The sequence below is a fragment of the Hemicordylus capensis genome, chromosome 3 (assembly GCF_027244095.1).
Source record: "Hemicordylus capensis ecotype Gifberg chromosome 3, rHemCap1.1.pri, whole genome shotgun sequence".
Taxonomy (NCBI): domain Eukaryota; kingdom Metazoa; phylum Chordata; class Lepidosauria; order Squamata; family Cordylidae; genus Hemicordylus; species Hemicordylus capensis.
In genome coordinates this window covers 317,123,565-317,195,653 of record NC_069659.1, presented here as the reverse complement: position 1 = coordinate 317,195,653, position 72,089 = coordinate 317,123,565, and the positions used below count along the sequence as shown (strand labels likewise).

At 44.5% G+C, this 72,089-nt stretch overlaps 1 protein-coding gene across 2 annotated transcripts; it reads left to right on the top strand.

Moving 5' to 3' along the window:
* Positions 1–13,399: 13,399 nt before the first annotated feature.
* Positions 13,400–65,354, top strand: LOC128351774 (phospholipid scramblase 1-like). 2 transcript variants are annotated; one of them, XM_053311629.1, is made up of 10 exons: positions 13,400–13,414; positions 37,721–37,828; positions 47,067–47,097; positions 48,991–49,077; positions 53,489–53,646; positions 54,527–54,569; positions 55,885–56,105; positions 59,024–59,185; positions 60,966–61,127; positions 62,050–65,354. In XM_053311629.1, exons 3-10 carry the CDS (start codon positions 47,091–47,093, stop codon positions 62,089–62,091), a joined length of 882 nt encoding a protein of 293 aa, XP_053167604.1. In that variant the 5' UTR covers positions 13,400–13,414; positions 37,721–37,828; positions 47,067–47,090; the 3' UTR covers positions 62,092–65,354. The 2 variants fall into 2 exon arrangements, with proteins under 2 accessions (XP_053167604.1, XP_053167603.1); XM_053311628.1 differs by lacking the exon at positions 13,400–13,414 and adding an exon at positions 13,828–13,972.
* Positions 65,355–72,089: the final 6,735 nt, after the last annotated feature.

Sequence of the window (72,089 nt, the reverse complement as noted above, 5' to 3'; positions counted from 1 at the left end):
CCATCATAGCTAGCACTGTTCATCTTACTGACTTTTTTTTTTTTTGCATTGTACTACATCTGTTTGCAATTTGCATTAAATCAACTGTATATTTTCAGATTGCCCTTTAGGGTTCTGCTGCTAGCTTTGTCTGCAAGGAATCCTGGAAAATTCATTCCCTCTGTCTACCGCTATCTCTTACTATGTGTGTATTGTGGTGAACAGGCAGATCAAGAAATGAGCTCCTGCTGTTGGGTCATGTCTAGGCCCCAGGATGGAGACTTCTCCACTGATGTTGGCATCTGAACATCTCATGGAGCGATACCCAGACAGCAACCGTGCTTTTCACTCAGCATGCTTTGTACTGTGAAATAGGATTGCCAGATTGCAACCTGGGGAAGGGCTGGCCTTCAAAGCCAATGAGCAACATAGGCACCAAGGAGGCATCTTTCCCCAGCGGTTGCTGTGGAGGCCCGGCTGAGAGATGGAAGCAGGGACATCACAAAACTGACATGGGTCCTGGGCCACTTGCTTTCTTCTCCTCCCCACTTCCCATGTCTTTGCTGCAGATGAACGATATAGATGGGGTGAAAAATAAGACCTTCTCGGCATGCTCTTTCTCTCACTCCTATGCAAATAATATCACATACTCCCCACACGCTGATCAGGAGCGAGCTTGCAATTCAGAGAGGTGTGAGGGGAGAGTAAAGAGTGGGCTGCTTCCCAGCCAGTGGGACACACTCACCCCACCCCAAGGGCCAAGGAACATTTGTCCCCCAACTGTTCAATTATAACTCTGCCCTGGATGGAAGAATGTGTCTGGTCTATCCCAATCCAATGCTCCACCTGCTTCAGAGAGTGGAGGAGAAAGAGCAGTTCTCCTGAGTCATTTCTTTGTTTCTTGATTGATGCCAGAAAAGGAAGAGCTACTGCATGGGCAGTAACAGCAGTAGCTCCGTTTCCTGGGGGCAGGGGGAAATTTGGAAGTGTTGGGGGTATGTCGCTCCCAGGAAGTTCTTGAGTACACTCTATAAATTGAGGGGTCATAGAGGCAGAGATAAACAGGTGTAAGGCCTGCTCGGCTCAATTTTATATTAAATAGATGTATGGATAGATTAACCACATTGTATTGAATAGATGCTTGACATGAGTTTTGGTTGACACAGTTTAGGCCCTGGTCTTGGCTCCTATGAGTGAAGGCCAGGTTCCTCTGTTGCAGCAAACTTTCCATGCTGTCAAGGGAGGCCCCCACCTAGTGCCTTTGTCTAATATTAGTGAAAGCCGGCCTGTCGGCTCGGACACACTTCCTCATTTTCCGATATCTCAGATGGAAATTGGCCAGGGCTCGATGTTCCATTGGGAGGAGGGGTCGTTTGGCACACACCTTGTTCCTCTTTCGCATCTCCCCTGGCCGATGACATCTTCCCTAGCCAATGGTGTAAAATGTCAAATGGTTAGCCATGGGTCATCAACGGTCAGGACCCCTCTCTCTGGCCAATCTCCGTCTGGTGTGTGGGCAGATAGGGTGGGATACTTAGGGCCCTGATTTGGAGCTCAGAGGGGGTGAGAGGGATGGACACTGAAGCCGAAGAGAATAGGGGAAGATTGCCCAACTCGGCACGCCCTAAAACTTTGACAAAAAGGGAAACATCAGTTTCTCTCTTGGTAAGCTCAGAGGGTAAGCTGAAAAGAGTGCATAGCAAGGTTGGAGACTCAACATGATTCATAGGGGGTGCAACATGGGCGGGTGGGGAGTCATGTGATGTGCCTCTGGGGGGCCCCTTGAGGCAGTGGGGCCCCAAGACAACTGCCTCCCCCTGCCTAATGGTAGTTACGCCCCTGCTTAGGGCCCTGATTTGGAGCTCAGAGGGGGTGAGAGGGGTGGACGCTGAAGCCGAAGAGAATAATTGCCCAACTCGACACGCCCGAAAACTTTGACAAAAAGGGAAACATCAGTTTCTCTCTTGGTAAGCTCAGAGGGTAAGCCGAAAAGAGTGAAGTGAAAGCTCTGATTATCTATAGGGTGTCAGTTAGATTTTAATTTAGTTGCTGTGAGAGAAAGGAAAGCCATTGTGTGTATGTACTGCAGTTCATCTGAATATTGGTAAGAAAATAAATCTGTTCTGATTAAATACAGTATGACCTCCTCGCTTCTCCTCGTGTCTTCTTGGGTCTTGGGATTCTTGACAGCCAGCACCATCAAAAGAACCCATTGGTAATGTGAGGATTTTTGGAGCCCTCATTTATTCCTGGTTGCAGGAGTTTTGGGGTGACAAAAATCTCTTACACAGGTAAGAGAAGGAGACCCTCACTGACTCTCAGAGGAGAGCTGGTCTTGTGGTAACAAGCACGATTTGTCCCCTTAGCTAAGCAGGGTCTGTCCTGGCTGCATCTGAATGGGAGACTTGATGTGTGAGCACTGCAAGATATTCCCCTCAGGGGATGAAGCCGCTCTGGGAAGAGCAGAAGGCTTCAAGTTCCCTCTCTGGCTTCTCCAAGATAGGACTGAGAGAGATTCCTGCCTGCAACCTTGGAGAAGCCACTGCCACTCTGTGAAGACAATACTGAGCTAGATAGACCAATGGTCTGACTCAGTATATGGCAGTTTCCTATGTTCCTATGACTATCTCTACACCCAATGCCCCTAGTGGTCAATAGGGTTACTGGTGCAAAAGGTCGATGCCATCTGGAGCTGGATCTCCAACAGGAAGAAGATACTCTGACCCTAAGCACCTGTAGTGGTTATCTGAACCAATAGCACTTTGAGGCTTTTCCTGGTGCTTCACTGAAAGGGCAACTTGGTGTGTGTGTCGGGAGGGGGGAGGCAGAGGCGTAACTATAGGGGGGGCAGGGGGGGCATGTGCCCCGGGCGCCATCTTTTCTGGTCACGTGGGGGGTGCCGCCATGACAATTTTTTTTTAATTTTAATTTTTATTTTTTGTTAATACAAATGTTTCCTGCTCAGTGCAGCAGCGCTGCAGCAGTCAAGGGAGCGCGTCGGTGCCCCCTCCCCCACGAGCGGTCCCTTCCACGCTGCCCACACACCCCCATTGCTTTGCTGGTGCCCGGCGGCCAGTCAGTGGCCTGGCTTGGCAGCGGTGGCGGGCGCTTGTGAGGAAAAACCTAAGTATAATGTAGTATGTTGGGGGGGGCGGGGGGGCGCCATTTCAGTGCTTGCCCCGGGCGCCGTTTTCCCTAGTTACGCCTCTGGGGGGAGGTGATTGCCTAGGTGGGACCTTGAAGCATTTGTTCTGCTACACCTCCTCTGCAGGTACTACTTATTTAAGATCTTCTAGAGGAAGGGGCATAGGCCTTCTGGCACATGCCTAAGCACGAGAACACAATGGCTCTCATCCTGTACTCTCGGCCTGTGAGGAAAGCCCACAGCCGGTGGCCTACAGACTATTGATGCTTCACCCGGTGTGCTGCTGCTGCTCCTTCTTCAACAGCAGTTCCAGAGCTGGCACCATAATGAGAAGTACCTGAAAGAGACCCAGCTGAGGGAGCTGGAGCCAGAAGGAACGAGAAATACAGGGATAATACAGGTTTGGAAAACTTGAAGACACAGTGTGGTGTGTTTTCACCTCCCTTAGTGGCCTTTTCCTCCCTCTTTCCCTTTGGCAGCAGGAGGAGGCTTGGGAAATGTAGTTTTCTTTCCAAATATTGATATTGTAAATGACAGACAATTGTCTGCTTTTCACTATGAGCTGCCCAAACTTTGCAATCAAATGCCAGATAAAGGCTTAGGTAAGTGTAATTGACAAGATAAAGATATGATGCTGGCAAACTTCAGTAATAGAAGTGATATTTACCTTCTTGGAGATCCTTCCAGTTACTTTCCGGTCCACAAAGTTCTTTTGTTAAGCTACTTAGTGTTGCACTTATTTAACTGGAGGGAAATCTTGATTTCCAAAGAATAAAAGATCTAATTAAGAATTAGTATGACAACAAAGTATAAAAAAAGAAGGGGCCAGTAGACCTTGGATTAGCTGAGGTGGTACTGCGGGGAAGCAGTTTGCCTAGATTGCAAGAGTTCAAATCCCCATCAGTGTGTTTCCTAGACTGTGCCTAGCAAATACATTTGTAGTCACCTATACTGGGCAGCAGCGAGATAGGGAGGTGCTGAAAGGCATCATCTCATGCTGCAAGGGAGGAGGCACTGGTAAACCACTCCTGTATTCTACCAAGAAAATCACATGGAATATGATCGCTAGGAGTCAACACCGACTCGATGGCACAATCTTTCCTTTCAGTAGACCTTGATCCAATAAATATGGACGATAAAAAAGGTCCATTGCAAAGTTTGCTTAAAGTAATTGAGAAAAATCTTAGATCAGTTATAAGAAACAAAGCAAGATATTAATGAAAGGTTAGACAATATAGAAAGAAAAATTGCAGATATAGATGTGGCAAAAGAAGCACAAGCTATAGAAGCTAAACCAACATGATACATCTGAAGAGTGGCACCTTTTAAAAAACATTGTGAACCTCAAGAGGAGCAAAAATTATTCTGAAGAGAAAGCAATTTAAAGATAAAGCCATTCTGAAGAGTAAGCAATTTTAACTATAATCCTCATCTATTGTTGGCCATGCTAATAAATCATTTTGCCACCAGCAAACACCGTTCCTTCTTCCATGTGCTCGAGTTCAAGATTAGTGAATTTGTTTTAAGAATTTGTGAACCATATTTTGGCGTTTAAATATCAACTCTAAGAGCTGCCCGGAGAACAACCAAAATATGAAGAAACTAAGCCATGTGAAACTAAGCCAGATGCTCATGACTGATGGGATAGCAATAGACACAACCCACCCAGGTCTACAATACATGCAAATTATTCAAGAAAAACACTGCATACTCTTGCAAAAGTCAACATAAAACTGTGCCCCCCTTTATTATTTATTATTTTATTTGTTTATTACGTTTATATACCACCCCATCCAAATGGCTCTGGGCAGTGCTTTTGTTTTCTTTGTCAGGAGTCAATGGGCCTGAGCCAGGAGAGACACTGGTTCCCTCTTCCTCTAGTGCTGCTGTATCAGATGTGGGAAGTGAGAATCTATATATTGGAACGTGCGTCCCGGCACCCAGCTGTTTGGCTGGGCAGCGGAGGTGCCTGATTGGCTGAGGCACACCAAGAAGATTGGTCACCGCGGCAGGTGTGGGCCTGGCCGCAGAGGCCAGAGGTGGGGCTGGGTCCGGCCTGGCCGTGAATGCAAGGCCCAGGAGGGAGGGAAGAAAGTGGGGGGCAGAAGTGGTGGTGGGGAGGAGAGGCAGCTGGGCCCAGCATGGGCTGGCCGTGGCCAGAAAGCAGAGACTGGGGCAGGAGGTGGGGGGAGAGGTAACCACCGGCCCCAAAGAGCGCACAGATGCTCTCTGTGGGGTCGGCTAGTTCCAGATTATTACAGTTAGGGCATTCACACCACTGCCCCAAATCTAGGGATATGCAAACTGGCTCAAAATCAAGCCAGTTCGCACTCGAACCACTCCATTTCGAAGGCTCTACCTTGAACCAAACCGGGTCCAGTTTGGTCTGTGGTCAAGCCAAACCACTTGGGCTGGTTCGTGCCTGGCTCAAGGGGGCGGGCGGCTTCCCTAAGTGTCATATTATTTAGGAAAGCTGAAGTACTTACTCATGGCGGCAGCTGTGGCAGCCACAGGGGGTACTGTGGCAGCGCGGGGGGGGGGGGGCAAAGTGGCTCCTGCACATGCATAGAGGCCAAAAACATGGCCACTGCATTTGCACAGAAAGCCGCGGGAGATGGTCCTGGGAGATTCAGGGGGAGGCCAGCAGGGACTGGGGGAAGTGCCGAAGCCTCCCCCCGTGAATGCCACAACACCCCCCGTGGCTGCTGCAGCCACCAGCAGGAGTAAGTAATTCAATTTTCCTAACTAACATGACACTTAGGGAAGCTCCTCCACCCCCTTGAGCCGGGCCTGAACTGGCTCAAATTTGAGCCGAGCCTGGTCCTAGTCCATAGGGAGCAAAACCGGACTGGTCCAGTCCAGTTTGAATTCAAATCAAACTAGAAAACCTGGATTTGTGCACATCCCTACCCAAATCCTCCTCCTGTGCAATTGCAGCATGTTTTTTTCAAGTGCAGCCCTACATAAAGCATGCTGCAATAAGGGAAATCTTGAAGTTACAATCACATGGATCAGCGTGACAAGATTTCTGACCTCAAATAGGAATTTTAGCTTGTGCAACAGGCATAGTTGGTTAATTTTTAAAGGCTCTTTTAGAGGCCATAGCAACCTGCTTCTCGAAAAGCACAGTAGGGTCCAAGATGACACTAAGACTGCAAACCTGGACAGGGAGAAGGCACCTCTTTTCCCAGTCTTCAGGGGTTAGAATAGCCTAACCATTGAGATTAGTGATGAGTGCACAGACCCCAACTTGCCTTAGAATCCATTGACTTATTCTTAACTTTCTGGGTGAATGAATTTTCCACGACTGCTTGGAAATAACAACAAAGGACACACAGAAATATCCTTCTCTGCCAGATCCCCCAGTCCCTTTCCAAGCAAAAGAAGGACCCTTGAAAAGGGGGATGGGAAAGGTTTTGTTACAAACAGGAGTGGCCTTTCTGTCCACTCTTTCAGGGAAATAATACTCCTAAAGATGATCACGTGCATCCTTTCTTGCTAGAGAGCATGAGATTTCTAGCTCCCTCTGCCTTCCAATTCAATTCAGCACTTCAGGAGTCAGTGGAGGCAAGAAGAAGCTGCAGATCCCATGCTCTCTGTCAGCAAATAATGCACTTGAACATGCTCAGAAGGGGGATTTCGTGTTAAGGACATGAACATGGGATGCCCTTTCCATTTGAGGATGAAGCTTATCTTGAGCAAGCCTTTCCCACCACCAGTTACCACTACACCATTTGCTTTCACAGGAGACTCTATTAAGCAAGTCTCTGATCTGGAGAGAAATAACCTCCCAATGTTTGCAATCCCACAGAGAGGCTAACAAGCTTGTCAACTTGATGAAGGGTGCCCAACAGCAAATCCTAGCAGTATCAACAACTCCTCTTTGTACACCAGAAGAATCACACTTAACAAGTCAACTAAAAAGAAAAGGGAAAGCACCAGACATCTACAAGCAGGAATTTAAGATCTCTCACAAGTCAAACCAGCTTCAGATGCTAGTAGTAAAAACAGGGATACAAGTCAACTGTAGCACTGCTTTGAGGTTAGCATGTTTTCCGGAGAATCTCTCCTATGGAGAAATGGATTGGCTCAGAAACAAGCTCATATAACTTATCACAGAGCAGATGCCATTAATTTACTTTTTGGGTGTAGCACTAGAAACATTAAAACTAGATGAACAAGACTCGGTTAATTCTCTGTAACAGTCAAAGCTGTTTTTCACCCTCCACCTCCTTAAGTGGCGCAGCGGGGAAATGCTTGACTAACAAGCAGAAGGTTGCCAGTTTGAATCCCTGCTGGTACTATATCAGGCAGCAGCAGGAGCGTAGCAAGTTTGGAGTCGGCCCAGAGAAGAGATATTAAAATGCCCCCCACTCAAAGTCCAGGGCCTCCACACACCCCAGGCCCCCAAGGATTTAAGTCTGATATTTCAAAATAAGTATGCTGCCTGGAAATACATTTCACTGAATACACACACGCACAATTCACAATATATAGTGAAATACATTGAATACTATATATTTGTGCTACTTTTAATGCCTAGAACACAATAGAAACATTATTTATTAAAATGGGCCCCTCGCTGCAGATTAGCAAAGGAGACTTTCAACCATGCAGTGTGAGCCTATGTATGTTTTCTCACTATTCTGAACAAATTCAGTAAAGGGGAGTCATGTGACATGTCTCTGTGGGGCGGGCCCCGAGACAACTCCCTCCCCTTGCCCAATTTTAGTTATGCCCCTGGGCAGCAGCGATATAGGAAGATGCTGAAAGGCATAATCTCATACTGCGTGGGAAGAGGCAATGGCAAACCCCTCCTGTATTCTACCAAAGAAAACCACAGGGCTCTGTGGGCACCAGGAGTTGAAAGCAACTTGACGGCACACTTTACCTTTACCTCTTCAATGCGTGCTTTTATTATAATTAATAAAAGTTACCCCTTTCTTAGATCTGGAAAAGCCTCAAATTTCTAGATGCCATTATAAAATGTTGAAAAGCCAGGATGTGAATTTTCCAGTCCTACCTTAAAAAACTTTAAACCCTCTTTTGCACTCACAAGCAAGGCAGCTGATGTGTATTTTCTTAACAACAACAACAAATATTTATATACTGCTTTTCAACAAAAGTTTCCAAAGCAGTTTACAAAGAGAAATAATAAATAAATAAGATGGCTCCCTGTCCCCAAAGGGCTCACAATCGAAACAGAAACATAAAATAGACTCCAGCAAAGTCACTGGAGGAACTGTGCTGAGAGTGGATAGGGCCAGTTACTCTCCCCCTGCTAAAAAAAGAGAATCATCATATTACAAAGGTGCCTCTTTGCCTAGTTAGCAGGGAATATCTGTTAACAAGCACATAGGTAGGGATTCAAGTCTATTTTAGTGATTAAGAACATGGTACCATAGAGTGGCAATTTTTCTGTATTAATCAAACTTGAATTGGTCTGAAAAATAAAGCTTTCATTGCACCATTACTGCACACTGCACACAATTTGGGCATCGAAGTGATTACATTACAGTGCTGGATCTGTGCCCACTGAACTGTCTGTACCCATCTTTTGATGAGAATTTACATCCCATAGGGAAGAGGGGGAGGATGCAGGGCAGGGAGGAGGAAAAAGATTGTTCAGCAGCTGATACATGGCCACTGTTTTGAATCTTGTCTTCAGGTGCTCAGTGGTGAGCATTTGTTCTCCCTTTCCCCACCCTGACATATTTGTAGTGCTGAACAGAACAAACTCCCCTTGCAACAGTCCTTTTCCTACCAGCAGCAACAGGTTGCACTGCCATCTTCCTTTACTCAAATTCATGGATTTTTTCTTTTCTTTGCAGCAGTCCCTCCTCTACACCCAGTACAACCCAGACAAGCAGAGAGCATCCAGAGCACAGTTTCCTCATGTGGCCCCCACTTACAAAGCAGCTAAAGCTTCAAGCCTCTCCAACACTGCATCCCACCACCACTCTCTAAGATTGGGGTGGGGGGGAGGAAGACAAGAGTAGAGTTGAAGTAAGTCTGTTTCCAAAGACTTGTTTGAGACAGACTTACTTCAGCTCCTCTCTTCTCCTTTATCTCCCAGTGGGCTCATCCGGAGTGCTCCGGTCTTTGGGAGGGAGCAGTGGGAGGCGGTGCCTGTGAGCCACCTGGACAGACGGCCTGTCCTGTGGGGGGAGGAAGTGGGGGCGGTGGCTTGGAGAAGAGGCCTGCAAGCCAGGTGTAGCATACACCTCTACAGGGAGACAGCGGTGTGTATGGGGGGGGGGACCAGAAGCCCCTAGCCACAATTCTATAAATAAAGACAAAGCTGGAGAGCTGGTCTTGTGGTAGCAAGCATGGCTTGTCCCCTTAGCTAAGCAGGGTCTGCCCTGGTTGCATTTGAATGAGAGACTCCATGTGAGCACTGCAAGATCTTCCCCTTAGGGGATGGAACCGCTCTGGGAAGAGCAGAAGGTTCCATGTTCCCTCCCTGGCTTCTCCAAGATAGGGCTGAGAGAGTTTCCTGCCTGCAACCTTGGAGAAGCCGCTGCCACTCTGTGAAGACAATACTGAGCTAGATAGACCAATGTTCTGACTCACTATATGGCAGCTCCCTACGTTCCTTATACTCTTACTTTTGATAGAAAAAGTGTTTGAAAAATCAGTCTCACAGTGACAGGTGCAATGCTCTCACTCCAGATATTAGTCTTTTTTTGACATATAGAATAAATCAAAAAGTATTCACCCTCTGGCCATTCCGATTGGCTCCCTGAGCAATCAGTCAGCCAATCCTTATCTGAATGGCTCTCAGGGCAGTCCAAGTCCTGCCTGCCGTCCAAAAACAAAAGGTAAACCTGTTTATTGGCCCCTTCTTCATTAATATTTAAATGATTAAATATTCCAAAGACCCCATTGGGGCTTTTAGGATGTTGCTACCAGAGCCCACAGCTGCTGGCAGGACTGTGCAGGCCAGGAACACTGAGGAAGCACACTGGGAAGCAAAATGGTGGCAAGATGAGAAAATGGACAGAATTGGGGGGATGGGCGCTTTGCCCTGATTTTGAGTTCTGACTTTGCTGATCAAGTTTATTGATTGATTGATTGATAAATTTATATACCGCCTTTCATTAAAACAATCCCAAGGCAGATTACACAAACATTAAAAACAGGACTATAAAAATGACATAATTAAAATATTAAGCTAAAAAATAAAACAAATCTGACTAAACAGATTTAAAATACAGGCATAAAAACTGTACAAAATACAAAGAAGCAGCAGTAGAGACAATCATATAAAAGCCTGGGTAAAAAGTCAAGATTTAATACACTTTCTAAAAACTGTGATCGAGACCGAGGAGTGAATAGGGAGAGCATTCCAAAGTCTGGGGGCAGCAACAGAGAAGGCCCTGTCCGCATGCATAACAACCGAGCCTCCCTCATTGTCAGCACCTGGGGCAGAGCCCCCTCAGATGACCTCGTCAAGTGGGCAGCAACCCTTGGGAGCAGGTGGTCCATCAGGTATCCCAGGTCCAAACCCTTAAGGGCTTTAAAGGTCAAAACCAGCACCTTGAATTGGACTGGAAACAAACTGATAACCAGTGCAGCTCTTTCAAAATGGGTGTGATGTGTATAGTTCAGCTGTAGGATTAAGAAGTTTAATCAATGGAATGGAACCTTGAATCTTGCTCATTAACAGGAAATTGCATTGATAGTGGATTTGCTATCTCACAAATACACTAGATACCAACTGCTTATATGCAACCTACATGCTCTTATTTGTCTTAAAGCAGCATCCCTTTGTAAATATGTATCTCTTGGTGATTATCCAGGCCTTTGGCCATAAGGCCTTTGGCCATGTGATCCCAACAGGCAGCTTCAGATAAAACCCTAGCTGCCACATTTTGGACTAGCTGCAGGTTCCGGAGATTCTGGATAAGGGCAGCCCAACACAGAGTGCATTATAGTAATCCAGCCGTGACGTGACTAAGGCATGGGTAACAATGGCCAGATCTGCCTTCTCGAGAAAGAGACACAGCTGGCACACTAGTCGAAGCCGTGCAAAGGCAATCCTGGCCACCGCCTCCACCTGAGCTTCCAAAAGCAGAGCTGGGTCCAACAATATCCCCAAGCTGCGTACTTGCTCCTTCAAGGGGAGTACAACCCCATCCAGAACTGGTAAAATCTCCTCATCCCGATTAGCTCTCCTACTGAGCCCCTGGTGGCGCAGTGGTAAAACTGCCGCCCTGTAACCAGAAGGTTACAAGTTCAATCCTGACCAGGGGCTCAAGGTTGACTCAGCCTTCCATCCTTCCGAGGTTGGTAAAATGAGTACCCAGAAATGTTGGGGGCAATATGCTAAATCATTGTAAACCGCTTAGAGAGCTCCGGCTATAGAGCGGTATATAAATGTAAGTGCTATTGCTATTGCTATTGCTACTGACCAATATTACCTCCATCCAGTGGCATATCTAAGGAAAATAGCGTCTAGGGCAAGCACTGAAATTGTGCCCCTGTCCAAACATCTGATGCACATCTTTCAGATAACTTTACCATAATATCGGCTCAAAAATACAAGTCAAGGTCGTTAATCTTTTAATTAACAAATTATGGCACTACATGAAAATTATAACTGTACCTTCCTTGCTTTCAGTGATGCAAACTGGTCTATGATTGTAGGGCTCAAGAACATGAACCGCATGATTTTAAGAGTCATGTAGGATCACATAGTAAAGGGACTGTTTAAGTCTGAACTACACAAACCTGCTGGCCTATTTCCAAAATCAGCTTTTTGTGGAGTCTGCTGGTGAGGACAGGTGCTATTCCTTGAGTCTGGAGTGGGCAGCTGGTGGACATCTAACAGACACAGGAAGGCACCTGTGATTCTCCCCTCTTCCACTAGAAACATAGGAAGCTGCCTTCTACCGAGTCAGACCCTTGGTCTACCTAGCTCAGTATTGTCTACCCAGACTGGCAGCGGCTTCTCCAAGATTGCAGGCAGGAGTCTTTTCTAGCTCTATCTGGAGATGCCAAGGAGGAAACTTGGAACCTTCTGCATGCCAACATGCAGATGCTCTTTCCAGAGCGGCCCCATCCCCTAAGGGGAAGATCTCACAGTGCTCACATGCAGTCTCCCATTCAAATGCAAACCAGGGCAGACCCTCCTTAGCAAAGGGGATAATCCATGCTTGCTATCACAAGACCAGTTCCCCTCCTCTGGGGCCTGGCTGTTGCATTTGCATGAAGCAAGATCTTGCAATAATTCTGAATCTACCTCTGAATGCAAAAGGCAAAAACACACTTCAAAGAGAGAATTGATCTACAACCTGCCTACCATCTCTTTCTTCTCTCACAAACAAACACTTTTATCAGCTGGCTTCTTTTTAATTCTTTTGGGTGAGATTTCAAATGGTGTGTGTGGGGGGGTCCCAATCCATTCAAATTCAAATAGAGGAGGGTTTAACTGTAGTACGTGGAATTCCCCTCAGAACTCTCCTGTGATGATCTCAAAATGGTTCTAGGGCAGAAGCCCTAAGAAGAATGATTAGAAGCGGGGAAAGGATTCAAAGTGAACATTCATTATGAAATTGTAACATTATACAGAGGAGTGTGACATTTAAGTTACCAATTGCTAACACACATCCCCACCACCCCATTAAATGAATTTAGCAAATGCTTCATTTTGTATCTGCTGGCACTGAAACACATCCACTTTTGTACTTTTCTGAGCTTTACACACACATGGTAAAACATTCTAAAGCATCCTACAGGAAGGAACCAAAAACATCACAAAACAATAGTTATGCACTTGCACTACCCACAAAAGGAGGAAATGCACAAATCATTCACAGTGCAACCCTGAGTATGTTTACTCAGAAGTAAGTCCCACTGAGCCTTACTCTCTAGTAAGCATATTTAGGATTGCAGCCTCAGTTTATCTTTGGACAATTTCCATGGAATCGGAATCTGCTCCCTTGCCCTTACAGTTCATTAAGTGGCTCCTTCTGAGGAAGGAACAGAAGCAAAAAGCCTTTGATGAACTTTCCCCAGTTTCTCCACTATACACCCAAACTCATATCTCATAGAAACAGCAGCACCCCTGCAAAACATTTTTAAAAGTCTGTTGGTGCTGCGGTATCCTTTGTAAATCCTGAGAACAATGGAATGTGTCACTTCGGGGAGAAAACAAACTTCTGAATCCACCAGCCAACTTCTGGGGAGCATATTTTGATCAAGCTGTGTGAGGGTGGAGCGTTTGGGAATGAAGTGAAAAGTTACTAAGCCCTGCGATTAACATTGAGTTTCTATCCATCCAACAAGGTGGGTGTTTGGAATGGGGGGGGGAGACTTGTTGGAACACTCCTACTTGTCTCTCCTTCCTTTCACTCTCCCTCTTTCCCTCCTTCTCCTTTTCAAGGGCTCTCTTTTTCCCCAGCAGATCTTTGGGAGGTGAACAAAAGGCTGGTAGGAAAAGCCAGAAAGCAAAAGGGATGGGGTGGAATTGGATGGTAATCAGGGATGGGGGTGTATGCGGCAGCATAGCAGGGAAGGATGGAAACAGAGATCAGGGAGGAAGATAGAAAGAGAAAGGAGCGAGATGGATGCTGAGCCAAAGTGGGAGAAGGAAAAAAAGGAAAGGAAAGCTGAGCCTGAAGGAGGAATAAACAGGGCATGGGAGAGAGGAGGGGCTGAGGAAGAGGCTGAGCTAAGAGGGAGAGAGAGAGAGACAAACACCTCCTTTATATCCAAATGACCTTGCCCAACAAGGCCATAATAATCTCCCTCCAAACTCCCCTCGATGGATTCAAATCACTAAACTTTGAGACTCGTCCTCTTGCCGCATCCGAGCTACTTCCGGCTTTCTTCTTGCTCTTAAAGGTACACGTTCGCATTCTTACCCTCTCCCAATCAGTCGGAAAACATTCAGCTAGCACCTTCTTTAGCTTCCTTTCTTCCGCCCAGCATTAATAGTTGGGTTTTTTAAAAAAAATTGAAGCTGCTTTTATTTACTCTGTGTGTGTGTGTCTGTGTGTATGTTTGTGTTTCTGTGCTGTCCCTGGTAACGCTTTCTCTCCCCGCCGGGCTCCCTCCCTCCCTCTCTGCCATTTTCGCCCACCCCCTCTGCAAGGGCCCACGCAGATGCTGGGCTCCCTCGTGGGGCCGCTGTCACCCTCCTCCTCCCACCTCCTCCCACCACATCATCATTTTTTTCCCCTTGCTGCTGCCCGCCATGTGGCCAAGGGGATGGCTGCGGGGTGTGTGTGTGTGTGTGTGTCCTTCTACCCCCCTCCCCAGCGCCAGCAGCAGCAGCAATCAGAGCGATGCTGGGGCCTACTGTCTGGCCCAGCGTCGTTTCCCAACTGCGAGGCATGCCTGCGCAGTTAAGCTTATTAACTGTGCAGGCATGCCTCGCAGTTGAGAAGCAACGCCAGGCCAAACACCAGGCCCCAGTGTTGTTCTTGTTGGAAGTAAAGGAAGTAAAGGACTATGCATGTGCGCTGTCTCTTGTCTCAATGACATAGGAAGACAGACTAGTGAGTCAGAGGGCTAAAGGGTCAAGACATTGGTCATCCCTTCTCTACTGCTCTGACACTATCCCTTTGATATGTAGATTGCTAATCTCAGGGACTTCCTGCCTGCCTGCCTGCCTGCCTCTTCCTCTTCCCTTCTCTTCCCTTCCTTCTCCCTTGCAACATGCAAGCTCTTCTCTCCCGGCACCATGTGTGCAGAGATACAGAATCCATCTGCATCCAGCTAGACGGATAGATTAGAGATCCTCTCTCTTCACTTTACTATCTAGAATGGAGTTCTATAATAAATACTCCTTATATTGATTTGAAACTATGAACTGGCTCCAAGTTAGTTTACTCTCAGCATACATGCATGCCTAACCAAATTCCGCTGTGTTGTGCCTCTGTGCACTCTGCTATATTTATTTATTTATTTAGCACATTTTTATACTGCCCTAACCAAGGGTCTAATGAAAAAGGGTTTCACCCCCAGGGTGGGGAGAGGTGGTAAAAGACACATGCACCCCCATGCCCATTTCCTTGGTAGCGCCCGCCGGCAGGCGGCAGTGAGAGCAGTGCGGGGCTCCCGGAGGCGCCAGTGATGAGCAGTGCGGGGCGCCCAAAGGAGAGCGGGTGGGCCCCCGAAGGTGGCGGCACCTACGTGGCACCCCCCCAGTGGTGCCCCAGGCACGTGCCCTACCTGCCCAACCCTAGATTCGCCTCTGCCTCCATCTTGTCTGGATTTAGTCTCAGTTTATTAGCCCACATCCAACCCATCACAGCCCTCAGCCCCCGATTCAGGACATCCATTGCCTCCCTAGGATCAGGTGACAAGGAGAGATAGAGTTGAGTGTCATCTGCATATCACTGGAAACTCAGTCCACGTCCCCGGATGACCTCTCCCAGCGGTTTCATGTCGATGTTAAACAGCATGGGGGACAAAACTGAATCCTGCAGGACCCCATAGGCTAATGACCACAGAGCCGAGCAATAGTCCCCCAGCACTACCTTCTAGACCCTCCCCCACAAAGTAAGGACTGGAGCTACTCCCAAGCAGTACCTCCAATACCATTGTCAATGGTATCGAATGCCACTGAGAGGTCCAGCAGAACCAACAGGGTCGCACTTCCCCTGTCTTGTTCCCAGCATAGGTCATCCACAGTCCCATATCCAGGGCAGAAGCCAGATTGAAAAGGGTCCAGATAATCCGTATTATCCAAGACCCTCTGCAGCTGGGACGCCACCACATGCTCTATCACCTTGCCCCCAAAGGGAAGGTTAGAGACAGGTCTATAGTTGTCTGGGTTGGAGGGATCAAGGGAGGGCTCCACCAACTGAAAAGAATCCAACGCAATAGGACCAGATGGTACCAGAGGCACTTCTGCTGGAACTGCCAAAACTCTGGAGTCCAAATCAGCACAGATGTGAGCGACTTTATCTGCAAAGTGACATGCAAACTGATCACAACAGGCTGTAGATTGTTACTCCCCCATAATCCGTGTGTGTGTGTGTGTGTGTGGAGCAATGTCTTTACTACAGGAAACAGCTCTGTTGGTCTACACTTAGCAAATGCAATGGATGTGGAGAAAAAGCATTTATTCGCTGCTCCCACCACCACAGAGTAGTCCCTAAAATGGGCTCCAGCCTGTGTTTGGTCGAATTCATCATGACTCTTCCTCCAGCGTCGTTCCAGCCAGTCGCCCGAGTTGTTTCATCACCCTAAGCTCCGAGGAAAACCAAGGAGCTGAACGGGCTGTACCAAGCCAGAAGGGGCATTTAGGAGCAATCGTGTCAAGAGCCCGGGCTGTCTCTGTCATAATGTCAAAGAGGCAATCATGAGGAGTATCTAGGTGGGGCCCGGAATAACATTAGGACAAAAGTTGGTTATTCTCAGGGGCGGAGCCACCATTGGGCCAACGGGTTCAAAGAACCCGGGCCGGTGGCCAATCAGGAGCCGCAAGAGCGGCCCTGACATGCCCCCCACGTCTGACGTCAGATGCGGGGGCGGTAGTTTAGCTCCCGAGCGGGGGCCGCGCAGCCCCTTTGGAAGCTAAACAAAGGCTTGCGCTGCATTCACAGTGCCAGCCAGGAGCGGCTCTTCCCTGCAAAGGCAGGGAAGAATCGCTCCTGGCTGGTGCTGCAAACGCAGCGCCAGCCTAACTAGCTCCTGAAGGGGCCATGCGGCCCCCTTCAGGAGCTAAGACTGGTGCTGTGTTCGCAACGCAGCCCAGAAGCGGCTCTTCCCTGCAGGGAAGAGCCGCTCCTGGGCTGCGCTGCGAACGCAGCACTAGGCTTCGTCTAACTGCCGAACGGGCCACGCGGCCCCTTCAGCAGTTAAACTGCTGCAGCGATCCTGAACGGAGCCTCAAGGCTCCATTCGGGAGCCAGAGCACGCCCCCGCGTCTGACGTCAGACGTGGGGGCATGGCTATCCTCTGCGTCTGACGTCAGACAGGGGCGGGGCTATTGGGGCATCGGTGGGCTAGCTACGCACCTGGTTATTCTGAATTATTACCCTTGATATTACAAAAGAGGAAGAATGTACTATACCTAACAGAAAGATTAACTAAGGAGAAAATAGATTATCAATGCCAAATACCATTTGGGTTGACATCTGAGTATTATGGGAAGTAGGTTAACATAAAATCACATGAAGACGCTGAAGATTTTATAAATATTTTATACAAAAAGCAACCTCAAGAGGGAAGAAACAACAGAGAGAAAATCCAAAAACAATTTTGGTGAAGACCCCTAGGAAGACTGATAGAGAGGCTCAAGAAACCCCAAACTAAACTTCACGGAGGCAAAAAGACCCCTAATACAGACATAGTTGAGATTCAGGGCAAGGACTCAGATAGGTTGAAAAGCTGGAACAGAAACCAGAGGGAGATATTAACTGTGTACTAAAGATTTCCAGAGAACCAGTAAATTTATAAAGATTATCATTTGACTTTCTATTTTGAATAGAGAAGTTGTATCGATTTAATTGACAAACATAACAATGACTTTAAAGATCTTGTCTCAAAATGTAAATGGTTTAAATAACAAAATCAATGGAAAATGGCAAAACTATGGTTTAAATCTGCAGTTTAAATCGCAGATCTTGTGGTTTAAATAACCACAAGAAACATATTATCCAAGAAACACATTAGAAAAACTAACACAAACACTTATTAAAAACTGTAGGTGGCTATGAGATCTATGAGGCTTGCGCTGATACTAAAACTAAAGGCATTTCAACTTTATTGAGAACAAATTTAAACTTTAACATGCTTCTGTTAGGTGTGCTATCGATCTAATTCTTACTCCAAAAATATAATCAGTGCGAAATTAGTTCAATTATACTAAAAAATGAAGAGGCATTAAATTAAATTAAAGAAAAGATCAGGGAATATTTTGAATTTAATTGGATTGTGAGTGAGAAATATGATGTAGTATGGGATGCCGTTAAGGCTCATATAAAAATTCTTAAAATCTCTAGACTGACTAGAGAGAAAGGAGAATTGCATAACAACTTAATTGTTAATAGAAAAGAACTAGAGAAGAAACACAAGCCTAGATCTGTATCAGTCCCAGTTAAGTACCCTAGATTGCAAGAGGCATAACACGTTATTAAGTTTAATAAACAAACATTTTTTGAGAAGGATACTTGTGCGGATAAATTGATGGCTAATTATATAGCTAAAGAATGTAATAAGAAATTAATACCACTGGTTAAGTCAATGGAAATGGGGGAACTAACAAGCTCAAATGATGAGACAGTCCAAGAATTTGAATTATTTGGGGGGGGGACCTCTACTCCTGAGGTGCCTCTACAATGTACCATAAAAGAGAATTTTCCCAACATACTTAAAAAAATTTCTAAGGGATACTGAGCTTTTCTTAATAGCCCAGTTATTATAGAGGAGATGACTTCCCAAATTAAAAATTTCAAGTTGAATAAATAATCAGGACCTGATGGTCTTTCTTCAGAATTCTATCTCCAAGTTAAGGAAAAACTACCTTTACCTTTAAATACATTGTTTAACCAATGCATAGGTAACAGAAGAATTCCAGATTGATGGAATTAATCAAGGATAGTACTGATTCCAAAACCCGATCAAGTTCCTTCATCTGTAAGTGCCTACTGACCAGTTTCTCTGCTTATAAAATGTTTACTTCAATTTTGGCACAAAGGCTGAATTTGGTACTTTCAGCTATTATTTATGTGGATCAATCAGGGTTCCTGTTAGGGGGAAATATACCTACAGCAACTAGAAGAGCACTGAATTTGATTAATTTTGCACCAGGGAAAAAAAAATCCAGCAGCTTTTATTTTTTTTAGATGCAGAAAAGGCATTTGATTTGTTGAAAGAGAATTTTGATATGATGCAATGAATGTATTTATCTCACAAAAGCAATTCCTTTCATGAGATAATAAAAACAATATATAATAAACCTATAGCAAAAATCCAGGTTAATAACTTATTAACTAATGACATCAATCGGTGTTCTGGAACTCATCAAAATTGCCCATTATCAGCCCTGCTGTTCCTAATAGGAATAGACCTACTTGCCAAAGCAATAAGGCAAGATAATGAAATAAAACAAATTAAAGTGCAAGCGCAAGAGTTTAAAATCTCTCTATTTGCAAATGACATTATGTTATCTTTGATTAATACTGGGGATACCTTACCAAAAGTACTACAAAAATAACAAGATTGGGCATATGATACAAGCTGAACAAGTCTACAACAGAATTGCAATCAGTAAATTTAAATTGTACAGTTAAAGAAAATATAGCTAAATGTCATAATTTAAAGTGGTTAGATAAACCTGTAAGATCTCTGGGTGTGTATTTAACAGTGAATAAAAATAAATTGAACTACAAAAGGAACAAGGAACATTGGTCTAAGTGAATATCTCCTGGATAGGGATGATCAATACAATGAAGATGAACCAAATACTGTGTCCTCTGGACTGGGGATGTGCATGAACCGGATCGGCACTCCCTTCCTGGAGCGCTGAACCAGTTCATGTTCGGCAAATGTATTTATACATATTGGAGAATGTCCCAGTGGAAATTCCAGCTAAGAAGCTAAAGGAGTGGCACAAAGTAATAACTGGTTTTATTTGGAATAATAAGAGAACATCGGTGTCGTTAGCTACTTTGCAAGGGCAACCAAAAAAGAAAGCATTGCAGCACCAAAGTTAATACTTTATTATAAAGCAATGAGATTGAAATTGGTTCTAAAATAGAAGTCTGCAAAGGACACAGACCCTTTTAAAGTTATTGAACAAGATGCATGTAAGGTACCACTAGATTACTTACTGTGGGCAAGTGAACATCCTTATAGAAGGTCAGGTGTGATGAATTATGAAAGCTATATATTAAATAGGATAATGCAAAACTGGGGAAAATGTAAAAGTTTTGTAAGTCCAAATATTTCTCCTTTAGGTTCTTTTATTTTCAATCAAGCAAGCAAGCATTATAACACACTGAAAACTAAAAGCATTACAATACAATCACCTATTTTCACCTCTAGAGGTGTAGATCTTTTAAAAATTGACAATGAACATTCATTCCCTGGTGAGCTGTCGGAGAATGTAGTGGCTCCCCTATGAGCATGGTGCCCCCCCCCGGTGGCTCATGTCCAGTGTAGAGCTGTAAATGAACTGTTTGTGCACTCCCAGGAGTGGGGGATTGCTTTAAGGGACAGGGAAGGCATGGCCTACCTGCTGTTTTCCCCTGCCAGCACTCTCCAAAATGGTGGGTGTGCTGGGCTGCAGCATTCCTGCTTGTGCCCTGATCAGCATCATCATGCTCACGGCCAATGTTCATGCGTGCTGTGCACATTCACATCAGCCATGAGCATGGCAACGCTAATCAAGGCGCAAGCAAGAATGCTGCAGTCCAGCACGCCTGCTATTTTGGAGAACGCCAGTGCAAGGAAAGTGGAAAGGCCAGGGCTAGGGATGTGCGAACTGGCTTGACATCGAGCCAGTTCGATGTTGAACCGGTTCGGTTTGACAGTTCAGTGTCAAACTGAAACATCCCCTGTTTGGTCCGACCCCGGACTGAACACCCCCCGACTGTTCGGGGGTTCATGAGGTTTCTTTTGTGTGTTTTTCAGGGGAATTTTTTTAAAGGTACTTACCCCCTTGGGGGAGTTGTTGGAGACAGCAGGGGTGTGTGTGTGTGTCCACGGAGGTTCCCCCTCCCCCCGCCAGCCTCAATGCAGCCCAAACCAGTCCGTTCGGCCAGCTCTTTGGCCTGTTCAGGCCTTCCCTGTCGGCACGGTGGCCATTTGGGAGGCCACCGTGCCTGCACAATTGTCCAATTGGCCTCTGAGAGGCCTTGCATTATCCAGGCCTCTCAGAGTCCAATTGTGCAAGCGTGGTGGCCTCCAAAATGGCCACTGCACTGAGGGGGAATGCCCGAACAGGTCGAAGAGCCAGCTGAACAGGCCGGTTTGGGCTGCATTGAGGCCGGCAGGGGAAGGGGGAACCTCTGTGGACCCCCACCACCACCTCCAACATCTCCTTCAGAGGGGATAAGTGCCTTAAAAAAAATTCTGGGGAAAAAATATAAAGCTCGCCAACCCCCCACGTCACCTTCTCTCTGGTGTGCACATTTTTTCACAAGGGCAGTTGAAAGCCTAAAGTGGTATAGTCCTATGAGAGGTCTGTAACATGTCTGAAACTATATATTTGAATCAGGGGCGGAGCCACCATTGGGTTCAAAGGGGGTGCTGGATTGAACTGGCCTGGTCTGGTTCGAGTCTGGTCCGGACTCAAACCAAACCAGCTGGTTCTTCTGTGCACATCCCCAGCCGGGGCTGATAGATAGGCAACCCCGCTCCCCTTCAAACCGGTTTGAATGCCAGCTGTTTCAACTGGTTCGGTGCTCCAGGAAGGGAGGGCTGAACTGGTTCATGCACATCCCTAGTCCAGAGGAGATAGATGCTCAGTTGGAGATATGCCCCTGTCCAAAATAGGGATCCCAGGGAGACAGAGCAGGGTCAGAGACTGCAGAAGTAACATTACTCAGTAGTTCTGCAGCAGGTTGCAGAATCACAGAAGCCCTGCCAGACAAAAAGAGGGCCAGTTCCCCATTAATGAATTAATAGTATGTGCATGTCTGTATAGGCCCACTCACATGCTTTGTTCAACACTTGTACAACGAGTGTACAGTGTACACAGGTACAGATCTGTACACAGTCATTCACATGGTATGCTGAAGGCAGCTACAGAAGTACACTTCCTATCTGTACCATGCATTTGGAGGGCCTGTATCCAGGTTCATTTTTAAACCTGCTTCTCTGAAGCCCGGGCACTTCTGCATGAAATGGGAGTACTATCAATCCCTAAGAATGGATCATGAAAAATCATACATGCCTGAAAGTTTTATCTGATATTGACTTAACAATAATATATTTCAGTGATTTTCCATCATTTGCTATGGGCCATTATATCTGATGGGACGATGCATGGACTCAATAAAAATGCATCAGTCTATTTGATCTTGGCCAACACAGTTGTCAGAGGCACAATTTCCGGGCAAAGTACAAAGTGCTGGTTATCACCTAAATGGCTTAGGTCCGGGTTACTTAGGTCCAAGTGCCTTCTTCTGTATGATCCCCGTCGCTCATTGAGGTCATCTGGAGAGGTCCGTCTCCAGTTACTACTGGCACATCTGGTGGCGACTTGGAACCAGGCCTTCTTCTCTAGCTACTCCTGGCCTGTGTCATTCATTCCCAGCAGATATCCATAGTTTGGGCTCCTCATTGGCCTTCAAGACTTACTTGTTTGGCCTGGCCTTCCAAGTTTTTTACACTGTTTTTTAAAAGTATTTTAATTGGTTTTAAGTGGTTTTGAATTGTTTTAAAATTGTTTTTATATTGTTTTGAGAATTGTGTTTTAAATGGTTTGTGGCTTTTTGTGTCTTTCAAAACTTGTCCCCACTGCATTGGCAGCAAGACCAGGAGTGGCTCACGCTGCTAACCCAGCCAGAGTGAGCCGCTCCTGGTCTCACTACCAATGCAGTGGGGACAATCGATCTTCCTCCCAAACGGGGCTGCGTGGCCCTGTTTAGGAGAGAGATCGGCCCGCACTGCATTGGCAGCACGGCCAGAATGGCTCTCCCTGCCTTTAAGGCAGGGAGAGTCGCTCTGGCCCATGCTGAACAATGCAGCTCGGGCTGCTCCCCCTTCCAAATGGGGCTGTGCCATTAGACATGGGGGTGTGGCTAGCCGGGCCTCCAGAGAACCACAGTAATTTTATTGTACCCAAAGTCTATGACTAAAGATAGACAACAGGACTTTTCCCCCAGAGAGTTGAAAGTCATTTGAAAGAAAACTCATGACTCTCAAGTCATTTTCAAGTCTCATAAAAGCTGCTATCAGATGGCAAACACACCTATAGATTTATAGAGCAGTTATAAATGTGTTTATTCAGAAGTATGCCTCACTGAATTAAACCAGATTTACTTCCCAGTAAGTGTGGTTAGGATTGCAGCTTAACTGAATCAGACACAGTTCCATTACGTTATTTATTACATAATTCAGGACAGGGAGGAATGTAAAAACAAAGAAAATCTAACAAAAAAACCTAATTGTATTGCTAATTGGGCAGGTTCAGATATCATGTGCGACCATGATTTATGTAACTATGATTTATGTAACAAACATGGATTGGCCCCACAGCTAATCAGAGATCTTGGTTTGTTTTACATTATTGTGGTTTCTTTTGGTCTGGCCGCCCAGCCCATTCTTCTTGCATCCCATGATCTAGGCTTGCTGTCTCTATGCAAGAGTACTGCGAGGGCAGAGCTACTGAAACAAATGGAGGTTAAACCATGATTGCAAATTCAGACATCATGTGAGGCATAGGTTATGACAAACTAACCAACTTTAGATCTTGGGGTCAGATCACTGCCTGGAATAAACCACAGTTCATTGAATGTTGCAGGTTCAGACAGCTAAAGGGGAGACCACTGGGGTCCCCACTCATGGAACACTTCCTTGATCAGAGCAAAAGACCAGATAAAACATGTGACCCATAATATGCATTGGAACTGAGACCATTTGGGAGCTTCATCAACTCAGTTAGAGACTCTGTTGGGCAGTGAGATGATTGATATACCAAACAAATCTCTAATCTATTCCTGTTATCCAGGCCAAAGTTAACACATGTAGGCCAGTTCCCACAGGGATTCTGGTAAGGGAGATGCTATTTATATGAATCACAGACACACCATCTCTCCACTCATTTCTCTTACCTGCTCTTTTGAGCACCCTTGGGAGCACCTGGGTCCAAACTGGGTCACTTGTCTCCCCTAGTCAGGACTGTTGTGCAAGCCAGGTTGGCATCCTCACAATCAGATTATAGATTATTTCAGTTTTATTTTGAGTCATCCTGGCATTACAGAAAAGCAAAATCACACTCTGTAGACAGGTGGAACTACTTCTCTAAGCCTGTGAGCTTACGGGACGCATAGATGATATAAGGTTTCTGGTTTCCTTTCCCCTATAGTGACCTCTGACCTGCCAACACCAAATCTTCTGTTCCCACTACTACTCCTACACTTCCCCTCCTATATGCTAGGCAGGGAAGAAAAGAGAAGTTCTCAGACTGATCAAAACACAAGGCAGCTGAAACACAAAGGGGGAGTGAGACAAGGCAATCTGAAAAGAAAGAACCTGAGAATCACAGAGAATGGAGTCAAGCAGCTGAAGCAAAGAGGTACTAGGACGGAAGGAAAACTGAAGCAAAAACTACACCGAGTGCCTAAAAAGGGGACATCTGCACTATTAGCAGTGAGGATATCAGTAGGCAAGGAGAGACTGCAAAGGACACAGGTGTAGAGCTAGATAGGGATTCTGCCAGTTGTAGCTTCTATGTCATAGCAACATTGTGACCTGGCAGTCCTATGGGGACAAGAACACCAAAAAGTAGCGAGGGGCTAATCTATCTATCTATCTATCTATCTATCTATCTATCTATCTATCTATCTATCTATCTATCATATTTCTATACTGCCTGATATAGACACTTCTAGGTGATGCACAAAGTCAAAACACAGTGAGGCGGTTCCCACGATCAGTGGGAACCGCCGAAATGGAGTTTGTGGGGAGAGCGAGCTTAGCCCGCTCTCCCCACAGACGAGCAGTCAGTCGGCTCCAGGCGGCCACAGCGGCCGCCCACACAACTGCCGGCTCCGTCACGGAGCCAGTGGGGACAGGGGGGACCGGGGGCCGCACAGCCCCCAGAAGCACCAGCATGCCCTGTGCAAGCGTGCAGGGCATGCTGGAGAGATCCCTGAGCCAGGAGGCTGCTTTTTAGCCTCCCGGTCGGAGGTCTCCTTGTGAGTTGCTGCAGCGTGGAGCCACGCTGCAGCAGCACACGATCTGTTAACCCCAGTGAGCGGAGCATGCGCTCTGCTAACCTGGGCTAAGGGGAGGGCTTCTCAAGTGGGCTAGCCGCTTGTAAACCACTGGGTTCACCTGTGAGCCCGGTGGTTCACACGATCAGCAAAAATCGGGCTAGGCTCTCCTAGCCCGATTTTTGCTGGTCGTGAGAATAGCCTCAGTGATTGTAATACAATATAAAGCAGTTAAAATTCACAAAACAAGTTAAAAAAACAAAAAAGTAAAACACAATCTCAAAAGATATAAACATTTTTTTGAAAAAACAAAACCCTTGGAAAACTAAAAGGTTCTTCCTAAAAAGCAGACAGAGAACGAGATGGTCTGATTTCAAGAAGGGGTGTATTCCAGAGCCCCGGGCTGCCACAGAAAAGGTCCAGTCATGAGTAACCACCAAATGCAGTAACTGTAACAGGATCACTCCAGATTATCTTAATAGGTGAAAGAGTTCATAACAGAGAAGGTGTTCTCTTAAGTACCCAGGACCCAAACAGTGTTCTCTCTAATTTTTTTCATGTTTGTGCAGAATGAATTTTATTCTGGACGGCAGTATCAAGGCAGTGTGTGTGCATCTATATTCAGAGTGGGACCTTCCCGATTCAACCTGCGTGGGATCTAAAATTAACTGAGCAGACATCAAAAAATCTGTGAGCAGATGCACGTGCACATACCTTAGGGAACAATGGACCAAAGCTGTTAAGGTCTTTATAGGTAATAATTTAGGATTAATGGTGGTAAGGAATGAATTTCAGACATTATTCATTAAAATAATATTAGAACATATACTGAAATATGTACATATAATTCAGTATTCTAACATATTCAGAGTGTTCTAATTCAGACTTAGAACGTATACTGAGAGAAGCTGGATTGGAAGATGAAGAAGATTAGAAGAAGATAAATATTTGAAGAAGGTGAAGATGAAGAGAAGCTGGATTGGAAGAAAATGAGCGTGATTTTAAAGTTGGAGAAAGAAACATTAAAAACCTAAACTACGTTGATTACACCACTCTGATAGCTGAGAATATAGATGATCTGCAAGCTCTAGTAATAAAAGTCAAGGAGCACAATGAAAAATGGAACTACAACTAAATGTAAAGAAGACTAAACTAATGACAACAGGTACAGCAATCAGCCACAGAATTGATAATTTATTTATTTATTATTACATTTATATCCTGCTCTTCCTCAAAGGAGCCCAGAGCCCACTACATACTTACAGGTAAGTTTCTTTTTCACAACAACCCTGTGAAGTAGGCTAGGCTGAGAGAGAAGTGACTGGCCCAGAGTCACCCAGCTAGTATCATGGCTGAATGGGGATTTGAACTTGGGTCTCTCCGGTCCTAGTCCAGCACTCTAACCACTACACCACGCTGGCTCACCACGCTGGCAGTGAAGACATTGAATTGATGGATAGCTTCTGCCTCTTAGGATCAACCATCAACAGTAAAGGATCCAGCAGTCAAGAAATACGCTGCAGACTAGCACTTGGTAGGGTTGCAATGAAGGCCTTGGAAAGGATATTTAGGTGCCGTGATGTGTCTACACCTACAAAGATTAGAATCATTCGGACGATGGTTTTTCCCGTGACACTCTATGGATGCAAAAGCTGGACTTTGAAGAAGCATGATAGAAAAAGCATTGACACTTTTGAATTTTGGTGCTGGAGAAGACTTTTGAGGATACCATGGACAGCCAGAGGGGAAAAAAACAAATGGATCATGGAACAAATCAATCCAGAATTTTCACTCGAGGCACAAATGACCAGGCTCAAACTATCATACTTCAGACATATTATGCAAAGACCGAGCTCCCTTGAGAAGTCCATAATGCTGGGGAAAGTTGAAGGAAAGAGAAGAAGAGGACGACCAGCAACAAGGTTGATGGACCCGATTGTGACAGCAATGAATGCACCACTGAGATACCTTAAAGGCCAAGTTGAAGACAGATCATCCTGAATAGATTCTATCTATGTGGTCACTAAGAGTCGACACCGACTTAACGGCACTTAATCAATTAATCAATTCAATAGAATTCAGTTCTTTGGCTGCCACCACTATTTGCTTTCAAACTGCATTTAATGTCTTCATTATCAATGTCTTCAATGTCTTCATTATCAACAAGCTTCTACTTTCTAAAAAAAAAGTTACAGAAGAGGATTTTTATATGCCCTATATAGGGGGGTGCTTGCTTGCTCCACCCCTTGGCCTATGAGGCTGTAGGGTTCTATTCTATCCCCCGTGCTATTCAGCATATACATGAAAACACTACAAGAGGTTATCCATAGGAAAGGGATCTGGTGTCATCTGTCTGCTAATACCAGGGAGGCAGCTGGTGTCCTCAACCAGTGTCTGGAAGCCATTCCACCTTGGATGGGTACAAACAAACTGAAACTTAATCCAGATAAGAAGGAGGTACTCTGGATCAGTCAACCTGGTAATCTGGTAATCTGAGTGGTGGCGTAAATCTGGTCTTGAATGGGGACTTGCTCCCCCTGAAAGAGAAAGCTTGTAGTTTGGTGGTCTTCCGGGACCTACACTGTCCCTGGAGGCCCAGATAGTGGTGGTGTCTAGGAGCAACTTTTTCCAGTTTGGGCTGGTTCACCAGCTGCAGTTAATTCACTTATATGGCTTGGGACCAGGGTATCTATTCACCAATATAAATCTGATAGGGTCTTTAGCTCTTCCCATGGCCCTATTGTTACCAAGAGGGCCTGTATGGGGGCTCCCGCCGAGGAGCACCCTTCTGTACTACAAGCCTGTAGTTACCACTGTTTGCATTCTGGATCTTATGGGACCATGAGATCTCCACTTTGTTTTGCCTTTAGCTAATTCAAAGGGCATGTCACTTTGGCAAGGGAGAAAGAACTCTTAGGTCAGGTTCAAAAGCCCAGGACTGCAGTAGAACTTCCCCATGCTGTCAACCCATGAGACAGGCAACAGCTGAAGGAGGGAGGCAGCTAGATTGGAGAGGGCGGGATCAGGAGAGATAAGTCTCTAGGGAACTTGACCCTAGAGACTCCTAGCGAGGAGAGGTCTGATCCCTCTCAATGACACATGGAGGAGGAATCATGTGATAATTATCCCCCACCCCAACACTTCTGAGGCCACTTAAATAGAATGTGAACAGGAGCCGAGGAATGGAGGCAGTTGGAGACTGTGGCATGACATGGGTCTCTGGTTAGGCTAGGTCTATTACATACACATATCCCAATTTATCTGAGAATACTCTAGGTAACTTCCAATAACTGAATGACCAGAGGAAACCCATCCAACCATATCTATGAGTATCTTGTCTATATCCATATCTGTATCTGACCATTTATATAAGCAGAAACATACGAGTCCTTTGATGCTCCCATGCAGTGCAATCCTACACATGTTTATTCAAGAGAAAGGCACACTGCATTCAGTAGAGTTTACACCAAAGGAAGTGTGCATAGGACTGCAGCCCCAACTAGATTAGTGGGATTACAAATAACATTTTCTGACAAATCCTGAATGGACATAGGACAGGAGAAATGTTTTTCTGTAGCAACATCTAAATACCAAGATATACCAATACCATACAAGAGGAAATGAGAATGCTGTTTACAGTAAAACTGAAAGTGCAGGAAACATATTACTGATGTAAAGAAATGATTAGATTCACTCCATTGTTCCCTGTAACTCCTAGAGATACAAAAGTCTAAATGTTCTCCCTTTTCATTATGAACCAACAGGAAGAGAATTGTTTGTTTTTTTCTGGTGGAGCTCCTATGGTTTTCAAGTTGCTGCAGAAAACTAATGGCTAATGGGTAACATTACATGAAGTGGCCACATTAGCACAGTTGAATGGGCCAGAGGTTCTATGGCCATTACTTCGGAATGCAGTCAAATGGGGTTAGATATGTGACAAAGCCGAGGGTTCAGATTTGGAACTCCAATCTGAACCCTCAGGTTATAGTGAGTTGCTTTGCCGCAACCTGAGCTTCCAGGCAGCCTGCAGTACATCCAAATTCAGAACCGAAGGCTGCTTCCCCTGGAACTGGAGTTGAGGGAGGAAGCTCCTCCTTCAACTCCAGCATGATTGGCTATGTGGGCTGTTCTTCAGTCAAGAAGGAAACCTGCACAGTCAGGTCCCCCGCACCACTGCTGCTGTCTTGCTGACTGCAGAGAAAGGAGCAGCAGAACTGCAGGTCAATTGGACCCATGTTACATGTAAATGTGGCCAGTTTCTCACCTGATCTGCTTCTGTGTGACTATCATCCATAGCAGCTTTCAATGTAAGTTTCCCACTCCATCCCCCGAGGAAGAAAAGTGTTGAAATTAGCCTTCCAAGAACTTGCCAGTGACCTTGAATGGCTGTTGTCCATTTCTTTGTTAGGGGGATTATTGCATTATAGTTGACACTTACTGTCCCCTGATCTAAGAAGTGTGAGAGAGTGAGAAGAAGAAATACAGAAGAAACTTCAGTTCAAAACTTCTAGGTGATCCAAAGACGGACTAGAGTGAGAAAAAGAGAAAAAGAGCCAAGAGCTAGAAAAGTCTAATGGGTTGCAAAGATTTATCTTGGGAATATGATGTGAATTGTTGCTGACTTGAAAGAGTATAAGGACTGGTCAACTAATACATTAGTAAATAAAAATGTACTATTTATTTACAAGTAAATCAAATATCACAGAGGCAACATAAATCTCCAGTGATATCCTCCCAAAGGAATCCAGCATCTGAGTAGTGCTGCTCATGGAGATTCTCACCACATAGAGAAATGAGAGCATAATGTAATATAATAATATTAAGAGCCTTACTAGGTTAGATCCAAGGTACAGCTTCTGCAGAAGCCAGCCAGCTGCATCTAAGAACAAAGACAACAGCCTTTCCCTGCCCCTCTCCCTCCAACCTGTGTTTAGTGGCATATTGCCTGGAGGTTCTATTTAACTACCCAGCTAAAGGTAAAGTTTGCTGTTGAGTTGCTTTCGAGTCGGTGTTGACTCCTGCTGACAACAGAGCCATGTGGTTTTTCTTTGATAGAATACAAGAGGGGTTTACCATTGCCATCTCCTGCGCAGTATGAGATGATGCCTTTCAGCATCTTCCTATATCGCTGCTGCCTACCTGACCTGACCACCAGGATTGCTCCCAATTCCATCACTCCTCGGCCAGGTAGCCTGGGTTCTAAACATGGGCTAAAAGTGATGTAAGAGGACATGCATGTGCCTCCTACCTCACTCCCGGCTCATGTGGGTGAGCGGACTGCTGGCAACTCCTTTTGGCTGCCACTGCCATACACACCATACAGCCAGGGGGAAGGAGCAATCTGGCCTCCAAGAATTCCCCCACAGCATTCCCCCATGCTGCTCATGCAGTGCATCATGGGATTCCTGGAGGCCGGGCATCCTTCCCCTCGGCTCTTCCTTGCTGCGCCACCCAGGCGTTCGTGTGGGCACACGAGTTGTGGAGCCCTGGTCAGGCTATGGATCATGTGGGGCGGGGGGGGGGGGAAGGCAGGTAGGCTCTTGCCTTCTCCCAGCCCTCTCCCCACCCCGGCTGGGTAATTTTGGTCATCTGAACAAGCTTCCTGAGTAAGTTTCTGTGTGGCCTTGAGGCAAAGGAAAATGGAGAAGAGTATACAGAAGCAGTGAGAGCACTCGGCACAGCTCTGATCACCCTGCTCAAAGCAGACTGCAATCAGCGCTGTGTTCACCCCGATGTATTCACCTCTTGGTCATTTTAGCAGGGTTCTAAACACTTTTGTGATTACCCTTGCTTCAACTTCTGCACCTCCAGGGGTGAGTGAAACTGGCAACATTTTTGCACTCAGCTGTTACATGAGGCACTCATGTTCCAGCCTGCTATCCATGGAAATCCCTATTTCTCTCTCTCTTTCTCTTCAGCTTTTTCCAGTCTAGTTTATCAAGCTCCCCCCGCCCCCACACAGCAAAATCATTTTTGACTTCCTGTTATGTTCTTCTTTCTTTCGCATCTCTTTATTTAAAAGAAGGAGAAAAACGCCCCCATTTTTGTCCTTTCCAGAAGATCCCAGATTTTGACAGCTGAATAACAAGCAGGAATGCATCACATCGAGTCTTTTACAACTTGGTGTTGAATTACCCATCACACTAACACATAAAGGCTACGCTTGTTGAATGTTAAAAGCACAGAGCCCCAGGCAGGAAACAAAAAGGTGGTTTCCCGGGTTTTATTGCTCTGTCCTAGTAGCAATCCTCTGTTCTATAGCCAGGCTCTTGAGTCTTAGTCACCAACAATGATGCAAGGTGGGAAAGCCCACTTCTGTTCTACAAACATTTTATTTATTTAATATTTATTAAAACATTTTTATACCGTCCAAAACTTACGTCTCTGGGCGGTTTACAACAGAATAAAAACAAAGTAAAACATTTGTTAAGACAAAAATGGGGGGGGGCACACACATTACAACAATTTAAAAATTTAAAAATAATATTTTAAAACGGCATTAAAACCATTAAAACAACATTAATCAAAAGCCTGGGTGAAGAAATGTGTTTTTAAAGACTTTTAAAAAGCTGCCAGAGATGGGGAGGCTCTTATTTCACTAGGGAGCGCATTCCAAAGCCTCGAGGCAGCAGCGGAGAAGGCCCGTGCCTGAGTGGCCACCAGACGATTTTGCAAGCTATTTGAGGAAGTGCCTATGAACTTGCTGTATTATTCCAATATTATTACATTGGCATGTAAATGGTGTCAGCGCATGCACCGACACCATTTGCGGGGCCAACAATGGCATACACGGAAGTCCTTCTGTCGCAATAGCACCGTGGTGGGCCAGTGGGGGCTCGGAGGGCTGGCAGGTAGGACCTGCCCACCTCCTCTTAAGAGAATCCCATGCCAAACGTTTTGGCATCAGGGAGCCAAAGCATTTCGGTGTCCCTCCAAAGAGGCGCTGGAACGCTTCGGGCTCATCCCTAATTGTCCCAAACCAAAGAGATGTAGGCCATTCAAACCATCCAAAAGGCTGTAAACTGAGATTTTTATTCTAAAAGGACACACAAGCACTAAACTGTCAAGCCATTACTAGGTTATACTGTCCAATTTGGTTTTGATGGACCTAGTACATGGGATATTTATTTATTTATTTAACATATTTCTGTACCACCCAAATATTGCATCTCTGGGCAATTTACAATTTAAATCATTTTAAATATTAAATCAATTAACAATTAAAATCATTTACACATTAAAGTCATTTTAAACCCAACATTTAAAGTATTAAAACTATAAATCTAATTAAAAGCCTGGGTGAATAAATGTGTCTTCAGTGCCTTTTAATAAATTGCCAGAGATGGGGAGGATCTTACTTCAACAGTGAGTGCATTCTAAAGTTCAGGGGCAGCAACATAGAAGGCCCGTTCCTGAGTAGCCACCAGATGAGTTGGTGGCAACCGCAGACGAACCTCTCCAGATGATCTTAACAGGTGATGGGGCTCATGGTGAAGATGACGTTCTCTTAAATACAAAGGGTCTAAGCTGTTTAGAGCTTTATAGGTAATAACCAGCACCTTGTATTTTGCCCAGAAATGTATTGACAACCAGTGTAGTTCTTTCAACACAGGATTAATATGGTCTCTCTTAGATGACCCAGAGACCAACCTGGCTGCCGCATTCTGGACCAACTGCACTTTCCTTTTGAATACATACAAAGGCAGCCCCACATAGAGCGCTTTGCAGTAATCCAGCCTAGAGGTTACAAGCATATGTACCACTATTTTGAGGTCATTCATCTCAAGAAACAGACGCAGCTGTCGTATCAGCCAAAGCTGATAAAAAGTACTTCTGGCCTCAACCTGGGATACCAGGGAGAGGTTTGGCTCCAGAAACACCCTCAGACTACTTACCTATTCCTTCTGAGGAAGTGTGACCCCATCCAGAACTGGTTTGAATTGGTTAGATAGTTCACAAATTAGCCCACTTGTGCTTCCGATGTTCATGTGGCTGACATCTTGAATTAGAGTGGATTACATCATCACACACCACACCATTTGGGCATCCCTATGTGTCCCTACATCTGTTGCAAATTTGGTTCAAATCAGTTAGGTGGTTCACAAGTTAGCCCACTTGCGCCTCAAAAGTTTATGCATCCGCCATCTTGGATCGGGTGGATGACATCAAATTCACAAGTTAGCCCACTTGCTCCTCAAAGGTTTATGCATCCACCATCTTGGCTTGGGGTGGATGACATCATCACAAACTACGCTGTTGAGGTGTCCCTATGTCACTCACTTAAACTGCACCTAATTTGGTTTAAATTGGTTAGACAGTCCACAAATTAGCTTGCTTGAACCTCAGATGTTCATGTGGCCACCATCTTGGAGTGCATGACATCATCACACACCACACCATTTGGGCATCCCTATGTGTCCCTACATCTGTAGCAAATATGGTTCAAATTGGTTAGGCGGTTCACAAGTTAGCCCACTTGCGCCTCAAAAGTTTATGCATCTGTCATCTTGGATCGGGTGGATGACATCATCACAAATGACCCTGTTGAGGTATCCCTACAACTCTACCAGATTTGGTTCATATTGGTCCAGGCGTTGTGAAGTTGATAGCGGGGGACACACGGACACACACACACAGAATGTCAGGTGATCTCACAAGCTCACTAGGAAGTAGGCTAAAAATGCATCTTTTAAAAAGTACAAGAAATTTTCCTGATTATCCTCAACAGGGTGTAGTGGTTCAAGTGTTGGTCTAGGATGCAGAGAAAAGAGCTCAAATCCCCATTCAGTCACAAAACTCACTGGGTGAATTTGGGCAAGCCACTTATGTCCCAGCCTAACCCACCTCTCAAGACTGTTGTGAGCATAAGCATAGCCATGTATAACTGCTCTGGGCTCCTTGGAAGAAGAGTGGGACAGAAATGTAAAAATTAATAAAATATATGAACTCATCTGCTCATAGGAGATTTTGGCCACTATTCAAAAACTTTCCTGATAGTAAGTTCCATTGAATGCAACAGACTTACTTGAATTTATTTCCACGAAAACCTGCACACCGGTCTATGCTGTTATGGAAGAAGAAACAATAAGGGAGGGAACCTAACTGAATAAAAATCTCTCCATGACACTCATTTTCATAATTTCCCCCTTCATTTAACATGCAAGATTCAGCTGATTTCTTAAGGCACAGCAAATAGTGTATGCCTTAAGAATTATACAGCAAATCCCTTCCCTTCTATTCCAAATGTACTGGCAGCACACAGTGCCATGTGCACTTGTGAAAGGAGTAATGATGGGTGAGTTTAAAATCCGAAGCACATGTACAGAAGTGGTTCAGACAAACTGCTACCCCATATGATATACAGGTGAAACTCAAAAAATTAGAATATCATGCAAAAGTTCATTAATTTCAGTAATGCAAATTAAAAGGTGAAACTGATATATGAGATAGACGCATTACATGCAAAGCGAGATAAGTCAAGCCTTTATTTGTTATAATTGTGATGATCATGGCGTACAGCTCATGAGAACCCCAAATCCACAATCCCAGAAAATTAGAATATTACATGAAACCAATAAAACAAGGATTGTAAATAGAACAATATCGGACCTCTGAAAAGTATAAGCATGCATATGTATTCAGTACTTGGTTTGGGCCCCTTTTGCAGCAACTACTGCCTCAATGTGGCGTGGCATGAATGCTATCAGCCTGTGGCACTGCTGAGGTGTTATGGAAGACCAGGATGCTTCAACAGCGGCCTTCAGCTCTTCTGCATTGTTTGGTCTCATGTCTCTCATCCTTCTCTTCTCAATGTCCCATATATTCTCTATGGGGTTCAGGTCAGGCGAGTTTGCTGGCCAATCAAGCACAGTAATCCCATGGTCATTGAACCAGGTTTTGGTACTTTTGGCAGTGTGGGCAGGTGCCAAGTCCTGCTGGAAAATGAAGTCAGCATCCCCATACAGCTCGTCTGCGGAAGGAAGCATGAAGTGCTCCAAAATCTCCTGATAGACAGCTGCGTTGACCCTGGACTTAATGAAGCACAGTGGACCAACACCAGCAGATGACATGGCTCCCCAAATCAACACAGACTGTGGAAACTTCACACTGGACTTCAAGCATCTTGCATTGTGTGCCTCTCCATTCTTCCTCCAGACTCTGGGTCCTTGGTTTCCAAATGAGATGCAAAAGTTGCTCTCATCAGAAAAGAGGACTTTGGACCACTGAGCAACAGACCAGTTCTTTTTTTCTTGAGCCCAGGTAAGACGCTTCTGACGTTGTTTGTTATTCAGGAGCGGCTTGACAAGAGGAATACGACATTTGAAGCCCATGTCCAGGATCCGTCTGTGCGTGGTGGCTCTTTGATGCACTAACTCCAGCCTCAGTCCACTCCTTGTGAAAGTCCCCAACACTTTTGAATGGCCTTTTCCTGACAATCCTCTCCAGGCTGCGGTCATCCCTGCTGCTTGTGCACCTTTTTCTTCCACACTTTTCCCTTCCACATAACTTTCTATTAATGTGTTTTGATACAGCACTTTGAGAACATCCAACTTCTTTTGCAATTACCTTTTGAGGCTTTCCCTCCTTATGGAGGGTGTCAATGATGGTTTTCTGCACAACTGTCAAGTCAGCAGTCTTTCCCATGATTGTGATTCCTAATGAACCAGAATGAGAGACCATTTAAAGGCTCAGGAACACTTTGCAGGTGTTATGGATTGATTAGCTGATTGGAGTGGGACACCTGGAGCCTACTGTTGAACCTTTACACAATATTCTAATTTTCTGGGATTGTGGATTTGGGGTTCTCATGAGTTGTATGCCATGATCATCACAATTATAACAAATTAAGGCTTGACTTATCTCGCTTTGCATGTAATGCGTCTATCTCATATATCAGTTTCACCTTTTAATTTGCATTACTGAAATTAATGAAATTTTGCACGATATTCTAATTTTTCGAGTTTCACCTGTATGTACCCCATGTACACCACTCTGACCTCCTCAGAGGAAAAGCAGGATATAAATGTAATAAATAAATAAGATTAGGGAAAGGTGTCCTGGCATGCCAGGAGAACGGGAAAGGAGGTACATGCTCATGGCACACACAAATATTAATCATATTAAGCCAGCAACTAAGGTCTTGTCCAAACCCACCCGCTGTCTTTCATGTGGCCCTCTCATCTATCAGCCTCAATGTTCCTGGCTGTAAAATGGAACACATTTTCTAGAATGTCCTCTAAATGGTTTAACAGCTCAGTTGCTTAGCATTGTGTGTGAGTTTGTGTGTATGACTTGCACAGCAGGATGTAGTTTATTACACCTGCTTTTGTTATCTGGAGTTATTTGTTCTCCATGCGCTTTTATTAGTTCCTGCTTTCATCACTTTTTGTACTGTGGTGGCTTGTGTTCTTGCTGTTCCTAATGATCTGGCAGGTGGCCAGGCCACATCTCTGAGATGAGGAAAGGAACATTTTCAACAAAAGCTTCTCCCTAATTATCTCTTTCCTGGCTAGTCACTGCCACTTCAAACTCCAGCTCTGTACATGAGAAGGTGAGACTTCTTTACCCCAGTCCTTCCTCTGGAGTGGAATTTGACATACCCGGTCCCAAACCAATTTGCATACGTCCTGCCCTGGAGCAAGCATGGGATGATAACCCAGGGAGTTGTCCTCACACAGCAGCCGAGAAACAAAGAGAGTGGAAAAGGTTTGGGGCGCGCGGGCAGAGCAGTCTGTATTTAAACAAACAAACAATCATCTAATTCAAAATATAGGTCCAGGGTTGTAAAAAGCCAGCATTTAACTTCATGAAAATCATGGTGGGGGGGGTGGAAATTTGGCTTGCTCATTACAAGAATCAAGCGTTCTAAAAATCACACTCTGCCCCCCCCCCCGCCCCGCCCTTGATAAGTATTCCAGTTGATAGTCTACCTACTACTACTACATTTATACACTGCTCTTCAACCAGGGGCGTAGCTAGGGCAGAGGGGGCCCATGTTCATCCCTCTCTCTGGTGGCCACCCAGAGTGAGAGAGATAATGAAAAAATATGGAGGGGTGGAGCTGGAGGGCCCTCAGGAACTGGGGTCTGAGTTCTTAGAACCCTTTCGCTCAATTATAGCTACACCCCTGTCTTCCACCAAAGTTCACAAAGCGGTTTACAAAGATAGATTCACAAATAAAATGGTCTCCTGTCTCCAAATGGCTCACAATCTAAAAACCGCAGGACTTTCTTTTTTGGGCTGGAGTTGCGCAGGGATCACTCCCGTTCAAAAGATCGTCTTCCGTGCGACACAGCAGTGATGAAGAAGGGCTTGCCTATGAGCGGGTGCGTAGCTCCCTTTCCTTCGCCCTTAACAGCCTAGTGTTATGTTTGTTTGCTCGGAAGACCAAGTTCAACGGGATTTTCCCCCAAGTAAGCGCCCCCGCGGGACTGGGTTAACTTTCCTGAGCAACAAGTACTCAGAAGATATTGTATCTACGGAGTTTAGCAAAGTGTAAATTTCCAGGCAGTTTTGAGCACCTGCACTTCTAGGATGGGACACGAAGCCCCAGACGGCCTCAGGCAAACTACACGCCAAGGATAGCCTGAAAAGGATCGCTGCAGCACGGCAGGCACGTGACCTTCCCAGTAACGCTGGACTTTGTTTCCTGTTTGAGAAGGGCTGAGTTCTTAGCCTTTCCCACCTCGCTGACGTTGGCTTGCCCCCTCCCTCTTGTTCACTCCGTAACTCTGTGTATTTTCCTCACGCACAGATCTCCGGTCACTTTCCCGTAAAGGGTGGATCTCCGACATCAAAGCAACAGCTAACACAAGCTGAACCGGCTGACGAAGAGACGCATCCAGAGGCGCTAACCCCCAAGGTAATGAAATTCCCCCCAAGAGTGGATGATAAGCGCGGCGGCGGGGGGTGATGGAGAAAGGATTCAGGCTTTCCATTCCTCGTGGATGGATCTTTAAAATTTGCACCTTTAAAGGCAAATACCTGATGTACAACTTGGGATATTTTTTTGATTGATTGGTCCTTCAGAATGTGAAGCCCTAAACTGTATCTTTTTTCGCTTGTGCCTAAATCCGGCACTTTTTGTGGGGCGCTTGACACCCATGCCCCTCCCCGCCTTCGGGACCTGAGGGCTGGTGTGTGCGCCGAGCCCACCTAAGAAGTCCTTGCAGTTGATGGAAAGTAAAACTTGCTTGACTTCTCAGACAGAGTGGTTTCAGTTTCGTTTCATCGGACCCCGCTGTCGACCCTGCTCCCAGACTTTCATTTTGACCTGAGGATTTAGGAGGTTTGTAAATTCTTGTGAAATCAGGAGCGCTCCTTTCAAGTCAGTCATTGCACTGAATCGTGCCTTGCGCTGATGGTAGATTACTACCTAAAACTTGGAGTTTCCAAACGGTACAATAGGAAGCCGTGGTTTAGAGTGGCTTGTGTGCTTGCATTTTTGGTTTTCTCAAGTCCACTTCAGCTTGTGATTATGACTGTACCTCCAGAACGATTTTCATGAAGTCAGATGATGGCTTTTTATAACCTTGGACATATATTTTGAATTAGATTATTTATTTATTTATTTATTTATTTATTTATTTATTTATTTAAGTACAGACTACTCCACCCACCCCTGAGCCTGGTGTAATGGTGTACACAATTACAGTGGAGCAATTTGAAGGATTCTTATTAAAAGGGGCTTAGACAAATTCATGGAGGTCTATCAATGGCTACTAGTCTGGTAGCTATAGGCCACCTGGAGCCACAGAGGCAAAGATGCTTTTAAACACCAGTTGCAGTGGAACAGCAGCAGGAGAGAGGGTATGCCCTCACCTCTTGCCTGTGGGCTTCTAAGAGGCGTGCAACTGGTATTTGGTTGACAGGGTCCACCAGGCTAGATAGGACTTGGGTCTGATCTAGCAGGGCTGTTCTTATGCTCCAAGGATAGTTTTCTGACCAATAAGGGTGTATGTGTGCCACACATAAAGACATCCTCCCCCTCCACCAGCATGCCAGAATATTTTGCCCTACACTCATTGGGGGAAAGGGGCGTCGAAACTGCTCCACTACACACTGTAGTGGTTCAGTATTAAGTGTGCAAGAGTGTGCATGTTCATGATATATCTGTGTCCTTATAAAATGCAGTTGGGCTGGCACACTTAAGTATCATCCAAACCAGTCCAAAGTGTGAATGTACATACACACTGTGCGTGGTGTAGTGGTTAGAATGCTGGACTAGGACCAGGGAGACCCGAGTTCAAATCCCCATTCAGCCATGATACTTGCTGGGTGACTCTAGGCCAGTCACTTCTCTCTCAGCCTAACCTAATTCACAGGGTTGTTGTGAGGAGAAACGTAAGTATGTAGTACACCGCTCTGGGCTCCTTGGAGGAAGAGTGGGATAATAAATGTAAATAAAATAAATAAAAGTATAGGTGTACAAATTGTACATGGTATATACAGGCCTGAAGACACCCTATGCCAATGTGTGCTAGCTCAACCCCACTGACCACAAATAATGGCATTTGTAGGAAAGAATGGCCGTTCAACTCCTATTAGCAGAACAAAGCCAGTTTGGGGAAAATTCAGCCAAGCAAGTGGTCTGGAGACAGTTCTTTTAAGTTTGAAGAACAAGGATTTATTTACAAAATAAATACAAAAGTATAGGAAAGCTGAGCTTAAGGCTGAAAGTGGAGAGAGACTAAACAAATAGCCATCTCTGAAGTGGAGACTAACACTGGAAGAACAAAGGTGGGAGGAGTGCAGCACTTTTATCCATGACCCTAGCACCACCACCACCACCCCCCCTCACTATGAGACACTGAAGTTGATGCTGCTAGGGTCCTAGCTCCGACAGTAGTTTTGCAGAAACAAACACTGTACCCAGGGAGAGATTCTCTGCATGATCTGTGCCTTCTCTTGGTTGATAGGGTACATCAGCAAGGGGGATGATTTCCCCTCAGCTCGCAAGTCTGAGAGAAAACCACTTCAGCCTTTACAAATGAAAACATATAAATAAAAACACAGGGAAAATATTTAGCAGCTATAAGTGCACTAAGAGGTACATACAACTACAAGAAAGAAACAGAAGGAAATTGCACACAACTCAACTAACACTGGTGCTTGAAAGTTTAGATATGCAAAAGCAATAAATCAGAGACCGTTGGCTTCTGCCACTGATTTTCAGATTCTCCTTTTGCTTTTAAATGGTTAGGAAGATTGAGATTTAACCAAAAAGCAAAACAAAACACCACCTGCCTGTAATGTGGAGATGCACTTTGAAGGATCTGTATATGCTACCAGATCCTGCTGCTGGTACTGTCACTTCAGGGCAAAAAACCTCTGCAATCATTAATTTCTCATGCAGAGATCAAGACACTTCAAGCAAAATTGGAACATTTTCAGACACCAGGTTTTACCACAGGTTTACTGTTAAAGCTTTACTGCGAGTTCGAATTTGTCCCCCAAAACTAACACAAAAAGTGGATTTTTTAACCTGGATGTAAATTGGGCTACATTCCAATGCCTAATGAAACACCCGAATCGTAGGAAACTCAACTTAGAGGTGCTGAAATGATTCCTATACTTCCCTACCAAATTGTGTGTGGTGTGCTCCCCAATAGCTTGCAATGATTTTGGGCTAAATCTGGCCAATATGTGAACACACACCCTCCATTCTGGAAGAGAAATGAACTAAAAGCTCTGTCTGGAAATGCTCATGGACTAAATCTTGCCATTCTTTGGGATACCACTAATTAGCCATTGAATGCTTTTGGGGTGCCTTACCTTGCCACCTTAAGTGGCGCAGCGGGGAAATGCTTGACTAACAAGCAGAAGGTTGCCCGTTCAAATCCCCGCTGGTACTATATCAGACAGCAGCGATATAGGAAGATGCTGAAAGGCATCATCTCATACTGTGCGGGAGGAGGCGATGTTAAACCCCTCCTGTATTCTACCAAAGAAAACCACAGGGTTCTGTGGCCGCCAGGAGTTGAAATCAACCTGACGGCACACTTTACCTTTACCTTTCAGTCCAATAAAAGGTTTGTTGTACGATATTTGAGTGTTTCATTTCTTCCTGAAAGATGAGGAAAAACAAACAGACAAATGAATAAGTAGTGAATATACAAATGCTAATGGGTAGTCTAGGCATGTGTTCAGCTTCCTTGCAATGGAGAACTCCTTTCCCTAGTATCTACGAAGACCTGAAAGTAAAAAGTAAAGTGTGCCGTCAAGTTGGTGTTGACTCCTGGTGACCACAGAGCCCTGTAGAAGTCTTTGGTAGAAAACAGGAGGGGTTTACCATTGCCTCCTCCGGTATGAAATGATAGCTTTTTCAGCATCTCCCTGTATCGCTGCTGCCCGATATAGATGTTTCCCATAGTCTGGGAAACATACCAGTAGGGATTCGATCCGGCAACCTCTGGCCTGATAACCAAGTCATTTCCCCGCTGCACCTTAGCCCTTGCATAAAAGAGATAAGAGACATCCAAGTGATTCAGCACTGCTGTGCTTGCCAACTCTTCCTGCTGTGGCAGCTGCAGCGCTGATAGTAGGACAGTGAGGTGGGGAGTTGAGCAAGAGTGGGGAGAATACACATTTGAACCTCTTGACTTGTATCTTCAGGCAGTGTTGCCTGATTCTCCATGCCAAATAGCAACAAATTTCTTTCAGTTCTGTTCAGACGTAGCATATTCAGTTCTATTTCCTTCTGTTTCTGTCTGTAGGGAGCATGTGATGTAATTTCTAAAGCTCTTGTGGCCTACTGACCATGCAAAATACATTCTTGAATCCATCCATCTTTTAATTCATCTTTTCTGTCAAAGGTTGACAAGGCTGTAATGTTACCACATTCATGCTGTTATGTCATTCAGATTGCTTAGTCTGTTCCTGGCAGATGTTTCAAGACATTTCCTCATAATTGTTAAAGTGGGGATTTTTTTTTTTAAAAAACAACCCTTTAAATATGTTCTGAAATTTTAATCTCTCAGCAATAGATAGATACTAATGTTTTTTCTGGTTTTTATTTTTAAATACTTTTACTGAGAGGAAAATTGGGGTTATTTCTAAAAAAAAATCCAGAGCAGGCTAAAGTCAGAAATGGCTATTATGCACATTTCACGTGTTCATATCAATCCGTTTATATACTCTGATTGAAACAATTTTATCAGTGAAAGAAAGAAGTCCAGTTCTGAAGATACTATCTCCCTCATGTGATTAAAAACTGAGAGCAGTCCAATTATGACATCTTTTGCAGACATCCCAACATCCTCTGGGCATGTCGCTTTGACATGTGGAGTGCACAGTTTATTTTGATTGCTACTCAATTAAGTGGCAATTCCAGTGAACTCCTACATACACGCATACACACACACACACACACACACTCTAAAGGGTGTGTCACAATATCACAATAGGCTCGCTCTCAGTGTGCCACCCCCCAAGTATAATCAGAATAACCCTATATAAATTGGAACTGTACATAGAAATAGTACAACCCTGATTTGTCCATAGCCAAGATTGTAATATCTACTTAAAAGTTGCTTCCATTAAGAGAAGGCATATTTGTGCTATTGGAAAGCCACCTGAGCAAAGATTCAGCACCATCTATTGCTTTCCATTAAGCAAGGCTAGGGGTTTAATTCCGAATTGCTCCTTTGTTTGTCTCGTGTGTGTGTGTATGATATGTATTAACTTACACTGTCTTTTCACTTTTTCCCCTTTTATGGTAAAATGACACTCTTTCTCCATGGTGTAGGGGTGGGGGGAGAAATACAAAAACATTCACATGGAATAAAGAGCTGGATAAATAAGAGGCAATTAAGGGGCAATTCAGCACTAGTATCCCAGCCATGCTGAATAGGGAAGCAGTAAAGGGAGCTGAACAGGCATGGAGTGAAGCTGGTGGTGGCCCATATTCGGCCCCTGCCACGGACCCCTGGCCCCACCCCCCTACGCCTGATGTCAGACGCAGGGGGCCACCCCCACATCTGATGTCAGATGCAGGGTGTGGCCTGTCTCCCAAACAGGGTCGTGTGGCCCTGTTTTAATGGGAGATTGGCCCGCACTCCATTGGGCAGCGCGGGCTGGAGCGACTCTCTCTGCTTTTAAAGGCAGGGAGAGCTATTCCGACCATGCTGCTGATGCAGCACAGGCCGATCTCCCTCTCAGACATGGCTGTGCATGGTCAAACGTTGGCAGCATGGTCGGAACAGCTCTCCCTGCCTTTAAAAGCAGGGAGAGTTGCTCTGGCCTGCATTGCCAATGCAGCGTGGGCCAATTTTGTTTCCAAACAAGGCTGAGCAACTCTGTTTGGGAGTGAAATAACACCCCCTCCCCTGCATCTGACGTCAGATGTGGAGGGCATGTTGGGGCCATGAGGCATGGCCCCTGATTGGCAGCAGCCCGGGTTCTTTGAACCTGTTTGCCCAATGGTGGCTCCACCCCTGGAGCTGAACCAGACCCATAGCCCATCTAAAAGTGGGGGTGGCACCAAAAAAGTAGGGGTTGTTTGGCAGCTTGCAGCCTGGAGTCTTATACTTTTCTTTTTTTAAAATGGGGGTGGGAATATAGGGAGGGCAGGCTGACCCTAGTCCCCCTCCCCCCCAGCTAAGAGTTTTGTAGCAACTCTTTGGCATTCTTACAGGAAGTATGGAAGGAGAAAACTAAGCCTCCCAATGGCCAAGCTTCATAGAAAGAGATCTCTGCACGTGTAGGTCCTCAATGGGGTAACCAAACTTGGGTCCCCTGTTATTGGACTACAACTCCCATCATTCCCTCAGCCACAATGGCCTCAATGATTGAGATTGGGGATGATGGAAGTTGTAGTTCAACAACATCTGGGGATTCAAGTTTGAAAATACCTGATCTCCAGCAACCAGCTACAAAGAGTGCAAATTATTGTTCCAGACAGACCATCTTCATAGGCTACCTGAGAGGCAATGGTCTATACAGCAGATAACAAAGCATCTGTCTCATAGGTGTCTTTTTTGTTTTAACTGTGCCTCCTCTTAGGTAACGCATACAGCAAAAAAAGAAAAGAAAAATCCCTATATTTTAGGTACTCTTCAGATTACTATTGCATGTCCAGCAAAAGTACATGGAAGGGGAGTGGGATAGTGGTGGCCACCCTTCCTCCTGTGGCCCATGCCACTGTACCACCTGCATGATTCCTATAACTAGGCTAACTGGCAAATGGAACATTCACAAATCATTAAGTTGAGTTGGTACCCTGGAGCATACAGCTCTTAAGCTGTATGTGAATGTGAGCCCTTTGGGGACAGGGTTCCATCTGGTTTGCTTGTTCTTTCTCTTTGTAAACCACCATTTTACATTTTTGGAAGGGCGGTATAGAAATCTAATATTATTATTATTATTATTATTATTATTATTATTATTATTATTATTATTAGTTGTGAAGACTAATTGGAACCGGTGCACAGTGAAGGGAGGGGGCCCCATGTTCCCATATGGGTGGCCTCTTCACTTGCAGGGGTGCCCCCCTTGTGGCACACACTCTCATGTGTGTGCATCCCCACTCACCTGGCTTTCCCCCTCCTCCTGCCATCAGCCAGGAGCCCAGCTGCTGGAAGGAGGATGGATGGAGGGCAAGCAGCCAAATGAGGTGGCTCATGATGCGGACCCCTGCTGGCCAGACTCTGCCCATCCTCCTTCCACCAGACAGGCTGATGGAAGGAAGATGGGGAAAGCCAAGTGAGTGAGGTGTGCGCACCCTCCTTCCATTGGCCGAGACCTGAGCCCAGCCGATGGGAGTAGGATATGCAGAGCCCAGCTAGAGGGGCTACGCAACACCAGCCACATCCTTCGGCCATTTGCCCTCCTCCTGTCCTCCTCCTATCTCTCTGCCCATCCTCCTTCTATTGGCTTCCAGCCAACAGGGAAACGGTGTGCACGTGCTCCCAATGGGCTGTGTGTGCCCCCTCTTTCCATCGGCCATTAGGTGGAGGGGGAGTGGCTGAAGGAGGCTGTAGGTGGCCGTCACTTCCAGCAACAGCGGGAGCCCCAGCAAGAGGAAGGGCGGAGCTTGATGGCTTATCCTGGAGGTTTGGTGGCTCCCACAAGCAGAGCAGGTGGTTTTTGGAAATCCATCTGCTCTATTACAGCTCCGCCTGTGATTGGAACCTCTGGGATCAAAGCGTTAGGGATGTGTGCAGAACTAGTATGACTGGTTCAGTTTGAATCTGAACCAAATTTGACCTGGCCAAGCCCGGTTCAACCACCAAACCAGTTGGGTCAATGCTTGTAAAGAGGAATCGGCTGAAGATTCCCCTTTACTAGCAAAGGGGAATTCCCTATGGGCGGAGTGGAGAAATTACCTTCCCAGTGGTGGGAGCTCCTCTAACCCTTCCCACTGGCCTCCCCAATAGCAGCCTATGCACACGCATAGAGGCCCACTGCATGCTCTGCGGTTACCACACAGAGGCTCAAATGGGGCCACAGCCCCTGGCCTGGGCTGCTATTGGGAGGCCAGTAGGGGGTTTAGAGGAGCTCTGCTGCTGCCATCCTGACCACTGTTGGGAAGGTAAGTTCCCCTCTCACTCCCCGCCCTTTGGGAATCCCCCTTTGCTTGTAAAGGGGAATCCTCCTCAGTGTATTCCCCTTTACTCGCATTGCCCCCAATTGGTTCTGTTCGAACCAGGGCTGGGCCAGTTCTAACTCAAATCTGCACTGCCTTATGGACACCAGTCTGGTTCAAACTCAGACCAGTCCAACCAGGCTGGTTTGACTCTAACCAGGGTTCGAGTCGAACCACTTCGCCCACCCCAATTAAACAGCTGTTTCTCAACAATGAGAGAGTGCTCTTGCATTTATGCCCTGATTGTGGACATCCTGCAAGCATCTGATTGCTTACTATAGGAATTGGGATGCTGGACAAAATGGACCGTTTGCTTCCCTGTGATCAATCAGATTTGTTTTTGCATTCTTACAATGCAATGGATGCAGTGTTAGAAATTCAGTATAGTAAATTATAGCAATATAATTTTTGAAAGGAGAGAGGCTCCAGTTGTGAAAGAAGAAGAGCAAGTCAACATCCTAGATCAGGGGATCCCAACCATAGATCCCCAGATGTTATTGGGCTACAATTGGATTTTTCCCCATCCTCAATGGCTGAGGAAAGAACTCTTAACAGGAAGGGGGTAAAATAAAACATATTTAAAAAGAAGTGGGGAGCCACCTTAAGTGGCACAGTAGGGAAATGCTTGACTAACAAGCAGAAGGTTGCCGGTTCAAATCCCTGCTGGTACTATATCAGGCAGCCGCGATATAGGAAGATGCTGAAAGGCATCATCTCATACTGCATGGGAGGAGGCAATGATAAACCCCTCCTGTATTCCACCAAAAGAAAACCACAGGGCTCTGTGGGCGCCAGGAGTCAAAATTGACTTGATGGCACACTTTACCTTTACATTTAAAAAGAAGTGGAATGGAGGAAAGAAAGACGCCTCAGCTTGCAAATGGGGAGGGATACACACACACACACATACACACACATTTACAAGCATGGTTGCTGAATTGCATTTCCAGAAATGGATCTCATCAGTCAGTTGCATCCCAAGAGGGCCACCCACTCCAAAGTGGGTGAGTGGATGGATATGTCCTAAGGCATGGGTGCCCAACCTTGGGTTTCCAGATGTTGCTGTACTATGATTCTCATCCTTCCAAGCCACAATAATTGTGGAGTTCCACAGTCAAGAACAACCAGCTTTTTAGAGTTGACAATCAGACTTATATCCATACTGACTGTGAAAAATCTTGAACCTTTTAAAAAATGCAAGATTTTTCATTGAGAAACCAAATGGTGGCGTGCAAACAGTGACTAACTACAGAATGTGGTCATGTACACAGCATCTTTCAGGCATGACATTATGCACTGAAAAACTGCTAGACTGGGCACCCTGGCTTCCCAAGAAACAGAGACTAGGTTAGTAAGAGCTGTCCAGATGTTACAACTTTGTTTTAGCTAATGAATCTCAAATTCTATAATAACTCACAAGCACCATAATAAAGATACCATAATAAATTCCATACAGGAAAATCTGAAAATGGAAATGATGTGATTGTAATATAAAAAACCTAATCTTATTTTTCAGGTTCGACTGTTCACAGATACAGAAATGCAATGTGAGTAACTTTTGTCTCTCTTTAATTGAGATAATAGAATTTCTAAATTAAGGACCATCAATAAAATCTTGTATAGTTGGGTGCCTCCTGAAATCATGGTTTGTCTCTAATTGTGAGATGGCATGAAGTCATGCGGGAAGTCTGGCAAATATATTATTCCTATATGGCCAAATCTTATAATTTTTATTAGACTGTTATTCTGTATTATGGAGGAATGTCACTGAAATCAGTGGAATCCTTTTGGATTCAATAGTTTGAAGATCATAGCCCAAAGTCATGAGCAATTGAATTCCATACAACAAAATGGTTGTGGAAAGCTGAAGGGAAGAGTCTTTAATAAACACAGCCTCTTATTTCCAGTTGGGCAACATAATGTAAGATGAGTCCCCAAATTTTTTTCTGCTGCCGGACACTCTGTCTCTCCAACAGTTGCCTAACAAGCCAAAATTTAGCAGGTGAAACTTTGCCCCATCATTGTGTTGTCATGGCCGTAAAAACTGCTCCTGTTGGATTTTTGCATGTAATGTAGCTGTTAAAGGTTCACAGTCTCTGGCATGAAAACGAGCAGGAGTAAGTATTCCAAGTGGTGAATTCTACCAAATGATATCATTCTGCATTTATGAATTTCATAATACTGTCTTGCCCTTAAACACTTGTCTAGACTCAGTAGTACTATCTTCCTCTAGGTAAGGTGGTTAGGTAAACTCCCAACCAGTCACTCTCTGTTAGCCTGACATTGAGCCTGAGGGAACAGGAGATGAAGTAGGTTTTAAATCCTTCATTATTCAGCTTATATCAGTAACTCCATTTCCGGGATAGTCAAGACTACAACAAGTTCTGGGCAGCTTGCACTTCAGACAAGGAAGCTAAACCACACCCAACCAAACACACACCTGGCATATATACTACAACCATCAGCAACCTGGAGTTTATGTCTGAGTGAGTGTTCCTCTGCAGGCATCGGCAGATTCAGCACATTTACAGTGCACATATTGTTCCTCCTCCAAGCACCCTGCCATCAGCCGTATGTTTTTACTCTGCTTTGAGGTAGGAAGTGAAACGTTAGAAAGGAGGGTGACTGGAAGAAGCTGACTGTTGGGAATTCTCTTCTTAACACTGCTAAATCTCCTTTTTCACCACAGAGATGTGGTGAAAAGGGGAAGGAAGCCTAGCTATTCTCACTAAGCCTACTGCCTCTTGAAGTAGGTGAGTAATTTTTTTTTAAAAAATGATCAATTTCTTTTATGGACTTACCAACAAGCAAGGTTCGTGCACAGGTTTGGCGCCAAACTGGTTCAGGTGAGGGCCAAACTAGTTCAGTCGCTACCAGGCGTAGCGCTACCAGGCGTAGCGGCGAGCAGCACCATTACAATGGAGTACAGCAGGTCCTTCTCTGCTCTCCATTGTTCCATGCAGCTTCCTGCTGCAGCGGTGCTTCCTCCAACAGCCTGTGCACGGTGACAAGGCAGATGCCATTTGCATAGTCTGGCATTTGCATGGTCATCATGATGTTGCTGACCACACAAATGGCCTTTGCACATGCACGGAGGCCTTTTGCATGCCAGTGTGTGCCTCTGCATCACACGGGCTGTTAGGAGTGCCACCACAGCAGGAAGCTGCATGGGGTGGTGGAGAGCAGGTAAGGACCTGCTGTACTCCTTTTTAATGGTGCTGCTCCCCACTCCCACCCCGGCGGTGACTCAGAGTGCAGAACCAGTTCGACTCTCACCCAAACCGGTCCGGTGCCAAACCTGTGCACGAACCTCACTTCATGCACATCCCTAATAACAAGTCTGCAAAAATGGTAATGAAGGTCAAGGAATACATAGCAACTGTAAGTAGAAATGAGGTAGGTTTTCTCATATGCTTAAAACATATTTCCATTACTTCCAGCAAACCAGCCACCACCAGGTGGATACCACCATGGAGTACAGGCACCATATGGATATCCACAGTATCCCCCAGGACCAGGTTTTCCAGGTACGTAGTTTCATGTGTATCCAACTTCTCTGGTTTGACCAAAGAAATGCAGACATGTTATAAGAATGTCATATTCTATATCATGGGTTCCCAGGCTTGGATCCCTTGATGTTACTGGACATCCATAGCTATTATTGCTAAAGACCATTGTGGCTTAAGGCATATCCACCCTCTAACCCACTTTGGAATATATGGCCCTTGTGGGATACTCCTTCCTAGTGAGAACTGCCTCCTGAAATGAAATTATGTTTCCTTGCTTGTAAAAGTTTGTGTGTGTGTGTGTGTGAGAGAGAGAGAGAGAGAGAAAGAGAGATTTTTTTTCTTGTGTAAAGGTTATAATCCTGTGCACATTTACCTGGGAACCAGCTGGGTCTTATTTTGAGTAAATGTGCAAGGAATCTGGCTGTAAATTTCCCTCACTGAAATCAATGGAGCATACAAGTTTTTCTCTATGGCTGGATCATGCCCAGAATTGCTAGAGATGGAGTTTTGAGTGACTTTGAACCTGTTGACTTATTATGACCTCTGTTGTAAGGTGACCTACCTGATTAATGAGTTAAAGGCATTTATTGACTGAAGGAAGATTTCCTATTTATCTGTTCATGAGTACAGAAAGAAATAGTTGAAAATACTTGGTAAATTATGGATCATAACCATTCTAAGCAAAATGTATCGAGTTTTTGCTCTGAAGTCACAATTAAACTCAATGGAATTCACTTTGGTGTAAACATGCAAAGGACTGCATGGCAAATCCTCTGCCTTTCTTAGGAACATAGGAGGCTGCCTTATACAAAGTTAGACCATTGGTCCATCTAGCTCAGTATTGTCTACACAGCCTGGCAGCAGATTCTCCAAGGTTACAGGTAGGAATCTTTCTCAGTGCTCTCTTGTAGATGCTAGAGAGGGAACTTGGAACCTTCTGCTCTTCCCAGAGTGGCTCCATCCCCTGAAGGGAATATCTTACAGTGCTCACACTTCTAGTCTCTCATTCATATGCAACCAGGGCAGACCCTGCTTAGCTAAGGGGACAAGTCATGCTTGCTACCACAAGACCAGCTCTCCTCCTCCTAATGGATTTCCAAGAGTAATGGAGCAATCATGTACTTTCCCCAAAGCACCTCGAAGAAAGGGGGAATCAAAAACATAACGAAAAGAATAAGTAATACAAACTATATCCTCTATATTTTAATACCTTCTTCAGATATTTAAAAAAGAATGTTATTCCTGCGTAAATGTCCCAGGAGCACATCCGCAAGCCCTATCCCAACACTGACACTCTCAGAAGATTCACCTCGTACAATCAGTGCTTACAGCATTTGTCTTACAACATTTGTAGACCTGGAAAAGGTGCAGAATATAGCAACCAAGATTATTAGGGGCCTGGAGCACCTTCCTCATGAGGCGAGGCTGCAACATCTGGGGCTTTTTAGTTTGGAAAAGAAGTGACTATGAGGAGACGTGCTAGAGGTGTATAAAATTATGCATGGAGCGGAGAGAGTGGACAGAGAGAGTTTTTGCTCCCTATCTTGCAACACCAGAACCGGGGTGGGGGTGGGGGGAGGTCATCCCATGAAACGGAAGGCTGGGAATTTCAGGACCAACAAAAGGAAGCACTTTTTCACATAGTGCATAATTTATCTAGGGAATTCTCTGCCACTAGCTTGAACAGCTTTAAAAGGGGGCTTGGACAAATTCATGGAGGACAGGTCTATCAATGGCTACTAGCCTGGTGGCTGTGGACTGCTTCCAGCCTCAGAGGCAAGATGCCTCTCAATACCAGTTGCAGGGGAGCAACAACAGGAGAGAGGGCATGCCCTAACCTCTTGCCTGTAGGCTTCTCAGAGGCATCTGGTGGACCACTGTGTGAAACAGGATGCTGGACTAGATAGGCCTTGGGCCTGATCTAGCAGGTCTGTTCTAATGTCTTTGCAGAGGCCAATGCTGTAAGTATGACAGCACGGGGGTGGCGGGGAGTGAGGCTTCTGAGCACATGGAGAGAAAGGCTTCTGAATGTGTCCATACTGAGGCAGGGCTTGGAGGTGTTCTGCAGGCTTGCAGGTCACCCACACTCTTGGGATGCTATACGTGTGGATACAGCATCCTTTTTAAAAATGTCTCGACAAGTGACACACAATTTTTGGTTGTCCATGGTCATCAAATGAAAAATGGTGGTTGTCCCCGCATTTGGTCACGCACTGCAAGCACTGAGTGTCATAGCTTCCAGCACCCCAGCTGCCAAGGGTTTGGAGGGCTTGCTAGCTTGGCCCCACACTGGCCTGGTTCCTGAGGCCATAGCTCAGTAGTAGAGCATCTACTTTGTCTGCAGAAAGTCCCAGGCTCAGTTCCTGGCATCTCCAGATAGGACTGGGAGAGACACCTTCCTACAACTTTGGAGAGTCACTGCCTGTCAGGGCAGAGCATCCTGAGCTAGATAGACCAATGATCTGACTTGGTTGAAGGCAGCCTCCTGCCCTTTCCAGCTTCCCAGTCAGAAAAGGTGCTGGCTTAGCTGTGTGCCACCCAGGCCTTCAAAGCACCTTGTCAGTGCTCTAAGAACTGCTGGCTTGTTCTTTGTACTCTTGTTTGTGACTAGGAGGTGTGCCCTGTCATTGACCGGGCAAAGTCATTTTGCTTAGATAACATTTACAGGGAAGTTCAAGAAATGAAATATGTCATAAATTGTTTTATTAATCTGCTTACAAAAGGGAACTAAAAGAACTGTTTGAAATTTGTAGGGTTTCAACTTCAAACCTTATTCATTTTATTAAATAATTACAATACATAGTAAATTTCAATCATAGTACATTTGAACCTGAGAAAGATCTTCTGCTTCTTTTGGGCATGATGCCCTTTTTAGCCTACTGTCCAGTAGGCTTATGAGATCACCCAGCATTCTGTGTGTGTGTGTGTGTGTGTGTGTGTGTCCATGTGTCCCCCTCCTATCAACTTCACAACACCTGGACCAATATGAACCAAATTGGGTACACATAGGGACACCTTAATGGCATAGTTGGTGATGATGCCATCCACCCTGATCTAAGATGTCGGACATGTAAACTTGTGAGGCGCAAGTGAGCTAACTTGTGAACTGCTTAACTGATTGAACCAAATTTGCAGCAGCTGCAGGGACACCTTAATGGCATAGTTTGTGATGATGCTATCAACCCCAATCCAAGCTGGGGTATGAACATTTGAGGAGTAAGTGGGCTAACTTGTGGACTATCTAACTGATATGAACTAAACTGGATACAGTTGTAGTGAGTGACACACAGGGACACCTCAATGGCATAGTTTGTGATGATGTTATCTACCCTGATTCATGGTGGCAGAAGCATAAACTTTGGAGGTGCAAGTGAGCTAACTTGTGAACCGCTTAACTGATCTGAATCAGATTTGCTGCAACTATAGGGACACCTCAATGGCGAAGATTGTGACGATGTCATCCATCCCAATTCAAGATGGCGGACACATAACTTTTGAGGCACAAGTGCACTAACTTGCACCTAACCAATTCCAACCAAATTTGCTACATCTGAATGGACACATAGGGATGCCCCAATGATGTGGTTTGTGGTGATGTCAGCCACCCCAATATGGTGGATGCATAAACATTTCAGGCACAAGTGCACTAACTTGAGGAACTCAATTTACACCAAATTTAATCCATATGTAGAGACAGTGAAAAGAAAGTAGGCTGGTTAGTTAGTTAATTATAGAACTGATTATTGAGTGTTAAAAATCTTTTGAGGACAATAAGAAGTTAAAATATGATCATTGTATCCAACATTTCTAATATATATCTGCAGATACCAAATTTTGCAAAAGGAAGTATGACTTTATTTTTCATAAACAAATCCACAAACAAACTCTTCAAAATATATATGATAGGCCAACTTGGAGATCCTGTTGATCAAAGAGCAGGAATACAGTTTCAAAATTTGATGATAATGGGAGATGTATCCCCTTGCAGATTATTATTTCAAAAAGAAGTGCTTGCCTCAAACAGAGCTCTTTGAGACGGAATAATCTGTGTTAACACACTTATTCACTAAATGTCATTTCTGTCGTGCCATAAATGCCATGTCCCTCCTGACTTCTTAATTCAGAGGCTTTACTGAGCATAAAGATCCTCTTTGTTTTCAAGTACGGGAAGAACAGGATTACAGTAGATCACAGGAGAAATGGTTGTTATGTTCTCTTTGTCTGAACAGCCCTGAAAATTTATTGTTCATTACTGAGTAGCACAAACCAATAGAGGCATGTATTTTTTTGCATTACACAAGTTCAGTACTAGTCTAGATGCTGTCAAAAGCATCCTAAGAAGTTCTATACCATTTCTTGACAAAACAGTTTTTTACAATAGAACTTCTGCAATTTGGGGGCTAAATTGGTCATTTGCATTTTTTCCAAGGTGCTCCTGGACAGCCGCCTCCTGTTGTCCAGGGTTATCCAGGAACTTATAGTGGTCTTCCAGTTCAAGGTCAGCCTAATGCATCAGTTGGTGCAGTGTGGATGCCAGCACCAGCTGTCCCTCTCAACTGCCCTCCTGGACTGGAATATTTAAGCCAGGTATTGCTTCTTCTTTAAATATTGCCTGTTTTTCTGTTATCTGATAAATAGGAACACTTACAAGTACTGCCTTAATTAGCTTGGGGAGAATCAGATCCTATGGGGACATAAATCAAATTGTATATGGAAGCAGATGTGAGTACATGCAAGATCCATTTAATAACCACTGACATGGCTGCTTAACTTTGAACCATTATAAAATGTACATGCATTTCCCTCATTAGGATAGTTGTTGCTATTGCGATCACTTCTCATCTTAATTAGCAATGCTTAGAAGTGTATTCAAAGACTCAGAAGTATGCCAAGGATTGGTCCTGGTGGTAGAACAAGAATGTTCCTCTCTGTGCTACTTCATGTAGGAGGAGAGTGTGTAGCAGTAGCTCATTATATGCAAGACTGCCTTCTCTCTGCAACTGCTAGCTACTCTATTGTTGCTTCAAGGTGATAGAGGCTGAACTGGTGGGCCATGGCATCACTGAGATGTCTGTAGGGGGTCTCCTCTGATACAGTCATCCAGTGGCTACTCATCATAGGGAGGCTTCTTCAGGGCTTCCATCTCAACTTGGCCGGAATGCCAATCAGTCAGCATGCATTTGTAGTTGCATGTCTGGAAAGTCACTCTTGATACCACCACAGCTACGCTGACATTGAATCAGACTCCATGAGTATAATTTCCAGTACATTACCGGGAAGCAAACTCCCTTGACTGATTCCCCGAATCTACTTTGCAAAATACATGTTCAGGATTGAATTGAATTATAGAGCTGCCTCTGGATTTTGTAAAGCAGGGAACGGAATGTGAAATAAATGCTTGCATAATATTATTTTGATTGCATTCCAGTTTAACATCTGATTCCCTCTCCCCCCATACTTATAACAGATTGATCAGATATTAGTTCATCAGCAGATTGAGCTTCTGGAAGGTATGTATCTTTTTATACCACATGAAAATTTTAGTGCATTCAAATATATTTCAAAGTGCCTTGTCCCAGTCCCAGAGTGTGGATATGCAACCTTTGCTAGATATAAAACTCCTCCCCCTTGCTATTGACATTCTCTAAGGATGTTTCAAGACAGCAGTTTCACTGAGATCCTATTTATATATTATAAAGTAGAACCACAATAGTAGATCTGGCAAGTATTCTGCTGAAAGGCAGATACCCTGTGATCAGTATAAAAGCTGGTGTTGTGGATTATATAGCTGATGCGATGCTACTTTGTGTGAACCAGATGGCTTGTATGAGATTACCTGTATGCAGGGATCCAGCCAAATGCTCTGAGGTTGCTAATAAGTGTGATCTGGTTCTCTTTCCTGCAGCCACCACCCCCAGGCTCATGCAAAGAACAGGCTCATGTCTTTGAAATTTTCTGGTTTGAGTTCTTCTGAATATTCTTCCTGTATGTTCCTCTAGCCCAAACTAGGAAGCTATCACATGTGCAGGCAAAACCAGGCTAAGGAAGCCCAGTCTGGTTTTGCTTGTGCATTGTACACCACTGGGATTGGGCCCGATCCTGGCAGCGCCTTGGTGGTAAACCCGCCTAGGCAGCCACCCTCTAAAATGAAGTTAGGAGAGTGAGTGCTCTCCTAAGCCCATTTCCATTACCGTCTGCTGGCCATGGCTACAAGCCTGAGGAGATCTTGGGGAGGAGGATCCCCATAATGCACTGCACATGTGTAGTGCATTATTGTAGCTCCAGCGGGCGAGGTGACACATCCCAGCACTCTAAGCCACCAGCCCCCTGAGCCACCAGCGTCCCAGCCTCCCAAGCCACCAGCAGCAGCCGGTAGTCATCTGGGCGGGTGATCTGCCCACTGAAGAGGACACCAGTTCTCATCTGCAGGAATGTGAGCTCTTTAGAGCTTCCTCCCTATTGAACCCTCTTGCTCTTTCTCACTGCTTATGAGAAAGGGCTCTAGGTATTAAGGAAAACGTTTAGTTGTTATCATACATAGTTGTTATACTTCAAATTCCCTCCCCCGACAAACCTCTAATAAAGCATACTTTGTGCTGTGCCCTAATGGTGCTTCACATTTTTCTCACCCCATATCAGTGGAACTTGGGAGGCAATGTATCTCTGTGGATCCTTGGGATCAATCAGACATCATCATCATCATCATCATCTTATTATTATTATTCCCACCCCCCACATAAACGGTTTTGAGAACTTTTTTTGTTTAAAATCCGTCTATAAATAGTAGTCATTAGATATTAAGTATTTATGTTGCTTCATTTTCAGTAATAACTGGCATTGAAACCTGCAACAAATACGAACTAAAAAATGCTTTGGGGCAAAGGATCTACTTTGCTGCTGAGGAGAATGATTGCTGCACACTGAACTGTTGTGGGCCATCACGGCCTTTTACAATGAAGATCATTGACAACTTGGGTCAACCAGTCATAGAGCTCATAAGACCTCTCAGATGCTCCAGTTGTTGCTGCCCTTGCTGCTTGCAAGAGGTAAATCACTTTTTATTCCTTGACTCTCCTTGGGATGGGGTGGGGGGTAGTACTGACTCTCCTAGTCATCAACATGTGGATATTTGGGATGTCTTCTCTTACAATTTCATTGCTATTTGGTTGATTGACATCAAGGGGTGTGTGTGTGTGTGTGTGTGTGTAGATGTACTTGGGCATGCACTCTCTTTTTAGCTCTCCTTTTACTCTTTGCTCAACTATGGAATACTGCAGGACCTAATTAACTGTGGGTCCAGCACTCGCAGTTGCTCATATCCTCAGTTGGGTAATTATTACTGGACCTCAGTATATGCAATGTTAATTTGTTAAACCCAGCAAAAAATATGGTTACATTGTGGGTCGGAGGCAGTCATAAATGACTGCAGAGATTATTTCTGGCCAGCATTTTGTACATTGGAGCCATTTTGTGGCTCATTTTGTTAATTTTTTTTAAATCATGATTTTTCTCGAGGGAGGATTTTGGGAATTTGGGAGGCCAATGCTGGAGTGCTGGAGGCCTGTGAACCACAGTAGGGCACTTCATTTTGCCCCCCCCCCCTTCGGGCCTGTTTTGGAACCTAATCCCTCTAATTGCCTGTAATGACCCAGTATCCGCGCATTCCTTATCAGGGAATGAAACCCCCACAAATACTAAGGTTTTCCTTTATACACATGTTTTGCCCCCAAATGTTAAACACAATTGCCTGAATACATTACTGGTTACTCTTCATTAAATAACCACTTGACTTCTTGAGATTTGTAAACTTTTAGATGTCGTTGATGTGTTATCCTGACTAGTATAGTTGCTGCCAGAAACCCAAAGTAGGTACATTTCTGTGTTCTTAGCAACTTGTCTGAAGCAGTCAGTGAAGCTTAAAATATTCCAGAAATACTCCCTCCTCACGCCAGATGAGAATTTTAGGTTACATTTATTTTTATTTATTTTATTTATTTTAAAATATTTCTATACTGCCCAAAACTTGTGTCTCTAGGCGGTTTAGAATTAAAATCAATGAAAACATTAAATCAATTAACAATTAAAATCATTTAAAAGAATAAAAACATTTAAAACCCAGTATTAAAATTATTTAAAACTATTTAACTAATTAAAAGATGATCTTAACAGGCGGTGGGGCTCATAGCAAAGAAGACATTCTCTTAAATACCCAGGCCTAAGCTGTTTAGGGCTTTATAGGTAATGACCAGCACCTTGTATTTTGCCTGGAAACGTATCAGCAGCCAGTGCAATTCCTTCAACACAGGATTAATATGGTCTCTCCTAGATGACCCAGAGACCAACATGGCTGCCGCATTCTGAACCAACTGCAGTTTCCAGACTACATACAAAGGCATCCCCACACAGAGCGCATTGCAGTAGTCCAGCCTAGAGGTTACCAGCAGATGTACCACTATATTGAGGTCGTTAATCTCAAGAAATGGATGCAGCTGGCGTATTAGCCAAATCTGATACAAAGCACCCCTAGCCACCGCCTCATCCTTGGACACCAGGGAGAGGTTCGGATCCAGAAGCACCCCGAGACTGCGCACCTGTTCCTTCTGGGGGAGCATGACCTCATCCAGAACCAGCAGGTCAAAATCGTTTCCTGAGTTTCGACCCTGCACAATAAGTACCTCTGTTTTATCTGGATTCAGCCTCAGTTTGTTATCCCTCATCAGCCCATTACTGCCTCCAGGCAGGCATTTAGAGAGGTTATGCCTTCTCATGATGATGTTGAAATGGAGAAATAGATTTGGGTGTCATCAGCATCTTGATAACACCCTACACGAAATACCCTGATGATCTCTCCCAGCGGTTTCATGTAGATGTTAAACAACATCAGAGACAATACGGAGCCCTGAGCGACACCAAAGCAAAGTTCAGATTTTGAAGAACAGTCTCCAAGAGACACCATCTAGAATCTGTCCGTGAGGTAGGAGTGGAACCACTGCAAAGCAGTGCCTCCTACCACCAATCTCCTCAGACATTCCAGAAGAATACTATGGACAATAGTATCAAAAGCCACTGAGAGATCCAAAAGGACCAACAGAGTTACACTCCCTCTGTCTATTCCCAATTGGAGATCATCCATCAGGCCGACCAAGGCAGTCATACCCCGTCTGAAAACCAGTTTCAAATGGGTCTAGGTTTCCTCCAAGACTTCCTGGAGCTGGGAGGCCACCACCTTCACAATCACCTTGCCCAACCATGGAAGGTTGGAGACAGGCCTGTAGTTATTTCACTCTGAGGAATCCAAGGCAGGCTTCTTCCAAAGCGGTGTAACGATTGCCTCCTTAAGACAAGGAGACATCCTGCCCTCCCTCAGAGAAGCATTTATAATCTATGTCAGGCCCTCTACAACAGCCCACTGCCAACTAGCATAAGCCATGATGGGCAAGGATCAAGAGGGCAGGTGGTAGGAAGGACCATTTCAAGCTACCTGTCCATATCCTCAGGACTCACAAACTGAAACTGATCCAGGGTCATTTAATATCACAGGAAGAGAGTACTCAATTTCTCATGATTCAGATAGAGTAGTTACCTGATACAGACAAATGTTTTGTGGGAGAAGTGGTTAAATAAGCCCTTTCTCCCAAAGTCATCTCAAACTCTTCCATAGCATAATCTTTTCCAAAGTTGTGTCTAGCAGTTAGCTCCTTGCTGCTTCATCTTCCCTTCTTCTCCTTTAATAGTCATATGTGTCCTTCAGCTTTATAACTCCACTTTACTTGTGTCACTTTGTTCTTCATTGTGTGTTGCGTAAATCTTCAGCTAACCAGTTGCTTGCAAACCAGGAAGCAGCCTATAAAATATATACTAGTTGCTTTGCAGGACTGTGTCTTTTGTAGATTTTGTGAGTTTGCTAGGAACCCTGCAGGACAACCTTCAAGTCTGATTTTGTGATTTCTTTAAATGTTTTAAGATTGAAGTTCACGCGCCCCCAGGTACTCCTGTTGGATATATTAAACAGAACTGGGACCTCTGCCTTCCTAAATTTTCTATCCAAAATGAAGCCCAGCAGGACATGCTTAAAATTGTTGGACCCTGTATACCATGCAGGTGTTGTGCGGATGTTAACTTTGAGGTAAGTTAATAAGAACCCATGTTCTGCTTTTAATCACATTGACCATCTATCTGTATAATGAAAAAACCAGTCTGTCTATTCGTTTTTATTCATTTATATTTTAAAGCCTTCTGATTTGTGACTGGTATTGTGAGTTTGGGGAGCAAAAACCAATTATTATGTTATGAGATTTTTTTTAAAAAAACACAAAACACCTTATTTTGTTACCATATTCTGTTCCAACCTCACTAAATACCAACTAAAGTACTGTATTGACTTCCACACATTTCTTAGAGAAAGGTCTTCCTGATGGAATCTGATCTTGCCACAATTATTCATTTTATGGTAAGCTTGAAGGTAGACCAGTTCAATATTGTAAAGTGCTCAGAGCCGCGTTTGCAAACTTCAGCCGGCTGAGAATACAGAACCCCTGATTAGCAACTGGGACCTGTAGAGTCCATTGCATTGTAGAGTCCATTGCAGTACAGAGCATAAGAATCTGTACTGGCTGGCTACCAGTTTGTGTAAGAGAGTGTCTCAAAACAAAGACATCACTGTTTGTTCTTAAATCCTATATAGTCAAGATCAGTTAAATGACCTCCTGCCATATCATCTTTCCAGCCCAAGTGTTCACATCATCTGCTGAGGCACTGTTGCCAGTGCCCCCACCTTAAAGGGTGGGATGGGTGTCTTGAGCAGGCTGACTATTTGGAACAGAGCCTTTTCTGTGATGGCACTCAACCTGTGGAATACAGGTACCCACCCACCCCCAATTAAGGTTCTCTTGGCACAAACTAAAAACTGGTCCAGGTTTTTGGCAGTATTTTACTCTTGTTGCTTTAATTATCATTTTCTGTGCTGTTTTACTAACTACAATCTGATGAACAGCAATCAGCTTCGACAAACAAAGCATCCGAGATGCTTCACTGTGTATTGTGTCCATCACTACCACTCATGTAACTGTAGAGCCTAAATCAAGTAGTACACACCCCTCCCAAGGAAAACTTGCCTGGCACCATCATTGATAACTTCTAGACCAGTGATTCCCAACTTGTGGTGGTCTCCCAGATGTTGCTGAACTACAACTCCCATCATCCCCAGCCACCATAAATTGTAGCTGGGGTTGGTGGGGATTATAGTTCATCTGGAGGACCACAGGTTGGGAACCACTGGCCTAGACATTGGGCCTAGTCTGTCCTGGTTAGCTGAACTTGTCATCATGTTCTTATGCAGTTTTAGCTGCTTTGAGTTTCATCTGGTTTATACGGGCTGACATCCTAGTAGTGCAGATGTGTTTCTAACAAAAAAGCATCCAGCCCTCACTGGTGTTTTTCCACTGTCAAAGAACATTTTCAGAGAAATGGGAGAAGGGCAAAAATCACTTCACTCTTCCACAAGAGCAGCCACATTTGGGAAGGGGGAAGGCTAGTGCTGCTCGCATAGTTTTGTTGGAAGGACATGAGTACCCTTAGGATGCCCGCCACCGTGTTTAAGCTGATTGGTTGGCGTCTTAATCGTGTTCATACAGTAAGTGTCCTGAAGACCAATAGGGAAGAAAAGTGGGATATCAATGGTTTTTGTTCTTTTCTAAGTGCGCTCAGCATTGAATTTCTCCAAGTTCTCCAGTTTCAAGAGTGTATCATTCAGGGGGGTGGTGGAGGGGGGATGTGCAGAGGCGGAGCGCTGGTACTTTTCTGCTTCTCTGGTTTTTGGGGTGGGCATGGCCATGAGGGCTTTCATGGAGAGTACCTGCACGTCTGAATTTGCAACTACATCATCACTGGTCTCATTTAAAACCCAGGTGATGTCAAACGATGAAAAAAATGTGGTTGGAAGGATTTCAAAGCAGTGGACTGGCTTTGTAAGGGAAGCCTTTACAGATGCTGACAACTTTGGAATCCAGTTCCCAATGGACCTTGATGTCAAAATGAAAGCCGTAATGATTGGCGCTTGCTTCCTCATAGTAAGTCCAAGGGTATCAAGCTTTACTAATATCACTATCTTGACACTGGAGTTGAAGCAGCAGCTCATGGAGTAACTAGGTGTATCGGTCTCTGTCCAAATGAAGAGCCCTTTCTCATGACCAGGTGATTGTTCCGCTGTCCCTGGGTGGGCGGATCACCCACCCAGATGAGCAATGGCTGCTGTCGGCAGCTCCGAGGGTCGGGTGCCAGGACACACCAATGTGCATCACCCTGCTGCCTGGAGCTTTACTAATGCACCATGCAGGGGCGCTGTGTATTATGGTGTCCCCCACTCCAGCTGACACATGAGCAAGGAAACGGGGTTAGGAGAACACTCGCTCTCCTAACCCTTTTTCCAAGGGAGGCTTTATAGGTGGGTTTGCCTCTGTGGTGCTGCTGGGATTGGCCCGATCCTGATGGTTCACGCATGTGTGTAAAACTGGGCAGTTTTGCACATGCGTGTGAATAGCCTCAAAGTGTAACAGTTACAGCTGGTAGTTTAACTTTGGAACACTGGAGCATGGTTTTCATTGCTACAGCATAAGTTGATCTGTCACATCAAGCTGCTCAATAGCTGGCTCTGGGAAATAGCTGTCAAATTCCCCATTGATCCAAGGAGACAAATGGAGGGATGTAATTCCTGTTGAATTAAATGAAATCTTGAAGATACTGGATGTATTTAGGATGATCGGATGCACCATTTGCTAGGCTGCTATAGAGGAGCTGGGTTGGGTTTACCTACAAACAGAGCACGCTGTACCCCTATTTTCCTGTCTTCCACATGGCTACAGTATTCTAGGTTCTGTAGATCCCACCTTCATTTAAACTGGCTTCATTTCAGAGATGTTTTGTCAATAAAAACGTAACAGAATTTTATATTGAAGTTTGCCTAATTACTGGTTTGTTCTTTTTTCTGTTTAGGATTTCATGTTTTTTGAACACACGGGGCAAGATCGGCATTGAGCTAGGGTCTGGTAACATCAGACATTTATGTTTTGAATACTTCAGAGGAAATGCTGTTCTTGCTTGGTTAAAATGTAGTGCCAGGCCTGCTTATAAGAGATTTTTGTTACTTATTTTTGTAAGCTATCAAGTTCCGTTCTGCCACAAGATGTTCATTTGCCAAAGAAGCTCTAGAATGAATAAAAGATTGAAATCTATACCCATTTCTATATTTGTAGGAATGTATATTCTGTATTTCTGTAGAGCTGATTAATACATATCAAATGATCCTTTCTCACTTGGCTGCAGCATTCACAGAGGGGTCCCTGTGATGGGCATAAGCAGTGCTGTGGTATGTTGTGAGGGCTGGGGGGTCTGTGAGTCCTCTGACTCTTGAGGCAAGGATCACACCCATGCCTTGTATGCAGAGATAATGGGATGCAAATTTCAAGATACTATTTCTGATGTTAGGCATTTTATTTGAAACAAATTTCCTATTGAGGGGGCTCTGCTCTGGGTGCCGACAATGAGGGAGGCTCGGTTGTCATGCATGCAGGACAGGGCCTTTTCTGTTGCTGCCCCCAGACTCTGGAATGCTCTCCCGGTGGTTACTCGCTCCTCGGTCTCCATCACAATTTTTAGAAAGCATGTTAAATCTTGGCTTTTTGACCAGGCTTTTATATGATTGTCTTTGCTGCTGCTCTTTGTACTATGTATTTTGTATTGTTTTTATACTTGTGTTTTAAATTCTTTAATCAGATTTGTCCTATATTTTTAGCTTAATATTTTAACTTTGTCATTTTTATAATCTTGTTTTTAAATTTTGCTGTGAACTGCCTTGGAATTGTTTAATGAAAGGCGGTATATAAATTTAATAATACATAAATAAAATAAAATAAAAATAATTATATCTAATATCTACAGGGATTTCTAAATCTCTAGGTAGTTCATACAAACATAAAAGAAAATACCTTTAAAAATTTGCAAAAATGTGTATGGCAGCACTGAAGAATGATTTCTATATCATTTGGGCATAAAGGACATGAATTCTAGAAAAATGCAGAGGAACAGAAGGAGCTGCTCTTCTCAGGCTGGCACCTGACATGAGCCAACTTCAGTCTACCTGTGCCTTGTTCAGCCTTCTGCCCCTGCAAGGACGAACCTGGGCAACATCAACTGCCAAGCTCTTAGCCTGTTCTCACAGTCATAGATTCCTTGGAAGGAGAGGGTTAACCCAGGAATCTCTGATCGTCTGGAGCACTGACAGTCCTCCCAACCCAGCAGTTCTCAACTTGGGTAGCCTAGATCTTGCTGCCCAGGTAAAAGTGAGGTAGGAAAAAAATAGGTCCATCCTACATTTTTGTTTGGGTCATCGATGCTATTGCACATTTAAAACTGTTCCTGAGCAGTCATTGGCCATGTTTATCATAGAGTCATGTAGCAAGCAGGATCAGGAAGCAGAGGGCTGTTGTTGTACTGAGGGCTTTCTCTCTGCTGCTCACGCAGTGTGTTGTGGGATAATGGAGGACCCAGCTCAGGTTTTTCCCCCTTCTCGAGTGCACAGCAACCTGATCATGTGGAGGTTGGGTAAGTAAACTCAACGGGGGTGGGGGTCATCTGGGAGTCCACCCAGTATCATGTGATAGAGTCCCCGGTGTGCTGAAGGGAAGTGCCTCTGTGCGCAGCCTTAGCCTGGGTCACCCAATTCCATTGATTTTGCTTTCAGATAGAAACTCTGCGATGGGTCGTCCCTGCACCTTTGGCCTTCTGTGTTTGCCTTCCTTATTGTTACCTATTGTTCTTGCTTTCCTGAAGTAAAACTTCCCTCTGCCCAAAATACTTCCCGTGCTATCTAATATACTTTTCCTTCTTTAAAAAATTGTTAAAACTTTTTTCTTTGCTTTTCTCTTTGTTAAGAATTCTATGCTTCACTTTATACAAATTTTTAAACTCTTTGATTTGTTTTTATTTTATAAGGCTGTTGTTATTGTATTTTGTGAAATTTTAACTGTTTTTACTCTGTTTTATATTGTGTGTTAAATGTTGTACATCACCTAGAGATGTACATATAAAATCACCTAGAGATGTACATATAAAAATACGATTGATAAATAAATAAATTCAGGGATTTACTTGCTAAGTCTCCATTGGGAAACATCTACCAGCCTCTACCACTACATAAAATACATGCACCTTTTAGAAATCTCCCTTTCTTTTCTCCTTAGCCCATTACTTCTTGTCGTCTTATCATTTAACTAAAATAATTGCTGGTGTCCCATGCTCTTCTAGCAATCAAAATCACAGTCATTGCAGTAGGAGAAAACGCTATCTAGCAAAAATGGAAGCCATACCTGCCAACTCTATTGCAGTCCATCCGTATCATGTTTGCTCTTAGAGGACTACCCTATTGCTCTTACATGGAAGGCACCAATCAACATGTAGCGATGAGAAGAACACCAAGATCACGTCACTTATTGCCTTTCCTTACCTTCTTTAGCCTCCAGTCTACAAGCCTGACAGCTATCTCTATATATCATTCTTGTAAACGTACCCGTTGCTAATCCCATGTGTGGCAGCTCTGGCAGGAGTTAGCAATGGGGACAGATGGTCCAGATGGCTGAGGAGAAGCTGAATTGGTGGGGGGGGGGGAGGAAGGAGATTTTGTCACCTCTGCTGCCATCCCAAAGGGCACGGGGTGGCTGGGGCGGGGGGAGGTGACGCAATGACCCGGATGTGCTGGGGGGTTGAGAGACAGGGAGAAAGCGCACAGAAGTTATGCGCTGTGCCAGCTAGTATACAGTATATCTCATATTCCAGGGATCCTCTACAGAGAATCCATACCCAAGATGAGTGTCCAAGACCCACTGGGGTAGTAGTGACACCCATTAAAAAAACATTCCATGACAAAAATTGATTTTTGGTGCAATCAAGCCACCGTAATCATTTGCGCGCGCACACACACACACAAAACAGGTAGAAATCCTAAAAATAAGTGACCAAGCTGATGCGCATAGTTAGGGTGACATTGTGCAATGTTTTTGGGGCTGCTGCAGATTTGTAAGGTGATGATGATGGCCTGTTTTTGAAGGATGACGCATTGCGACCACACAGAAACCAGGGAACATGGCATTTGTGGTTGTTTCAAGCATCCATACTACGTAGAGATAATGTGGATTGTATTGTTGTTCTTTGTCATTGTTGATTTGTCTGAAGAGAAAAAAAAAGAAAAGATATGTTTTTGTATATGTGTATGAACAAATCAATAAAAGATTACTTTAAAGGTTGTTGACATGCATTGTTCATTTTCATCTTCATATATTGGTTCATGTTCAAAGGCAGGCTTCACAAATGCTTATCCTTCAGCTGATTCCTTTGCCTGGCACTAAGGGCAATTCAGTTAAGTAAGTTAGAGACAACAGGCCAGTCACTGAGTAGGCCAGAACGATCACTCTGACCATTTTCACACAGTACGTTGACATCATTATGTTAACTTCAGGGGAGCGCTGCTGGAACAGAACTAATGTCTGTCCAGTTGAGTATCCAGTTTCCCAGAGCAGCCAACGTGATACATCAGGTCTGCTCAAATTAGCCCCCCCTCAACTGTTTTTGGATTACAGCTCCCATAATCCCCAGCCACAATGGCCGATAGACAGGGTTTATGGGAGTTGTAGGCCAATGTCTGCAGGAGGGCCAAAGTTGAGCAGTGATACATGATCTGGGAAGCCCAGAAGCAATGCATGATGAAGGTAATAGCCCTTCCGGCTGTTGCCTCCCCAGCAATCGGGACGATCAGGTACAGATCAGCAGCCATTCCAGATGAGTGCATCAGAGAAGTGAGGTGAGACAGCAAAGCTAGGACTCCCTGTTGGCCCTTCCTATCCTAGTACTGTCTCTATATGCAGCAATCCCACCTGGTCTTTATAACATCAATGACATAGTTTTCTATAAGAATTGCTACTTGGATTTGCTTGTCTCCCTCTTCCCTTTCCTCACTATTTACTTGTGTAGCTTAGTGGACTGCAGGCTTTACTGTCCTTGATGTCCTGAGGAGTGGGGTCCCTTGGGTGTATACATCAGGGAAAGGGGTTTTTGTAAATAAATAAATCTTTGTTTTAAATATAGTCTTTCTCAGAGGGAACTAAAAAGTATGGAAATGGCTTCATTGATATAATGCATTATAAAACTGAACACACTAAGATTACACATGTAAATTCTGCTGCAAGGAGTTATTTGAGATCAGCACCAGTGTCTGGTCACCATTGCTGGGCATCTGTCAGGGAACCAAGGCCTTCAGAAGGGCCTACTGGCAATCCAAGACTACCTCTTGTTCTCATAGCCCTTGTGGGTTGTTATGATGATTGAATAACTTTCTTGTGCAAGAGAGGTGCTCTATCATTGCCATCCCTGGCTTCTCCAAGATAGGACTGAGAGAGATTCCTGCCTGCAACTTTGGAGAAGCTGCTGCCAATCTGTGAAGACAATACTGACCTAAATAGACCAAGGGTCTGACTCAGTATATTGCAGCTTCCTATGTTCCTAAGTTTAGGTTCAAATTTGGCATGCTCCTGCCCAGAATCATTAAAAACAAAACAAAAAACCCCACACACAAACACTTTTGTTGTAGTTGCTCACCTGAAAGGTACCAGAACTCCTTTTGGGAAACAGGTGTCCCACGGATACACTAAGGAACTTTTAATGAGGCATTAATTTTAATGAGAAATTAATGGAACAATGGTATTTTAGTAAAGTGCTCACAGTATATTTTGTAGCACTTCAAAGCTAAAGGTAACAAAGCTAAAGTAATAAAACAAAATAAAGGGTAAGCATTAAAAAGCTGCTTAATAGTTCATTCTATTGGTTTTAGTTACGAGAAAAACAGGTCTGCTTTTATTTAAATTGCTATAGGCAACATTCAGAAGTAACACAAAAAAAAACCTCTGCATCTGAATGCGGGCAACTGCAGTTTCATCAAAAAATAGACCCGTGGTTTCCCTCCCCAGACCGTGATTTGTACCTTTGGTTTGCAGTGAGGTCCGCTGCCTGGACCTCCGGTTCTGCAGTGCCAGCATTGCATCCGAATGCTGGAACCGCAGTCTGGTTGCTTTGCAACTGGATTTGAGGGAGGAAGCTCCTCCCTCACTCCTGCTGCTATTGACTGCCAGGGCTGTCCTTCAGTAAAGAAGGAAGAACAGGCAGCCAGTTCTCAGACGGGAGAGCAGGGGGAAGAGGAGCGTGGTTTTGGACCCATGGTTCCATGTTATTCCTGAAGGCGGCCAGTGCAATACATCTTCATTATAGCACCATTTGACTCATCTTGAACAGTGGAGAGGCAGCTGAGGGGAATAAAGCTGAAGAGACACAAAAATTGTTGGTACTGTGTAACCTAATAGGAAAACAACCCAAAGCCAAAATAGAATAAAACCATTATTACCACAAACTAAAATATCCCAAAGTAGTAAGCTAAACGTCAAGCAAAATGGAGCGACATAAAGCTGAGCATGACTGAAGAGCCCTGAAACCATAGTAATTCCTAGGGGTTCCTCTGAGTTCTGTCCAGTGTAGTTTGCTGCAGAGGAACCTAGAAGGGACGCTCTACAGTCTGTTGACTGCCACAGATCTGGATTTTTTATGCTTGCGCCCAAGTCCTGGCAGTAGAGAAGGCAACACACGGGCACCACTCCTTCGCCCTTTCCATCATGGATCTAGCACCTGAGTCCAATTCCTTTTCTCCATTGGTCTGAAGACAGAAGGGACTGAGCCCACCAAGGCAGCTGGGGAGCAAATGGAGAAGTGGAAAGGCAAAGAGGATGGTTAAAAAAAAAAAAGAGTGCCCATCATCCCTTCTCGTCACACCATGACTTCTTGTGGAGTCCAACTTATTATCTTCTGTTTGCATGGTGCAGACACATGCAGTAGTGATTTGAATGGTTTCCCCAGCTTTTGTGAATAATGCGTAGTCCACTCATGCCACTTTAAAAAGCAGAGGTGGGATAAAATAGTATAGTAAATGGGGAGATGTCATAAATCCAATGGTGGAATTTTATCCCTCTGTCATCCTTTCACATAGGAACATAGGAAGCTGCCATATACTGAGTCAGACCATTGGTCTATCTAGCTCAGTGTTGTCTTTACAGACTGGCAGCAGATTCTCCAAGGTTGCAGGCAGGAATCTCAGCCCTGTCTTGGAGAGGCAGGGAGGGAACTTTGAACCTTCTGCTCTTCCCAGATTGGCTCCATTCCCACAGGGGAATATCTTACAGTGCATGGGGTCTATGCTTTAACAGTGTCCCCGATGCGTGGGCACTGTATCTCAATCAGTCCCACTTCCCATTCCCCAGGAAGATCCCGGGGGGCCTTGCTAATTGGGCAGTAGAGGCTGAACTAGTGTTCTTGCTAGCATCACAGGAGAGGGTAATGTAAAAAATTTCTGCCACCCATTTATAATGGTTCCAGGGCTGCAGAGGTAAAGTGGGCACAGTCCCAAAGATCTCCACTGCAGGTGGCATTTTACCCACCTAACTATAAGTTGCAGGCATCATTTTGAATTCAGTAACATATGCACCCCTCTGTCTCTCAACTTTACTTCTCCAGGACCTGCAGTTTGTGTGGCTATGGTGGTGCTCCAGCTTTTGCTGGGAGCTTTTTTCTTTTCCTTTCCTCCCCCACCCCCCTGCCCCCCCCACCTTTTAATATTTCGCTAGCACATCTTAGTAACATCCAGAGATCTAGAAAAAGGGAGGGGGGATGTGGTGGACTGACACTCCTTCTGGGGAGTTCTTTTCATAACAAACAGCCACCTCCTTTCTTCCTTGTTCTGGGGACTAAGGAAACCCTGTTGCCAGCTTCCTCAGCTTTCTCTTACTCGCTCTCCTCTCAGGAGGGTGGTTTAAAAACAAAAAGAAACCCCACACATGATATTTTAACTGAAATTACTAATTGGACCGTTTCAAACCTTTCCTGTCTGAAATGTGTCTTTCAAACATTCTTGCCTTCTATTTGTCAGCCAACCTAACAGGCACAGCTTAGAAACCAGGCAAGTCCAAAATATTCAAGTAGCTGCACCTCTCTCTAAAGACCTTAATTATACCAGTTTTTGTTTTGTTCTGTTTGCTGTTGGCTGGTGATTTTGTTTTTTATAAAACTTTGGTGACTGATAGTTTTGTGAGCCGTTTTTAGATTGTGAGCCCTTTGGGGACAGAGATCCATCTGATTTATTTATTATTTCTCTGTGTAAACTGCTCTGAGCCATTTTTGGAAGGGCAGTATAGAAATCGAATAAATAAACAAACAAACAAATAAATATGGTAGCATTGAAAGGAGAGATCTTCAGCGTAAATTCTCTGTCAGGTCTGTGATCTATATGGCTTAATTTTTCAAAACTGATAAAGTAAATGTTGCATAGAATTGCATCTGAGGTTGATAGAAACTAATGATTTTTTTAAAATCCAGATTTTTAAATTTAAATTGGATTTTAATTTTTTTTCTTAAACCAATCATTTTTTTTAAAAAAGAACATAGGCCAAAGATATCATCAATATGAGTATTTATCATAACTCCTAATTATATTCTGTGAACTTGTTGGTCCATTCACACATTATGTTCAACAATTGTACAATGAGTGTACAGGTACAAATCTGTGCACAGGTACAGTCATTCAAATTTACACAGATAAATTTCTTTCCTGCCCTCATCTTTCTCCTTGACCATTCAGTCTTGTCCTTATCGAATTCAATTTTACCTGTATATCTTCTATAGCTTCTTTGTGTTTTGCTCAATCCTGAGTCATCCTTCTTGAAAACAAGGCAACAGCTTATAAAATACTCTTGTTGCTTTCCAGGACTGTGTCTTTTGCAGATTTTGTGAGCTTGCTAGAAACACTAAAGAACAACCTTCAATTCTGATTGTGTTGTGTGTTTAAACATTTCTTTTAAGTTTGAAGTTCATGCTCCCCCAGGCACACCTGCTGGATATATTAATGAGAACTGGCAACCCTGGCTTCCTAAATTTTATGTCCAAAATGAAGCCAAAGAGCTTAAAATGTTTGAGCCCTATACAGGATGGGGTTGTGCTCACCATATGGATCAACACTATGAAGTAAGTAAGCACTAACAACCCATTTCCTGTCTCATTGACCATGGCTATTGGCCACTGTTGAAACAAACCAGCCAAATCCAACACCAAATCCTGTTGTATTGAGAAACCATCCTAATATTTGCAATTTGCAATGTTGTGAGCTTGGTTTGTTTAGGAGAGGAGAGCTGGTCTTGTGGTAGCAAGCATGACTTGTCCCCTTAGCTAAGCAGGGTCTGCCCTGGTTGCATATGAAAGGGAGACTAGAAGTGTGAGCACTGCAAGATATTCCCCTCAGGGGATGAAGCCGCTCTGGGAAGAGCAGAAGGTTTCAAGTTCCCTCCCTGGTTTCTCCAAGATAGGGCTGAGAGAGACTCCTGCCTGCAACCTTGGAGAAGCTGCTGCCAGTCTGTGAAGACAATACTGAGCTAGATAGACCAATGGTCTGACTCAGTATATGGCAGCTTCCTATGTTCCTTCCTATGTTCCTATGAAGGAACAGCCAATTATTGAGTTATGGGTTTTTAAATAATATATCCCACTCTTCTTCCAAAGAGCTATGAGCAGTGTACATCATTATTTCTATAATAGATTTGCCCAGAGTCACCCAGTGAGCTTCAGGAAGGAGGTATCCTTAGTCTTGTGCTGATCATAGGACCAAGGCTGGCCTCTGTTTCTTTTGCTATCTTTTCTGACTCAAGAATGCTAAAATAAAATAAGGTGACCATACTGGCCAACATGCTGTGTAAGACAATGCTGGCATTTCTGACCTGCTGGTGCTGCTGCACACATGAAAGGTAGTATTGCGCAAGAGCACATGTTTGAAACTACTTAAAACAGTGTGTGCACACTCACTCAGTGCTACTGACAAAGTTTCCAATATAAGTAGCACTGCACAACTGCAGGCATGCTGTTTAAAGTAAATGCTCAGCTGCGCTCTTGTGCGATGCTGCCAGCATTGGCTTTCATGTGTGCAGCAGCACCAGCAGGTCAGGACATGTTATCAACTGATTTCTTTGTGATGTGTCAGCGACTGATTTCTTGTGTGACATGTCAGCAACCGATTTCTGTAAACTGCATGCACCAAAGTCTTCCTGAGATCATTTGCTCTTGCCACAGAGATCCACGTTGTGGTCATGTTCATGTCCAGCAACTACAATATTAACATAAGGTTGAGTAAGAAAAGCATTTGGAAACTTAAGCCAGTTGAGAATACAAGCTTGTTCTTATGACCACAGATTCCTGTGTAGGTGGGGGTTAAACCTACTAATCTGTGGTAATCTGGAGCACCAGGAGTCCTCCCAACCCAGCAGCTTCAAATCTGGGTAGCCTAGATCTTCTACCCAAGTCAAATGTGAGGTAGGACACAAAGAAAGCCATCCTACCTTTTTCTTTTGATCATCTGTGCCACTGCTGTGTTTCAAAGGAGTCAGTGGTCATCTTTACCAAAGAGTGCTGTGGCTTGCAGGGCCAGGCAGAGTGGACCTGCTGCCTCTCTGCTGCTCGCACAATGCATTCATTGTGCAATGCTGGAGGACCCAGCTTAGGTTTTCTTCCCTCATGGAGTGCACAGCAGCCTGATCATCTGGAGGTTAGGCAAGTAAACCCAACTGGGTGCTTGGGTCATCTGGAAGGCATGAGGTTTGAACATGCCTCCACTCCAGCCCACCCCCAAATGGTCATGAGAAAATTACCTATGGCTGTCAGATTACCACATGGAGCCTGTATCTTGCTGTTCCTTAAAGCTGTTTTTTAAAGTTCTGTACTAGCTACCAGTTTGAGTCTGGAAACAAAATAGCTTCCACCTTTAAATGTCTATACAGTGAAGATCCAGGTTATATAAAGAACCATCTCTTTCCAAATCATCCTTCCTGCTCATACAGGTGAAACTCGGAAAATTAGAATATCGTGCAAAAGTCCATTAATTTCAGTAAAGCAAATTAAAAGGT

Excerpts from the sequence above, each read along its gene's own strand:
- LOC128351774 (XM_053311628.1), top strand. The coding sequence starts at position 13,844 with ATGACCTTGCCCAACAAGGCCATAATAATCTCCCTCCAAACTCCCCTC. Across the intron at positions 37,829-47,066 it reads CAGAGGCGCTAACCCCCAAG|GTTCGACTGTTCACAGATAC; the intron begins GTAATGAAATTC and ends CTTATTTTTCAG. Across the intron at positions 56,106-59,023 it reads GCCCTTGCTGCTTGCAAGAG|ATTGAAGTTCACGCGCCCCC; the intron begins GTAAATCACTTT and ends AAATGTTTTAAG.